Source organism: Schistocerca americana, unplaced genomic scaffold, assembly GCF_021461395.2.
Source record: "Schistocerca americana isolate TAMUIC-IGC-003095 unplaced genomic scaffold, iqSchAmer2.1 HiC_scaffold_440, whole genome shotgun sequence".
NCBI lineage: Eukaryota > Metazoa > Arthropoda > Insecta > Orthoptera > Acrididae > Schistocerca > Schistocerca americana.
Window position 1 is genome coordinate 54,946 of NW_025726171.1, and position 68,505 is coordinate 123,450.

The window sequence follows — 68,505 nt, forward strand, 5'->3', positions numbered from 1 at the left end:
CCTGAGCCTTTTTAGCCTCTGAAGATGTCTCCAGCATTTGGAGACGGAACGTTAGAGACCTTTCCATTTTTTTTTTTTTTTTTGAGCCATCTGTCTTCTCATTCGTTTGATGTGGTCCACTACAAATTCCTCTCCTATGCCAACCTCTTCACCTCAGAGCAGCACTTGCGACCTACGTCCTCAATTATTTGCTGTATGTATTCTCCAATTTCGTACCATGGAAGTCATTCCTTGATGTCTTAGCAGATGTCCTATCATCGCGTCCCTTCCACATATTCCTTTCCTCTTCCATTCTGCGCAGAACCTCCTCATTCCTTACTTTGTAAGTTGACCTTATTTCGAGCATTCGTCTGTAGTACATCATCTCAAATGCTTTGATTCTCTCCTTTTCCGGTTTTCCCACAATCCAAGTTTCACTACCATTCTAGGTTCTGCTCCAAACGTACATTCTCAGAACATTCTTCCTAAAATTAAGGCCTATCTTTGATACTAATAGACTTCGCTTGGTCAGGAATGCCTTTTTTGCCGGTGCAAATCTGCTTTCGATGTCCTCCTTGCTCCATCTGTCATTGGTTATTTTGCTGCCTAGGTAGTAGAATTCCTTAATTTAATATACTTCGTGACAATTAATCCTGATGTTATGTTTATCTCTGTTCTCATTCCTCCTACTTCCAATTCCTTTCGTCTTTTTTCGATTTATTCTCAACCCATATTTTGTACTCATTAGACTGTCCATTCCATTCAGCCCATCATGTAATTCTTCTTCACTTTCACTTTCAGGATAGCAATGTCATCAGCGAATCGTATCATTCATACCCTTTCACCTTCAATTGTAATCCCACTCCTGAACCTTTCTTGTATTTCCATCATTGCTTCATCGATGTACATACTGAAAATACAGGGGAAACACTACATCCCTGCCTACATCCTTTTTAATCCGAGCACTTCATTCTTGGTCATCCACTCTTATTGTTTCCCTCTTGGCTTTTGTACATATTGTGTATTACCTGTCTCTTTCTACAGCTTACCCCTATTTGTCTCAGAATTTCTAACACTTTGCGCCATTTTACATTGCTCAACATCTTTTCCAGGTCGACAAATCCTATAAACGTAACTTTATTGTTCTTCAGTCTTGCTTCTATCAAGGACAGCAACGTCGGAATTGCCTCTCTGTTGCATTTACCTTTCCCAAGGCCAAATTGATAGTCATCTAACTCATCCTCAGTTTTCTTTTCCATTCCCCAATATATTATTCTTGTCAGCAATTTGGATGCATGAGGTGTTAAGCAGACTGTTCGATAATTGTCGCACTTGTCAGCTCTTGCAGTCTTAGGAATTGTGTGGATGGTATTTTTCCGAAAGCTAGATGGTATGTCGGCGGACTCATACATTTTACACACCAACATGAATAGTCGCTTTGTCGCCAGTTCCCCCCAATGATTTTAGACATCCTGATGGAAAGTTATCTACCCCTTCTACCTTATTTGATCTTAAGTCCTCCAAAGCTCTTTTAAATTCTGATTCTATTACTGGATCTCCTATCTCTTCTAAATCGACTCTTCTTTCTTCTTCTATCACATCAGACAAATCTTCCCTCCTCATGGAGGCCTTCAATGTACTCTTTCCATATATCCACTTCCTCCTCCTTTTTTGACGGTGAAATTCCCACTGCACTCTTAATGTTACCACCCTTTGCTAACAATTTCACTCAAGGTTGCTTTGACTTTCTTATGCGCTGACTCAGTCCTTCCAACAATCATTTCTTTTTCGATTTTTTCACATTTTTCAGGCAGCCATTTCGTCTTAGCTTTCCTACACATCCTGTCTATTTCATCCCTCAGGACTTGCATTTCTGTATTCCTGAATTTCCCTGAACATTTTTGAACTTCCTTCTTTCATCATGGGTAATAAAAGAGATACTTCAGTTATTTTTTTATTTCCCATGGTTTCTTCGCAGTTACTTTCTTTGTACCTATGTTTTTCTTTCCAACTTTTATTATTGTCCTTTTCAGAGATATCCATTCCTCTTCAAGTGGACTGCCTACTGGGATATTCCTTGTTGCTGTATCCATAGCCTTGCAGATCTTCAAGAGTATCTCGTCATTCCTTAGTACTTCTGCAACTGACACATTTGCGTATCGATTCTTTCTGACTTATCTTTTAAACTTCAATGTACTGTTTATCATTACTACATTGTGATATGAGTCTATTTCTGCTCCTGCGTATGCCTTACAATCCACTATATCTTTTCGGAATCTCTGTCGGACCATGATGTAATCTAACTGTAGTTCCCCATATCACCCAGCCTTTTCCAATTATAGATACCCCTCTTGCGAGTAAGAGTATTCGCTATGACTAGCCGAAATTTATTACAGGAGTGAGTCTTTCTTCTCTCTCATTCCCTATCCCAACCCCATATTCTCCAGTAACCATTTCTTCCACGTTTTCCCATAGAACTGCATTCCAGTGTCCCATGAGTAATGGAGTTTCATCTCCCTTTACGTCCTGTATTACCCTTTCAATACCGTCATATACTTTTTTCTGTCTCTTCATCTTAAGCTTCCGACGTCGGCATGTAGTATCTGAACTATCGTTGTGGGTGTTGGTTTGCTGTCGATTGTGATAAGCGTAACTGTATCACTGAACTGTTCACTGTAACGCACTCTCTGCTCTACCTTCCTAAAGAATCCTACTCCCATTATACTGTTTCGTGCTACTGTTGATATTACCATAATAGAAGCCAAAATACGACAGTCACGCCCCACAGCAGAACCCATGGATAGAGACCTGCACCGGTACCTGGTCACCTACACAGCCTTGTACGACGATCCCCAGTCGATGTTCGAAACCTGTGGTCGCCGGTGAACGCAAGCCCACTCCACTGATCCAGATTCCGTTTCACGTGTCCCCTTAGCCAATTTCTTCGCACTCCAAGGTCCCAGGTAGTTTTTTATTGTTGTTCGTAGTGGTCGCCTACTGACCACATTCATCGAGTGAAACTGGCTACTTACTGACTGTGTGGACGAGCCCCCGAGTCGACACCAAACTGAGGGAGTACTTTTACAGACAGAGACTCCAGCAAAACACAAGCGGAACTGAGCCCACAGAGTTCTACCTCCATGATACAGAGGCACACAGGCAGTCATATGTGCCCCTGGATAGGACCAAAATTTCCTGCAGCTACTTCCTTAATTACCTTGGTGCCTCCCTCTTCCTGTCACTGTCATTTATGCAGCACTGCGCGGACCTGTGAAAGTCGTTTGGTTCTATTCTAAATGAACTGCACTACATTCCTGCAAAAAACTGGGGAGCAAATGTAGACAAACAAAACAACACTGCAATTTCTGTTGGTTATTGGGCTGTTGTATATTGTGCTAAAGCGTTAAGGAGCCATGTTGACTATTAATGACATTGCTACAACAGCTCCCACTTAGGGGTTGCATGTTCTGTCCAATTTTGTCCCTGGTAATCTCACAATCAAGGATGCCAGTGTGCTAATTCCTAAGACAGAGTGCTATAAGGATTCAGTCCAACTGAGTAAGGTAGTGCAGTATGGTCTTTCTTGTCACGAAAGATCAAGATTCAACCTCATCCAAACGGCACAGGAGAGACATGGCAACGTCTTGAAAACGTGGTATTACAGTGGAAGTGCTGCTCGTGACTATGGCGCCCAGGAGCAGACGGTGAGCCATGTTGTGGGGGAGCGCCCACTCCGTGCCTTTGAAGGCGGTCTGCCGTGCTTGTCCAATCATAGTTCTGGCTGCATGTTTGTATGCGAATTCTTGTATTTCATCAGAAATGATCAGTTCGCCAGAATATGTTAGCAGACTCGCATACCAGCCGTAATTTATGCCAGAATTCCTGTCTGACACCTCGTTTCGTCTCTAATGGGCTGGCGACGTCTATCAATGGGAAACGTAAAAGCTGGAGAAGGGCAAGTTGAGTTTAGTTTTCACTATTCTAGTCTACAAAATACAGTCAAGTTTCAGAGTATCATCTGTCACATAAGCTGACTCCATTTTATTTTGAAAGGTTGAACAACATGGAATGGAACATGACAACGCTGCAAGCGGATGATCTGAGGCATCATATCCTATCCCAGTCAGTGCGTGCTTTTCGGCACATCACAATAGCCACGGCCAGCAGAGAGAGTTGTGCGTGGTTGCGTCCAGTTCAGTTTGACCGGAGGGGCAAACCTGGTGAGTATATTATTTGGAAGTTCGTTATTGTTAAATAAAGCGTAATGTGCTCATTTAGGTTTTCTATAAAAACTCTCGTCGAAGTTAATCAACACATGGTGATGGAGTTGCACCACATTTGAAAATTCTGTCCTAATTAAAGTGCACAGAAATAAAAACATAAGAACTAAATAATAATCACACTGAAGAAAAGAAGCAGTTATCTAATCACAACCGATCGCATCTAACAGGAGAAGATGACCAACCTGGTCTCACATACAAAACGCACACTTGCCAGGTGTGAGCCCCAGCTGTCTATGTCGCACGGAGATTTGGGCCACGATTATGACTGTACGCAGTTAACACCTTCTGACCACATAGCTTTTCAACGCTCGTGTACCACTTGTTTCTGGCACGCTCCGCTGCGTTCGCCCATTGTCGGAGCTCGAACTTCTGTACGGTACGGTGAGTAAGAGGTTCGCGTTTATAGTGCCGGTGAACCGACAAGCGACAGTGTTTCACCTCCAGGAGCAGTATACAGTGACGGTCAAATTGCCACGTTTAAACGTCAAAGCTCGCGACAGTTGTGACCGGTAAGCGCCGTTATATGTGGCTATTCGACTAACTCTTACACGAGGCAAAAGAAACTCTATGAGCGTTTCTTTGTGCTACTATTTGTACCTTGCGATTTAGTTGCGGCAGTCATAGAGAAGACCCGTTAAATGGAGAGAAGAATAGTTGATTGACGTTAGACTATTCTTTATGAGAGGATGGCGGTGACAATGATGACGAAACCCTTTCACCACGATCATTGTCGTCAAACAACTTCATTGGCACAACGCGACGGAGACGTAAAATCACCAACTGACTGTTTAGGAAGCTTGCTTTGAAGAAGTAATATTGTCAGATTTCACCTTGCCTCTGTCCGTAACAGAGATCTGTGTGTGTGTGTGTGTTTTATAAAAAACTGCTGCAGAATATGTCCTAAAATATTGCTAAACAGTGTTGACCATATATGCGCATGGCATTGAAATATTATCTGCTCATATTGCTTACCCGTTTTTCATGTTAAATAACATGTGTTCTACTCGAAGAACAAAGTTTCGAAACACATGGGGCAGACGTGACCGGCTCCACGCACGTCTTCCCACACTTGCGACGTGAAGCGGGTCTGAGGGCTCTGGACGTCACCCCGCTGCACAGTGCTCTGCACTCGTGCATCAGGCAGCTGCAGTGGGGCGCAGCCAGTGGCAGGCAACCTGCACCTACAGAACTCTAAAAACTCTGCATTCAAGACGTCTAAAATGAGTATTATCATAAGTACGGCCATTTATTTTAAGAGAGGGCGGGTGTTTGGCATCTAGGGTTGAGATCTCGCAAGTGTACGTTTTTCTCCTTACAAAACAAGGTCCAGTTAGTTATGTTTACGTGGAAGGTTACAAGTAATAAACATGAAGGTTGAGGACAGATTTCATTCGATGTCAGATAAGGAGAGATCATGCTGACACAGGAGTAGAGCACACCGCCTCTAGCCTCGACAAGGGCCTGAGTTGGCCGACAAAGAGAGTCCACGAGTCTCTCCAGTTGTGTCGTGTCCTGCTGACGTCACTCAACAGGTCCCGTAGAGCCGCCAGACCGCAGCGACGTTGAGACCGCCGCTGTCCACACGCTGGAGCCAGACATTTGCTGTGAGGCTGAGACCGGATGGCTTAGCGGGCATGTCGGGATGCGGCAGAACGGCTGAGTGTTCGGCCGTCCAGCCAGGAGCGTGTCCACGTGGCCCTGTGAACACGGCTGCTGTCTTGGGAGCGTCCCCAGGGCACTCAGCATGAAGGTAGCGCACAGGTCCCGATTAAAAAGTCACTATGCGATGTGATGCGATATAGACTGCTCGCTCACTAAACTTCAGCACAGATCTCTGACACGTGACGTGTTAAGACTCCCGTTCATTGTCGTTGCGATAAAAGTGACAGTGCAGGAAGGTACTGTAACTTTTCCGAAATTTTTGGACCTTTAATGCCATACGCTACAGAGCGTACGGGGATCCACTACACGATGCCAACCCCAGCAGAACAGACACTAAGAGTCGCAAGAAACGACAGAGCCCGTGTCCTTAGAAATAGTGTAAAGTGCGTTATAAAAAGTGGCGGAATTTGGCACATTGTGTACATTTATTTACTTCTTCATGCGTTTATTCCACCTGATAAAATTAAGGCATTCGTGCACTCTCTTATATATAACCTGACATCTCAATGAGTCAACATTACGGCATGCGAAGTACACAAGCAGCAGACGGTAGTGATAACTATACTACTTCTGCTAATAACAACAACAACAACAATGGAGACACATAAGAACACACGTTTCTCTTGATGCGACATCCACATCTGTTGATACACATCCCAGTGATAAAATCAGCTGCTGATGTACAATTTTGCAACTGTAGCAGGTATTATCACTGATGACAGAAATTAATGTATGGGGTTTCATAAATTCCACATGTTGTGCTTTATATCAGAATACACATACTACGAAATTGTAGCTCTGCATCTTTAAGTTGACTTAGATGTAAAGCAGTGTAACTGTTTCAAACTGTGGATGCATTACTTTTACATGTTTGATCGCCTTTCTTTTAACAAATTACATAATGATAAATATATCAAAACTTTACGTACTGCAATTACATGACATTATTGCTTCAGTACAAACAGTCATGATTGCACACGACGTTTGGCCTTGGAGCGGAGTGGAAGAGGGGGGAGTCCCTTTCTCTCTCCCTCTGTCGCTCTTTGCTTTAACTCGCAACCGTCGGTAGCTATAGAAAACTCTCGCTTCCCCACGGGAGGTATGCTTCGAAAAGGATGGAGGCACAGGAAAGTTCCATCTGAGGTTACGTCCTGGCGAGACTCTTGTTAATACTCGTACATCTGTATTTATGGGAAGAATTGTCCGATTATCTATGTCTAGAAGTCGAAATCTATCGTTTTCTAAATCCTGCTCTTCGATTGTGTGGCACACCTAGGGCCAGACATAAGCTCAGATGTCAGTTGAATTGCGATGAAGAGTGGATTGAAGTTTAAGAGAATGGTCTGGAAGAACAAAATGCGGAAAGGAGTGGGACACTAAAGTGCAAAGCAATCACGAACTTCATTTGAATTTCTCTTGGGCTGTAGATATTACGTTGATGAATACCACACAGGCAGTTCATTTGAACAGAAATGGACACCTATGAAAAGGGCATCGTAGAAATTGGACAAACAAAGATAGATATAAGGAGCTAACGGAAAAGAAACCTTGGGAAACAGAAAAAAACACAGCAATTGATCAGCAAATCATTGGCGAAAGTGTCAACCAAGAATTATTGAAGTTGGCGTCTAGAATATACGAGAATGGCGCTATAGCATTAGATACAACCCTGAAGATATAAGCAGATACTTGCGAGGCCTACCGCACAATGAGCATAACACCTCATGTATGGAATTTGTTGACAGGAATAATATATACAGAGGAATGGAAAAGATAATAGAGGATATGATAGATGACGATCATTTTGACTGTCAGAAGGCTAATAGCACAAGAGGGCGGCACGTCTGACATTGTAACTGATGCGGGAAGCAAAACTTGGAAAATAAAATGGACACATTCATAGGCCCTGAAAGGAAAAGCATCCGGAAATGTAAAATTTTGCAAAATGTTCGGAATATTGAGAAAAATAAGAGTAAGTTGCAAAGAAAGACGGGTAATACGTACAAGAACCAAGAGGAAACAATAAGGTTGCATGACCAAGAACAAAATACTGTCCCATCTTCCTACCAAAGCGTTTGGTATGTTCCATTCTTCACTGATTCTGCTGAGAACCTCATCATTTTTTCTTTTGTGAGTCCATCTAATTTTCTACATTCTTCTCTAGCACCACATCTCAAACGCTTCGATTCTCTTCCGTCCCGGTTTTCCCACTGTCCATGTTTCACTTTCATAGAATACTGTGCTCAAAACTTAAGGGGTAGATTTTGGGAAAGTCGCCCAGAACTGTGGGTCAGGGGAAACTTACTGTACGAGATGAGAAGGGAAGACTAATTGTTGAGGACTGCATCGGACGAGATTTGAAAACCTAAGGGCTTAAGACAAGGTGATATGCACGACAGAGATTACTGCTAAAACATTGATCACAAGTTATTAAGAGTGAGAAGGTAAGCACATTGTACATAACAGAGGTGGGATGGGGCGGTGAAAAATAGATGGGAATGACATTGAAAGATGCAGGAAACTGAAACGGAGTGAATCAAAGAGTAGTTACAGTGATAAAAAGCTGGATGGCGAGAACCAAGAACACGTTGTAGAGTTAGTTCTCATCTACGGAGTCTTGAGATACTGGTGTCTGGGGGAGGAATCCAGGTGGTGAAACAGGCGCTGGTGTCACGAATGTCACGTCGTAGACCATGCTCTGCAACAGGATATTGTGAGTTACCAGTATATACCCTCAGCCTATGCCCATTCATCCTAATTGATAATGTGATGGTAGTCATGCCTATGTTGAAGGCTAAACAGTGTTTACACAGTAGCTGGAATATGACTTGTATCTTTTCGCAGCTGGCTCTCCCTTTGATAGAATATGTTTTGCCAGTTACAGGGCTATTATAGGAGGACACACTCTTGTTAACTCGAGATCAATGTTTTAGCAGTAACCTCTGTCTTGTATATTAACCTATCTTACACCTTTAAGCTCCCTGGATGCGGTCCCCAACATTCCTTCTCATCTTGTGCGGTAAGTCTCCTCTGACCCGCGGTTCTGGGTGACTTTCCCAAAATCTACCACTTTTCCCCCTTTTCCTAGACCTGTCCAGTCCTTTTCCTTAACCCTTCTTCCTTCCGTTTCAACCCTTTTACCTGCAGAAGGAGCCACTGGCTCCGAAAGCTTGCCAATCACAACAGTTTCTATGTGTGTTCTGCCGCTGCTTCGTGAGTCGATTCTTTTATCTATCCTATTAAATAATTTTATCAATGATTCTTTGATTTCGTTGTTACAAAACTGACAGTTGATGTTAGTTGACTTCGTTTGGCCGTGAACATCCTCTTTGAATGTTCTTCTCTACTCTTCATGTTCTCTTTCATTTTTCCATTATGAGTTAGTTTGTCCTCGGTTAAAATGGCTCTGAGCACTATGGGACTCAACTTCTGAGGTCATTAGTCCCCTAGAACTTAGAACTAGTTAAACCTAACTAACCTAAGGACATCACACACATCCATGCCCGAGGCAGGATTCAAACCTGCGACCGTAGCAGTCTCGCGGTTCCAGACTGCACCGCCTAGAACCGCACGGCCACTTCAGCTGGCTCCTTTGTCCTCAAGGTAGCAGAATTCTTTCAGTTCGTCTTGATCCTCGTCTACAATTCTGACAAGTTGAACACTGATCTGATTTCTGCTAGACATCATTAATTTAATCTTTCTTTGGTTTAGTCTTAATTCATAGAGTCTACCCATTAGATTGTTCATTCTACTCAACATCTCCTACTGTTACCTCTGACTTCCATTGAGAACAGGAATGACATCAGCTATTCCTGTCACTGATAACCTTTCAACATGAATTTTAATTCCATTTCTGAACCCCATTTTTAATTCCGTCATTGCTTCTTCGATGTACAGATTGAATCGTAGGGGCGATTAGATGTATGTCTTTTACCTTTCCTAACCTAATCTGTTTGTTATTGGTCTTCCCACTTTATCCTCTTGTTTGATGTACAAATTGCACGTAACCCTTCTTTCCCTAGAGGTTACACCCATTTTCCTTAGAGTTTCGGAAATCCTGCAACATTTTAAATTATCGTACGATTTTTATCTAACTACAAATCCTACGGACATGCCTAGATTTTCCTTAAGTCTCGCTTTAATCATCAATCGCCAACTGAGAAGTCCTTCGCTGATGCCTTTATCTTTCCTAAAACCAAATTGATCGTCATCTAGCACTTCCTCAATCTACTTTTTCCTCTTATACACATATTCTTGTCAGCAACTTGAGTGTGAGAGCGCTTTAGGTAATTGTGCGGATGTCCTCGCACTTATGTGTCCTTGAACATACAGAACTATGTGAATGATATTTTCAAGAGATACTGATTGTTTATCTGGAGAACCAGTTTGAATAATAATTTGGCTTCCAAATTTCTGAACAATTTTCGAAATTCCTAAGAACTCTTCCACATGCCTTCCACATGATTTGATCGCGAGTCTTCCTGACCCCTGTTTGTTTCTGTGGGCTGCAGAGGTAGGCATCTCGACGACCACTGCTTCCCGTGACGTCTCACGAGGCCACCTGAGGACAGAGCAGCGTCGACCTGACCGCCACAGGCAAAAGCGACTCCCGCCGCTGAACACCACAGAGCGCCCTACACTATGCTGCTTGTGGTGTGGTGTCAGTGGTAGCCACAGATCTCAACCCAGGCTACATCGGTCTGCCTGTGATGGCTGGTGAACTTCTCACCACTCTGTTGTCTCCACCCCAACCCGTTGCTATACATTCTGCAGTCGTTGCCCTACAGCCAGATGCCAGTGTAATGTGTCGGTACGATGCTCTCAAGTCCCTCATGCCGATGATTCGTTTTTTTTACAAAGTCATTAAGATGCACGTTCTTTGGACTTTCTCTTTTGCGATTTGCGCTGAGCAATTCCAATAGCATTAGGAACAGAACAAACATCGTGTACACACATCATTCTCCATCTGTAGCAATGTCTTTTTTGTACTGAAAATAGGCTCGCATAAGAACGAAATGCCAAAAATCTGGCACGGGCATAAAAATAATGCAGTATTTTTCTTAAAGACGTTGTGTCTGCCATTAACTGTAACATTATTTGTTTTCACGACTACATTTTCGATCCTGTGCCCTTTATACAGGTATACAGCAATAACCGAAAGGTGAAGTGCAGATGGCATGTATAGAACGCCACTATCCTCCCACACATGAGGCAGTTATATTACAAAAAATGCTAAAAACAGCACATCACTTGCATCGGGCCACTGGAGGTGTCAAAATTTACAAATCTTCTGACGTGTGTATATCTCACTGTTGTCTCTGTATGTTGAGTCTCCTAACTCAGAGTGTACATCAACTTTAGATGAGCGTAAGGATCATAGCAATGGCAAAGGTAAATTTATTGTTACTGATGTTAACATCACTAACATGAATCCCCTCTAACCACTGTTCATGTTGTTCATATGACAACTGAGGCGGTTGGTGGGGAACATATTCACAAGTCGTTTCTTCTTTGCCCTTAGCAGTGATTGTACATGCCACAGTAAACGTTTTATACCAGAGTATCTTAATATCGTGTTTACATTTGTTGACAAAATTTGGCATTCTGTTTACGATACAAGCATTTGGTGTAAAGAAAAAACATAAGACATTTCTTTATTGCGATAGTGCGTAATAGTACATATGGTATCCATCGTCAAAGGCTTACAGTAGCTTGGCTGCTCATAAAAACATGGCAGTAATAATCATATATATATATATATATATATATATATATATATATATATATATATATAATTTTACATGTGTATTCTTTGTACCACATTAACATCACAAAGGTATAAATCGCATTCACAACAACTTTCGTAGATGAATTGATCCGGTGGACAAATAAAAAGAAAAAGGAGTACAAAAAAAGAGATAAAAACATGTGATGGGATACATGTCACACATTACAGAACATTATGTGTATTATCATGTAATTGTAAAATGTACTGTTAATATGTAAGGTACTGTATCAGTACAAATGTAGTCATACATTTCCATGCTCCTTAGAAAGTTTAGGCCGAGAATGGCTTTTTCAGCTACACTTGCAAAACACCTTATTCAATTTTTTACTGAATTAATAAAATATATTACTTATGTTAAAATAAATACATCCTAAATATAAAAACGTGTATGAGTGGACATAATTCTTCCTCATTTCCATACATATCATACAACTCACGGGAAACACAGTAAAGACTACTCATATTGTAAAACCAGCATAGACACGATTCTGTGCAAATCGTTACGTCCAATGCTTGTCAGTAAGTCAAAGTCAAATAGCCAAACTATACATTCTCATTTATGTTACTTTCTATTATTAGCACGTAAAACTGACTGGAATTTATCTCGAGGTCTCTTATTTCTTAAATCTGTCTTATTGTTGGGCAAGCTGTGTGGGTGATTTTTGAAACAGTTCTACATTTCCACTTCTTCAGGTATTTTGATACTTCTACCAACAGGTTAATTTTTATTACCGGATCTACGTTAGGTGATGGTACTCCTCTCTCTTTGCTTGATGTGCTCTTTAAATTTGTCGCTGGAATATGAGCTTTGTAACGTCCGGTCAAGGTGTCCGTGCTGTAGTAACTCATACGATTACTGACATTGTATATTGATCTAGTTTCAAAAGGTAAATGCTACCTGCATAGACTTTGTGGGGAAGAAAGTGAAAGCTGTGCTTCCTACAGAAGTCTGATCCACCGGCTTGTTCACCAGTCCGTCGTCTCCCGTCTTGTGCAGGACTGCAGGCCCAGGCGGCTGTTTTCCGGGAACGCTTCTCCAGCTACTGGCGGGGCTTGGCGCAGCTGCTCTCACTCGGTGCGACGCACGCCTCACAGCTGTTGGTTCCCCTCGCATTCGAACGAATGGTAAGTGGAGTTTTTCCTCCTCTTATAAACTGTATTATACGTACAGGGGGTGAGAAAATGACACACACCACCTGGTCAGTTCTTGGAGACTGTTTCCCAGTTTACCTTCTTCACACTGTAGCTATCTTTGGCTCTCCAGTTCTAATACTAACCATCTGGAAGAATTCTGAACCAACCTCTACTTCTGTGAGCCTTTTGGGGCCATGATACAAGGAGGCTAAGCTCGGAATGGTTAGAGATCGACGATAATCGTCTGTATTTTTCTTTTCTCGTATTTGCGAGCTACTTCTCTAACAGATTCAGATAACTTTGCATCCAATCCTGCTTTACAAGCTGAAGCATGTTAGCTTCATATTTAGTGGAGAGTGGTCTAGAGTCTCAGTGTGGCACTTCAAGTCGCCATCAGCATCTTCTCTTCCTAAGAATCTCTACTCCATATGGAAGGCCTATAAAATTACTTCTCTCAACATGGAGGTTCGTCAACTTCAAATCTCCTTATTAACCTGTATACATACCACATAATTCATACATGTCGACACAACTGTTCAACGTCTTCCCACCTTAACATTCACGTGACCATTTCCCACGACTCCATGGCCAGACGATAGCGCAGCTGACACTCGTGGCTCGACGCCATTGGTGGCCCCCTGTGCTCACCACTACCAGCCAGCACTGTCCGTGTGAGACGGCAATGCCCCAGCCGCCGCAGCCACAGAGGACGCGCGTCAATAACGAAAACCTGCAGCTGGGGTCCACCAGTTAGCGCGTCTTGCGTCTGCGAGTGGCTTTGTTAAAGGCACTGTGCTACTACAGTCACAACCAGAACATTTTATGAATATGTCAAGGCCAATGAAAATCTCTGTCAAACTAACCTGAAACCGGATACTGCTTTCTGAGAGCATCCATCTCAGTCGTTAGCCTTTCTGCACGTGTCTCGTGGCCTAACTCGAACCATTATCGAGTCTGAATTCTCTGTCTATGATTTATGAACACCACCACCAGTGATGTTCCCACTGCCGAGAGTAAGAGCTATGTGCTCTTAACACATACACTGGACTCGCATTCGGGAGGACGACGGTTCAATCCCGTGTCCGGCCATTCTGATTTAGGGCACGGCCGACTTCCTTCCCCATCCTTCCCTAATTCGATGAGACCGATGACCTCGCTGTCTGGTCTCCTTCCCCAAACAACCCAACCTTAACACATAGAATGGCCACTGTGCATTATGACTCTTTGGATTCTGACAGTAGTATACATGGCAAGTAAAAGGACGCAGTATGATCTGTGTCTTTGTGTAACTTTTTGTGGCGTATGTAGCAACGTGCCAGTCCCTAAAGTATCGTGTGAGCCTCATTTTGGATCCTTTGAGAAGAGAATTAGGCGATACCTGTTTTAGTGAACTGAGAAGGTTCTGGGTAGGTTAAATCTTTTTCCTATAAATATTACGGATGTTTGCTGGATGGTAATTTCAACGATTGATAGTTGCGGGTTCCGTATTTAAGAATCGTTTCTGCCGACATCGTATCATGTCCTGTCATTGCATCTTGTTTTCGTTACCATCATCCAAGCATTTCACTGCAGCAAAGGCCATTTACCTGATACGTATCCAATATTTTGTAGAGTTAGTACCTCACAGCTTGCGAGAATGTTTAAAGGACGACTTCTTTATTACATTTGCGGTGCAGATACGCTTCGTTGATCATACACTGCACCTGCTTAGGAAAAGTGTAATTGCGAAAAGTTATTCCGTGAAACCAATGTTGTACAGATAGTTTCGATTTAAAGACACACTTTGCTTTCTGAATGAAACTTGAGTCTTCAGACAGCTGCAGCAGTCTCGAGGTATTGGTATTCGAGATAATTCCTCTCGTGGTTTTTCACTACAGCCCTGCAGAGTAGTACAGCAGGGCGTGCTGTGGCCCAGGTAAGGACGCAGCTCACGATTTTGACCCTGTGCCCCTGCTAACTGGGCTCTCACATAATACTGTGCACAAATATGTATGTATGTATGGTCAGAATAGTTCAAATGTCTCTGAGCACTATGGGACTTAACTTCTGAGGTCATCAGTCCCCTAGAACTTAGAACTACTTAAACCTAACTAACCTAAGGACATCACACACATCCATGCCAGAGGCAGGATTCGAACCTGCGACCGTAGCAGTCGGTTCCAGACTGAAGCGTTTAGAACCGCAAAGCTCTACTTACGCAAATACGAATTGGAGGCGATAAATCGCGATCCCGCCTTGAACCGGTCGGCCATGTATGTATGTCTGTAAATTTAAAAAATATTGTATTCGAAAAGGATTTATTTTTCTCTGGCTCCTGCCATCAATATAAAACTGATAAAGGAGATATTTCATTCAAAAAATATGAAAAAGAAGAACCACTGTATTGTGAAAACAACTGAAAGCTTTTTAATTTCCATTTTTTCTCGTATTTGTTATATACGTAACAGTTTTGTTATTTCGTAATTGATTCATTACAATATACACATTCTTTTGTGAATAAGGTAATTTTTTAATTTCCAATGTCTATTAAACACTTATTAGTAACTCATAGAGAGAGAGAGAGAGAGAGAGAGAGAGAGAGAGAGAAGTTTTCAGTGTGTACATACAGGGTGTTTCAAAAATGACTGGTATATTTGAAATGGCAATAAAAACTAAACGAGCAGCGATAGAAATACACCGTTTGTTGCAATATGCTTGGGACAACAGTACATTTTCAGGCGGACAAACTTTCGAAATTACAGTGGTTACAATTTTCAACAACAGATGGCGCTGCAAGTAATGTGAAAGATATAGAAGACAACGCAGTCTGTGGGTGCGCCATTCTGTACGTCGTCTTTCTGCTGTAAGCGTGTGCTGTTCACAACGTGCAAGTGTGCTGTAGACAACATGGTTTCTTCCTTAGAACAAAGGATTTTTCTGGTGTTGGAATTCCACCGCCTAGAACACAGTGTTGTTGCAACAAAACGATGTTTTCAACGGAGGTTTAATGTAACCAAAGGACCGAAAAGCGATACAATAAAGGATGTGTTTGAAAAATTTCAACGGACTGGGAACGTAATGGATGAACGTGCTGGAAAGGTAGGGCGACCGCGTACGGCAACCACAGAGGGCAACGCGCAGCTAGTGCAGCAGGTGATCCGACAGCGGCCTCGGGTTTCCGTTTGCCGTGTTGCAGCTGCGGTCCAAATGACGCCAACGTCCACGTATCGTCTCATGCGCCAGAGTTTACACCTCTATCCGTACAAAATTCAAACGCGGCAACCCCTCAGCGCCGCTACCATTGCTGCACGAGAGACATTCGCTAACGATATAGTGCACAGGATTGATGACGGCGATATGCATGTGGGCAGCATTTGGTTTACTGACGAAGCTTGTTTTTACCTGGACGGCTTCGTCAATAAACAGAACTGGCGCATATGGGAACCGAAAAGCCCCATGTTGCAGTCCCATCGTCCCTGCATCCTCAAAAAGTACTGGTCTGGGCCGCCATTTCTTCCAAAGGAATCATTGGCCCATTTTTCAGATCTGAAACGAGTACTGCATCACGCTGTCTGGACATTGTTCGTGAAATTGTGGCGGTACAAACTGCCTTAGACGACACTGCGAACACCTTCTGGTTTATGCAAGATGGTGCCCGGCCACATCGCACGGCCGACGTCTTTAATTTCCTGAATGAATATTTCGATGATCGTGTGATTGCTTTGGGCTATCCGAAACATACAGGAGGCGGCGTGGATTGGCCTCCCTATTCGCCAGACATGAACCCCTGTGACTTCTTTCTGTGGGGACACTTGAAAGACCAGGTGTACAGCCAGAATCCAGAAACAATTGAACAGCTGAAGCAGTACATCTCATCTGCATGTGAAGCCACTCCACCAGACACGTTGTCAAAGGTTTCGGGTAATTTCATTCAGAGACTACGCCATATTATTGCTACGCATGGTGGATATGTGGAAAATATCGTACTATAGAGTTTTCCAGACCGCAGCGCCATCTGTTGTTGAAAATTGTAACTACTGTAATTTCGAAAGTTTGTCTGCCTGAAAATGTACTGTTGTCCCAAGCATATTGCAACAAATGGTGTATTTCTATCGCTGCTCGTTTAGTTTTTATTGCCGTTTCAAATATACCGGTCATTTTTGAAACACCCTGTACTTAGAACAGCAACAGCAATGGCAGCTCAAAAACAATACACACACACACACACGCACCATAAACATATTGTACATGTTCCACACGAAATATATACTCTGTCTCTGTCTCTGTCTCTCTCTCTCTCTCTCTCTCTCTCTCTCTCTCTCTCTCTCTCTCTCTCTCTCTCACACACACACACATGGACGCACGCAGTGTGCAATGAAACATTCATAATCTCAAACATACACTCAGAACTGTGACAAACAGCTCATCAAAGTAGTCCACACACACCCAGTCAAATGGAACACCTTTTTACCTTTTTACTAACAAATCAACCCACCCAGACACATCAGTAAATAGTCTGGGTGCAGCAGATTTCCACACCTATGCCCCCCGATGAACCACTTGTGATCGTGATAGGACACCCCTGCTTCCAGCTGGAATTGCAGTATATACCTCAGTATATAACCTCAATCGAAATGTCTCCTGATAAGCATTTGTGGTGCAGCGCCAATGCCCTAGAGGAGGCACCTGTTGAAGTCCCTGAACGTGAAAGTCTTTCAGGCTGTGCAAATCACCGTGTCTGTCATGCAGACTTGTGGGATAGTCCAGCTCTACCTCTAGGACATATCCCTCAACAGCATCAGCGGCCACATATTTGATCTCTTTCCTCAGTCTGGTGATTTCCGCTTTGGACATCCATGAGAGCCCTTGAAAAGGGAGACTTTGTTGCATGGTTTGCTTTGAGAGACAGTTTACATCCAGGTAAAGGATGAAACTGAAATCGTCAGACAACCTGTACTCCCCCTCGATTATTTGCAAGTTATTTGCCTTGGCATACCTGCGCACACATTGGCAAAGTCACTTGTGGACCGCATGTTCCAGGAAGACATGCATCTCAACGTTGGTCAAGAATTCGCTGCTGGCGTGTGTCTTTCTTAACATGGCATCCCACGAAATCTCAGCCATATGCTACAGAACTTCTCGAAGATGTTGCCGGTCAGATGTACATTCGCGTTCATCATTTTACATGTTCTGATAAATCAAAGATGCCGAAGTCCTGCTGTTCATTCACCAATTGCCCGTTCTTTCTATTCATTATGGGAATGCCTCTTAGTTTACTAGAGAATCCAGATATTCGTTTGGAAAGACCCCTTCTCCGTCACAATTTGAAACTCTTGAAACTCTACATCATCGAGATAAGTGGCTCCCTTTGCTAAGAATATCTCCAGGACGCGTTGGTTCAGCAAATTTCTAAAGAGACGTGAGCATGAACCGTTGTGAATCCAGGAAGCGGCATGTATTTGTGAACGATGTCAGCAATGACACTGGTCCTATCATCCTACTACCCAGACTCGTCAAAGTGCTGAACTACAAAGTGGGCATCATGCTCACTGAAATTGTGGAAAAGATGGCTGTGTGCTGTGGCAGTTGGTACTTACAGTTACATGGGTTGTCAGCTGCACTCTGGGACTTCCCCGTTACATGGCAACAGACTCTACAGGGAGCTTCCTCACCTCTGTCCAGACAAAGTCCCCAGGTATAACGATCAGCTGCCTGCTTGTACAGTGCATCATTCTCCTTCACGTTGGTCATGAGGACGTTTTCACTATAAATGTTACAAACATCCCGTACAAGACTTTCAAGCTCAGTGAGCAGCCATCTCGCACTATCCCCTTGACATAAGATTTTAATTTTAGTGCACAGAACTTGATGGCTAGCCACATATCGTATGCATCATTTTGTGGCAGTGATATGGGAGGCAGAGGCACCACGTTCACACTGTACCACAGGAGCTAGGACAGAAGTGTTGGTGAGAGGCATTCTTAAACTTCTAGAACCATTTATCCTTGATAAGCATTTCCACACCTATTGTTTCCTGGCTCTAGCAGTCAATCAAGTGTCTTTCAAGATACATGCTCTTGGTAAACGAGACATCCTCAGCAAAAATGTCTTGCACCTTTTCTGTTTTCATTTCAGAGGAACGTAGGTGGGACATGCATTTGATCCAAACGTTGTGTTGCTTATCGTCTTTAGAGATTAGCAGCACGTCTACACTTTTTGGATGTTTCTCGGTTAATATAGACAAGAAGAGGGGACCACCTAATTTACGCTCGACTTCTTTGTCGATGTACCACACAGCGTGTTAATGTTTGTCTTCTTCTTATGGCTTTCCTACATTCGGGTCATAAACGAGAAATTAGAACGTCAGTGGACATCTGGTGTTTGTTGTGTATCTGTATGCCCTGTATTTTTAGGGTAATTTCTATCGCTAGCGAGCAGAAACCATGGAAATCAATTTAAATTCCTCTCATCATGATTCTGGGCATTAGGACATGCTTTTTGTTAGCAGTATATACTTTTGAACAGAGATGTAACTGAACCCCACAATAAGTTGATCAAAATCTTATGAACATAAATCAAGGTAGGGTATACAGCTGAGTGTCTTACAGGACTCCCTTTCCTGCACCTCAGAAAAGTGACTCAGTATGACCGCTCTGGTAACGACTCACCCCATGATGTCACGACAGCTTTCCCCCTAACTTGGAGAATGCTCTTCCCCTCAACGACACGTCGAACTCCTAATAACTCTGCACACAAGAAGGAGAAAGAGACGCAGTTGATAAGTATCTAAGGAAGGAGAAATAAAAATCCGTATTCGTATAATAATAATAATAAATTCTGAGTACTCACAAGTAAAACTGTTGTTGTGTTCATTACTGGAATACACTTCCAGCAACTCATCATCAGTGGGCATGTTTGTCATTAAGGGCATATCCAGCATGGGTACTAGAGGAGGTGTATGACGTCGGCAGGGGAGTGTGTCTGAAAGAATATGGACAAACCCAAACGAAAACACAGGTGCAAAAGAACTAGTAGCTGGTGGTCGTGTCTAAACACCTATATTCGCATTGAGAACATCTACAAACAAGAGCATCTCAAAAATAACAACAAAAAATTTAATACTTTAGAATACTCACATATCTGCCTCTGATTAGATTAGATTAGATTAGATTAGATTAATACTAGTTCCATGGATCATGAATACGATATTTCGTAATGATGTGGAACGAGTCGAATTTTCCAATACATGACATAATTAGGTTAATTTAACAACATACTTAAGTTAATATAACTACTTTATTTTTTTGTGTTTTTTTTATTTTTTATTTTATTTTATTTTTTCTATTATTTTTTTTCTTAATTTATATCTAAAAATTCCTCTATGGAGTAGAAGGAGTTGTCATTCAGAAATTCTTTTAATTTCTTCTTAAATACTTGTTGGTTATCTGTCAGACTTTTGATACTATTTGGTAAGTGACCAAAGACTTTAGTGCCAGTATAATTCACCCCTTTCTGTGCCAAAGTTAGATTTAATCTTGAATAGTGAAGATCGTCCTTTCTCCTAGTATTGTAGTTATGCACACTGCTATTACTTTTGAATTGGGTTTGGTTGTTAATAACAAATTTCATAAGAGAGTATATATACTGAGAAGCTACTGTGAATATCCCTAGATCCTTAAATAAATGTCTGCAGGATGATCTTGGGTGGACTCCAGCTATTATTCTGATTACACACTTCTGTGCAATAAATACTTTGTTCCTCAGTGATGAATTACCCCAAAATATGATGCCATATGAAAGCAATGAGTGAAAATAGGCGTAGTAAGCTAATTTACTAAGATGTTTATCACCAAAATTTGCAATGACCCTTATTGCATAAGTAGCTGAACTCAAACGTTTCAGCAGATCATCAATGTGTTTCTTCCAATTTAATCTCTCATCAATGGACATACCTAAAAATTTGGAATATTCTACCTTAGCTATATGCTTCTGATTAAGGTCTATATTTATTAATGGCGTCATACCATTCACTGTACGGAACTGTATGTACTGTGTCTTATCAAAATTCAGTGAGAGTCCGTTTACAAGGAACCACTTAGTAATTTTCTGAAAGACAGTATTGACAATTTCATCAGTTAATTCTTGTTTCTCAGGTGTGATTACTATACTTGTATCATCAGCAAAGAGAACTAACTTTGCCTCTTCATGAATATAGAATGGCAAGTCATTAATATATAATAAGAACAACAAAGGACCCAAGACTGACCCTTGTGGAACCCCATTCTTGATAGTTCCCCAGTTTGAGGAATGTGCTGATCTTTGCATGTTACGAGAACTACTTATTTCAACTTTCTGCACTCTTCCAGTTAGGTACGAATTAAACCATTTGTGCACTGTCCCACTCATGCCACAATACTTGAGCTTGTCTAGCAGAATTTCATGATTTACACAATCAAAAGCCTTTGAGAGATCACAAAAAATCCCAATGGGAGGTGTTCGGTTATTCAGATCATTCAAAATTTGACTGGTGAAAGCATATATGGCATTTTCTGTTGAAAAACCTTTCTGGAAACCAAACTGACATTTTGTTAGTACTTCATTTTTACAGATATGTGAAGCTACTCTTGAATACATTACTTTCTCAAAAATTTTGGATAAAGCTGTTAGAAGGGAGATTGGACGGTAATTGTTGACATCAGATCTATCCCCCTTTTTATGCAAAGGTATAACAATAGCATATTTCAGTCTATCAGGGAAAATGCCCTGTTCCAGAGAGCTATTACACAGGTGGCTGAGAATCTTACTTATCTGTTGAGAACAAGCTTTTAGTATTTTGCTGGAAATGCCATCAATTCCATGAGAGTTTTTGCTTTTAAGCAAGTTTATTATTTTCCTAATTTCAGAGGGAGAAGTGGGTGAGATTTCAGTTGTATCAAATTGCATAGGTATGGCCTCTTCCATTAACAGCCTAGCATCTTCTAATGAACACCTGGAGCCTACTATATCCACAACATTTAGAAAATGATTATTAAAAATATTTTCAACTTCTGACTTTTTGTTCGTAAAGTTTTCATTCAATTTGATGGTAATACTGTCTTCCTCTGCTCTTGGTTGACCTGTTTCTCTTTTAATAATATTCCAAATTGTTTTAATTTTATTATCAGAGTTGCTGATTTCAGACATGATACACATACTCCTGGATTTTTTAATAACTTTTCTTAATATAACACAGTAGTTTTTATAATTTTTGATAGTTTCTGGGTCACTACTCTTTCTTGCTGTCAGATACATTTCCCTTTTCCGGTTACAAGATATTTTTATACCCTTAGTAAGCCATGGTTTGTTACAAGGTTTCTTACGAGTATATTTAACTATTTTCTTGGGGAAGCAGTTTTCAAATGTATTTACAAAAATGTCATGAAATAAATTATATTTTAAATCGGCATCAGGTTCACGGTACACCTCATCCCAGTCTAACTGCTGTAGGCTTTACCTGAAATTTGCAATTGTTAAATCGTTGACTGAACGTACTACTTTGGAGGACTGTTTAGTATTGCTGAATGGAGCTATGTCATATATTGTAACTAGCTGTGCACCATGATCAGAAAGACCATTCTCAACAGGCTGAGCATTTATCTGGTTAAACTTATCTTGGTCTATAAAGAAGTTATCTATCAGTGAGCTGCTATCCTTTACCACCCGAGTAGGAAAATCTGAACAATCGAAGTCGTTCCCCAGAGATCATCATCATCGTCATCATCATTATCAGATGCTGGGTTCAGATCCCACAGCGAGTAACGCCTGCTCACACCTAGAAAAGAAGAAGTAGAACCCATAAGAATAACTTACACTACTAGCCATTAAAATTGCTACACCAAGAAGAAATGCAGATGATAGACGGGTATTCATTGGACAAATATATTATTCTAGAACTGACAGTGATTACATTTTCATGGAATTTCGGTGCATAGATCCTGAGAAATGAGTACCCAGAACAACCACCTCTGGCCGTAATAACGGCCTTGATACGTCTGGGCATTGTGTCAAACAGAGCTTTGATGGCGTGTACAGGTACAGCTGCCCATGCAGCTTCAACACGATACCACAATTCATCAACAGTAGTGACTGGCGTATTGTGACGAGCCAGTTGCTCGGCCACCATTGACCAGACGTTTTTAATTGGTGAGAGATCTGGAGAATGTGCTGGCCAGGGCGGCAGTCGAACATTTTCTGTATCCAGAAAGGCCCGTACAGGACCTGCAACATGCGGTCAGGAATTGTCCTGCTGAAATGTAGGATTTCGCAGGGATCGAATGAAGGTAGAGCCACGGGTCGTAAGACATCTGCAATGTAACGTCCACTCTTCAAAGTGCCGTCATTGCGAACAAGAGGTGACCGAGACGTGTAACCAATAGCACCCCATACCATCACGCCGGGTGATACGCCAGTATGGCGATGACGAATACACGCTTCCAATGTGCGTTCACCGCGATGTCGCCAAACATGGATGCGACCATCATGATGCTCTAAACAGAACCTGGATTCATCCGAAAAAATGACGTTTTGCCATTCGTGCACCCAGGTTCGTCGTTGACTACACCATAGCAGGTGCTCCTGTCTGTGATGCAGCGTCAAGGGTAACCGCAGCCACAGTCTCCAAGCTGATAGTCCGTGCTGCTGCAAACGTCGTCGAACTGTTCGTGCAGATGATTGTTGTCTTGCAAACGTCACCATCTGGACATGGCTGCACGATCCATTACAGCCATGCGGATAAGATGCCTGTCATCTCGACTGCTAGTGATACGAGGCCGTTGGATCCAGCACGGCGTTCCGTATTACCCTCCTGAACCCACCGTTTCAATAGTCTGCTAACAGTCATTGGATCTCGACCAAAGCGAGCAGCAATGTCGCGATACGATAAACCGCAATCGCGATACGCTACAATCTGACCTTTATCAAAGTCGGAGATGTGATGGTACGCATTTCTCCTCCTTACACGAGGCATCATATCAACGTTTCACCAGGCAACGCCGGTCAACTGCTGTTTGTGTATGAGAAATCGGTTGGAAACTTTCCTAATGTCAGCACGTTGTAGGTGTCGCCACCGGCGCCAACATTGTGTGAATGTTCTGAAAAGCTAATCATTTGCATATCACAGCATCTTCTTCCTGTGGGTTACGTTTCGCGTCTGTAGCACGCCATCTTCGTGGTGTAGCTATTTTAATGGCCAGTAGTGTATAAACAAAAACACTATAGAAAATACGTATACTTGCTTTCATCCTCAGCCAAGGTGACCATGATGAGTGACATCACAGCGTCGTCGGTAAACAGTGACAGCAGTGCGGCGTCGTCATTGTTGTCCAACGTGCGTGGCGATGACTGCAGTCACCATGGTCGTCACGCATACCGCACGAGCGTTTGACTCCAATGTCAGGGCTGGCTGGCAGTCGGAGAGAGAGTAAGACTCGGGTCGCCCTCCGCAGGGCTGTTTACAAACCCCTTCAGCCACGCAGCGTGCGCTGATCAGCAATTCAAGTCGCAATTCATCACGCTTCTTCTCTCCCCACTAACATAACTTACACATAGCGCATTGCGACAGTGCCCAGCGTGTTGGTACACATTTGAACATGCCTCTCTCAACTTGCTACTACTCTCACTACTTACCAAGTGTGGACGCAAGGCAGCACAAACGGGTTTATTTCTCGTAAGAAGAAGAACTTCCACATATTAAACGAGTGGGATTGTGCTGTGACAGAAATGCGCGAAATGGAATATGCTGGCTGCAAGTAGCTGCTGATCGGCTACTTTTGAGCGACACATTGCAGAAACTTGGGAAATCATCTCGACAGTTCTCCAAAAAGAGTGTAGATGTCACCTGGTAAATAAACACAGCTGACAAAAGAACTGCAAAAAATGAGCTCGGGAGTATCTAAACAAGTACAAAATTTTTATTAAGAAAGTAATATTTGCACATATCTGCAACACAAGAAAATCCGTTTTCCTCTCCAGCACCGTACACTTGCTTAAGGTGTCGGACTGACATACAGTTGAATGATTCCAAATTCAGGATGGCAGTGTTCTTGAAAATATCCCACATTCACACCACCACCTCACGACCTTTGACGTGCATGACGCTCTCTCTGTGATCACAGTTTCGGAGTGACGTCAGCATATCCTCACAGGTCATTCCTGTATCGTGGCGGCTACTGCGATAGTGGAAGCGAGTCAATCACGCTACTGTCTTCCAAGACATGTCACACTTTATTGTTCTGAGCAGCTGGGCGGAAGTGACAACTTTGTAGAAACTTGTCGAAACACAGACTGAGTCGACGCGTGTGAGAACAGCTACATCTTCAATCATCTGTAAACATGAAGCGGCCGCACTCGTCGTGGAGGCGTCGCCCGTGAGCAACAATGTTGTACCAGGAGGCAGGCAGCTTGGACCCTGGCAAGAAGGTCTTCAGCTGTATCTACAGGTGTTTGGTACACCTACATCTTGGCATAACCTCAGAGAATGCAGTCGAGGGTCGTAAGATCCAGCGATCGCAATGGCCATCAGAGAGGACCCCCCCCCCCCCCCCCCTCACCCTCTCCAGTCCTACAATGAGTGTGAGTATTCTTCAGGTGCTTGGTGCTTGCAGACATTAACATCAAAGTGGAATGATCTTGGATAATGCCTTAAAATACCTTGACTGAGAATCTTTGCTGTTGGCCTCCGATATGGGTGGCGTGGGTGTTGTCCTCATTCTAGATCTGCCTGTCTGGCTTTTGAAAACAACATCGCGGATGAATGAGGCCTCATCCACAAACAATACAAACTGTATGAAGTTGGACAGTGCAGCGCAGTGAACGATACTGGATTGACACAAGCAGACATAGGGCTCAAAATCCGTTCGTTGCAGTGCTTGCACATTTCATCTTTGATTACTCATTGTGCAGTGTACACAGCAACACACCTCACCATGAACACGACACAAGCTATCTGATGCAATGGACAGCTGACAGCAGGGTCAGTGGTGTGCTTGCGGCACAGGTTAATGCGCCACTGCGATGCTTGAGTGCTACGAGCCTAGTTGTGCACAGTAGGTCCGTTTGGTGGTCAGGTGTCTACACTGTTTATCAGCTGCTACTGTTCGAGTGCACAACGGACACCCGAGATCTTTGCCAGAGTGTGAAGAACTGCAGCCATCATTGCAATACATGCATTCATTCAGACTGACAGTCGTTGCTTAGAAGAATTGCTATGAGCTACATTGTTGTTAGGTGGTGTATGCTGTGTATGTCCTTGACACAATAAATATGCTCTTTCGAGTATTAGTTCCCTATCTCAATATAATCTATTGTGGAACCACTGTCACCTGTTTCAGTGTGACCCAAAAGGATTAGGGAATCCACGTACAGAGAACAAGAGCAGTTCTGTCCCACTTCTCTCAGACTCTCCCGACGCCACCCATGTCTGTGGTGAGCACTCACCTTCCAGAACAACGTACTGGGTGATGCTAGGGTAGATAGAAGAAAGGAAAACGGAATGGGCAAGTGCGAGAGGGACTCACGCACTAAGGGTTCTGTACAAACTCCCCATCCTGGGAATAGAGATTCCCAATGATTTTTGCCTGTTATCGAGACTCTAGCTTTACTGGCAAGATACTGCTCCCAGCAATACCAAGATCGGTCCAGAAATTCTACGTTATTTCGTCAGCCCAGCCCAAACAAACAAGAACAAGCAAGCAGAGGACTTTAGTTTATGTATGTAGGAAGAGAAGATTTAATAACATATTTCCGTTTACGTACTAAATCATGAATACAACATACATTTTATGTTTGGATGCAGTAATGTTCGTATGTTATACTTTCAACAGGTCATGAATACAATGTATGTCCAAATCGAAAACGACATTTTTATGTGATATAATTACAAGTTAACAAGTTTCAGATTTTTTGCTTTACTTGTACCGGAAAACTTAGTTGTTGCCAAATCTCACGATTCCAAGTCAATGGAGAGCACCCTATAGGTTTCGATGACTGAGTTTTCGATTATCAAAACACGAGACATAAACGGCCGTATCTGTTGACTGGAGTCAGTTATAAGCTTACAGATTTTACGCCGCCAAGGGTCCGTATACCTTTGTATGTGACATAATTTGAACATGATACCCACAACGTATCCAGAGAAAAAGATTCCTAACAGATGGACAGACAAATAGACAGACTGATAAAAAATAATACGAAAAGTATTTTCTAGAGTTATATAGTTACCAATTATGGATTTTAAGATTTTTTTCATTTATTTGCACTGTGAAATCTGGCTTCTTTCAAAATGTCATGATTCTAAATCAACAGGAAGCACCATATTGATTTTATGAGTGATGTTTCGAGTATCAAAATATATAATTTAAATGGCCGTATCTTTATTGCATTGACTTAGAAGCTTACGATTTTTACAACGCCAAAGTAACATAGACCTTAATATGTGACACAAATGTGAACTTCGTACCCGAAAATGATCCAGAAAAAATGATCTTAGCACTCGGACAGTCAATACATTCCTTCAAATCTGCAATATTCGAGATACAGACGACATCGTGTTAGACGACGAGCTACAAACGCAAATTTTCGGCAAAAGCGATCAGCCAGACGACAGACAAACGCTACAAAATTTTGAGTCAAACTGACATTTCGTGTGTGCACAATTAACTCAGACAATGTTTCAGATATGGAGCGGCGGATGTCTATCGTTGCGTTTGTAGAAGGTCATAACATGTGTTCAGGTTTGTCACAGCGTTGGTATCGAGTAGGATTTTGACGGATTTGTCAACAGGCTGGCCATTCTATTTTCGAAAATCGTTCAAAAGTTTGAATAGAATCTCGTCAGAGTTCCAGCTACGCCATGTGGCTTTACACGTAGGAACTCGACGCTGCTGGCAGCTCCAGAACATTTCAGTTGGATACATCGTCACGGGAGTATACATTCATACATTCAGACGTCTGTAATGTCAACTACCAAGAAATATCTGCACCTCTCTTATCGGATGTCACAGTTTGAGAAATGTATTTATTTAATAAAACCCCACTAGGCATCTGCTGTGCATTAATGTTTTTATGCCTGTACAAAACTGAATGTACTACACTCATGCGCTGGCAGTAATTTCAGTGTCATGTAATAGCGCTACATGTAACTGTATACTAAGACAGGCTGCTGCTTGTGGATATTATGAAAGTAATTTGAACTATTTTCTGTGTGTCTCAGGGTAACCACGCAAGTGATCAGCAACTCCACGGTTGGATTAAGGACATGAAACGTGTGAAAGACATGCTGCGCACGAAATTAACCGGATGTGTACAGGACTTGCAATTAGCCAGCAAACAGGCGGAGCACTACGAGGTGGAAGAAGATAAGGAGAGGCCTGGGCACTTGATAATCAGGTATAGACCAGTGTACACTCAAATGTCTGCCGTACTCACTATGGTTTATTGGAGTTTATCTCACTTTTATCCATTAAAGTATTCATTAAAGTTATAGAAAACACAGGGATCATTTAATTCAAAATGGAGTAAAGAACTAGCACTAAGAGACAGTAGTGAAGGACATGGTTACAGAAACTCGTGATTTACAAAGTTTTTTGACTCCGCTTAGCCTTCGATTTTTTGATTCGCATTGTGTCTTAAAATGTGCCACGTATTACGTAACAGACCAGCGGAGAAAACTGACACAAAAAACGATGCTACTGCATTTACTAGAGAAAGTATTGATGGTTACAGATACTTCCGAAGTTTTCATAATTTGTGGAAACAATGATGTGGAACCTGACACGAAAAGTGAGCGTGTTCTCGTCTTATTCGGGACAAAAAAAAAATCACTTCGGGAGAAATTACGGTAATACCGTGTAGTTGCGACTCTAGTCCAGATACTGGCATCCAGTCGGTGAGGGAAAGAGGCCACAAGTCATGTTCATCTCAATACATGGAGGAAAAATCTAAGCAGCGATGAGGGAAGATGGGAAGACGTCAGCAGAGGGCAGGAAGCGGATAGCCATCGTTCTTATATTTTGTCCTGTGGTTGGTGTGTTTAAATCAGTCCGTAGTATAGAGCGTAAATAGTGGAGATTGTGAGCGGGAGGAAAGCGGAATAGTCTGTCGAGTGGTTGACATATGGGGCCGTGGAATGGAGTGTTGTAGGAGATATGTTGGCACTATGGAGGGTGGCCAGGTGGCTTCCTGTGTGGGAATGGGCAAGCTCCCAGCAGGCAGCCCAGGTCTTGTGGCGGTGTTGTTAGACTCTTTCAGGTGGCTTATTGTGGGATAGCTATGGAAGTGGAGAACATGGATTAGGATGGACAATTAGACTCAGTCGTGATTGCTATCAATAGGATGAAAGACTTCTGCAGTTATATCTGAAGATGTCGGTAGGGGAGCTACTTTGGGATGAGTGTGTCTGGGAAATGGACTAGGTCTTTTGAAACGAAGGTGATCATCCGACATCTACAGTTAAGTTCATCGTGGGAACTGATGTGGGTAAACAGCTGTGGAGAGGCAGTGGTCAGTGTGAGGAACGAAATTATGTGCTATAGGATTTCTCGGACAGAGACAGGCAGTAGGACAGATCACGGCCAGGGTGGTAAAATACACACTCAGGATAAAGTATTATGCAGGATGATTGAACATGACTTGTAGCCACCTGGAGCTGTTTTTGAGGAACGGTATTGTTACTCCACGATGTTTATTGTGTGGGGATTTTTGGTTTGCTACTCCACATCTATCATCAGAACTGTGAGTGGGTTACTGATTCACTGTGTGCGGACACATGCAGATAGTGTGACGGGATAAAACTATCGATATTGTGTCAGGCAGTGGGAATGAAGGTAACAGTGGTTGGGAAGGTGAACTGAAAATCGGAGATGGGTAGATTTCAAGACAGGGGTGCACTACACAAAGGAAGCAGGTAATCGGATAGCAGAGTACTTGTGGAGTGCACATGGGGGGTTTCAGGGTAGCCAGTAGTTTGAGGTACTCTCATGAACACTCGCCAGTTGGTACACCTTTAGGGAAATCAGATAGCTCTCAGAGTAAAGTCAGTTCGACTCTGAAACTTTTATCAGTCAACTGTCGAAGTATTTGTAACATAGTTCCCAAATTTGCTCTCCTCCATGAACGCTCTCAGCCTCAAATTATTCTTGAATTGAGAGCTGGCTAAGACCCAAAGTAAAAAAAACTCTGAGATATTTAGCGAGTCTTGGAATGTTTACCGCAAAGACATATTCGACGCCGTAGGAGGGGAAGTGTTCATTGCAGTTGACAAAAAATATTCCTTATCTTTGTGGTTTTTGATAAGAATATAGGTTTTGTTTAGTGAAGCTGTGTTTTTTGTTCTTCTTGCACCAAACAGTACATTATTACAGTATTTGCGAAGGACAAAATGGAATGTAACAACTCCGTAGCAGTCCAATCCGATTGCCAGCCCCGTTAGGCACACGGTCACATTAATTATTATCTATTTGGGCTGTTATCAGATCCCGATCGAGCGGGATAAGTAAGTAGATCAAACCGGAGTGTTACACAACGCACTTGCTCCTAAACTGAATATGGCAGTCAGTTTTGTATCATTATAGCTGCGTAGTACATTCGCAACTGTCCAGAAGTTTCGAGATTTTCTTTAGAGCTTGTTTCACTGGATATTGTTTGTTCACCTCCTTGCTGCATTTAAATCCGTTCTTTCGTTGCCTTATGGAATGAACGGCTCCATTATGTCAAAAACAGCCCTTTCCCGAAATTCTTCCCCAACCAAATTTCCGTATAATGTTTATTCAGATCATAGTCAGTGTGCACGTACATCCTGCATCTGGGGCGTAGAAATGATGATTTTCATCACGGCACGGGTTCTGAGTCCCAGCTTGTCAGTGTAGCAGGTGTGGTACTGTAACTCCAAGCAGAACAGCGTGCTGCTGTACGTGGCGTGGAAATGATTTGCGAGCCTTAGCACCATGGCACCACATGTCTTATGGGAGGGACAGCTTTCCGGTCAAACTGGGGACCCAGACATCACACGGAACTCATTATGATGCAGCTTCATGCTTTAATTGACAACGTCGTTTTCAAGTAACAGTGATAACCAAGGACCATACTACAAGGAGTAGAGGGAGTATGGATTGTTCTGCATTGTATCTGTCAGTATGGAAACTTTCTATCGTTGATGGGCTATAGGGAATGCAGTCGTAGATTAATCAGGACAAAATTGTCTCATACCAGATTCTGAGGGCTCCATTCTCATGATAAGATGTACCTGACACAGATGCATCGAATCGATGTACGGAACACTGACCTTAAGACAAAGTTTTACGGCCAACAATTTGTGTATGACAATTTCCACTGCCAAACGAGAGACCCGCACCAACCACTCACGAAACGAGACCGAGCGAATGCTTCAGAGCCAAGTAAACAAACATTTGTATGCAATACTGAAGCGTCATTTTGTCAAGTTTTACGTCAGCAGACATGTACTTCTGCACGTCAAGCATACAAGTGTGAGATGGTGGGCTGCGCACTGCCGGATGTAAGCGGAAACATTATAAAAATGCCACAACTGATAAGGGTATAATGAGTAAAACAAAACACGTATTGAGAAATAAAAACACCTGTTTGGTATTTGCAAAGACGGATTTGAATTAGTTTAAGTCATCGTATGGCGCTGTCCTTAGCTGTTGGATTGGCTGAAAGGGACTGAGTAAGTGGACCTGCTTGACGGTACACTCACGATTGTCCATAGAGCTCTTCTTCCTGTGGGAGTTCCGCTTTCAGCTGTCATACAGTCTTTACGGAAAATTATCGCAGATGCCACATCACCTAAAGCAGGTAGGAAACTCCCTGGCCGGTTAGAGTCGTGTGTCGGATCCTCGACGTTTCAAGTGACTGCACTCTCCACTGCAGAGTGAGGATTCGTCCAGGAAGCAACTCCCGAGGCCTCTGGTCACTGCAGTGCCCATCCTTCCGGGAGCGCTGGTCCCGCCAGCCGTGCAGGGGAGCTTCTGTGACGGCTGGAAGGCAGCGGCTGAGGCACTGGCGGAAGTAAGGCTGCGACGGCGGCTCTCGGTTCCTGCCTGCCCAGCTCCATGTCTATTTTCGCCATTGACTATAAAAATTGTTTTACAATTGCAGTTTCGACCTTATGAGCCATTTTCAAGTGGTAATGTGGAAGATTTTGCTTCAGCTAATGACAGACATGTCTACATGTCAGCAACTAAAATCATCTATAACAAATTCGAACAAGTCATTCATATCCTTAACATAAATATGTTCACTCTCTTGCAATGCATACGAAATTCTTCTTTAAAGAAAAGAGGTATTCTGCAGGAAGCGCTGCAGTTCTGCTGTTTGATGTGCCTGAAACCTGTTAAAACGATATAGCAGCGCAGAACGGAGTGGATGACCTGCAAGAAATAGTTACAATTGGTATCTCACTCAAGTGCTCTGAAATCTAAAGATGAAATCTCGATGCGCTAAAATGCTAAGAAGACCAATGGATTTGCGATTGTTTGCTGTGTTACTATGCATCCTTTAAAGAATGAAAAAGTTCCAGGTTTGTGTCCCAGTCTCGAACACAGTACTGATCTGTCAGGAAGTTTCTAATCCACTGCTGAGTGGAAATCCGTTCTGAATACTTGTACGTTCTTGCATAAACTATACATGCTAGGTTTTTAACTTTTAACCTCGCACCTTCTGTGCTACAGGCGGCCGCTGTTGAGTGAACGCCTGCTGCCCTATCAGCCGTGGAACCCCTCCTTTGGCGACGACTTCAGTGCGCTGTGCAAGGAGCGGCAGCCAGAGGCGTCGCAAATGTTCAGCCTCGCTGACGAACTGTACGCCTTCCATCGTTTCTACTGGCACCATGCAGCTGACTACATCGATTCATCCTACGGAAAGATTGTAGGTAAGTTTAATACTGGGGCCCGGCCACTTCACGGTTATGCGCTGACAACTGTTCAGTTGTTCGAGGAATGAGATTCAAATACCCTTCTGAATATGTAGTTTTAGCTCTTGCGTGATTTTGCACGCCACGCAACGTAATCTCTGGTGCTCTTTCCAAAGTCAGTGTTTAGATTCCTCGGCAACTCTCCGTCTGGATCTATGACAAGTTTATGTGACACAAAGGTCAAAGGTGTACCCCCAGCTGCTCGTGGCCCGTGAAGGTTTCGATGCCGGCGATGTACAGAGGCTGTGTGATGTTCTGGAGACGTTACTCAAGTGCCAGCTGGCTGCTAATGATTGTGCAACACACTCGAAACAAGTGGGTGTCTCACAAATAATGTTTGCAGCCTCAGGCTAACAGGCGACCACGTCACCTGGGGTGTCCGCCAGTGTCTGGTACACTGAACAACTCGTCTCCCTCCCGTAGGAGGCACGCAACACCTCTAAAACAGGGCCCATCCCACAGCACTTTGAACTCCGTCTCTGAACGCCAGTGCAGATAAGACCTTCATACATGTGCGACACGTGCCTCACATAAAAAAAGTGTTCCTTCTTATCTTCTATAAACGCTCTAAAATTCCGTACACGTAGTTTTTTTTTTTTTCAGACCTAGTCTAAGGCTTGTTTTGAAAATGGCGAATGGTTTCTGCAACTTAACGGCTTCAGACAAACTAATGTTTAGTCAATACTGTAACTTGTGTAGTGTTCTACATTTCTCATCTATGATCCTGGCATGATACTGTTCGTATTTACTAATTTTCTTTGACGAATAATATTTCGATTTGTAACTGAACAGTTAATTGTACAAAATACACAGATAATATTATACTTAGAAATGTTGATACTATGAACTGTAGTAGGACTGAGGAAACACAGCTATCGCACCTGTCTGCTAAACAACTCTATTTGTTTGAATCACTATATTTTTTTAATTTATTATTTTATTCTCGTTGCTGGACTTTATCTCTTACTCGATCCTCTATCTATCATGCACCAGACATGAAACGAGTTGCAGGGTTTTCATTGGTAGTAAGCTGACTAATTAAGAAACTAAGGTGGTCGAAAAGGGTTACAACAGATAAGGAAGTAAGTTATCACAAAAATATCCGTATAGTAGGACCAGGAACTGTAATACTGAGAAGAAAGGCCTTTCCAAAATTTCGGCTGTCGCCGATAATTTACTGCAGACACTCACGAGAATAATACTGGCACATAAAAGGAAATACGCATTGTTAGCAAGTTACTAAACAAGCAGACTCTTACCCCATCTGTTGCTAGACTGAGCTGCACTCTGCAGCATGTCTATAATCATGACTGAAACTGTTATGGACACCGAGAACAAACGTGTAAGCTGTAGTTGATGTTTCAATTCCTCACGAGTGGCGACAAGATATTAAAGAATGAGCAGCGACAAGACCATACAGAGTTGTGGACAACTAACCGTTTGTCTGGAAGCTAACTTTAAGCCCGACATTGAAGATATCTTCAGGGGAAAGTTCTCGTGAAAATCCAGAGAGATCGGAGAGGACGTGGCAGTTAGGTCGAGATGGTGGTGGGGGGGGGGGGGGGGGGAGGGGGAGGGAAAGAAGAAACGGGTGCGAATCTCTTCTGAGCACGTGGCGATGTTCGAAATGGTTTGCACCATCCAGCAGGCTGCTACAACGCCCCTGTCTGAAAGAGTTGCCCTCGCCACTATTAAAACCGTGGCGCTTCTCTGCCGGCTTCCTTACGCATCACTGTCCAGCAGAACTAGATGCTTGCCCACAACAGACCAATGTATCAAGAACTGAGCCCTGATCTGTTGTCGCTGCCATTGTGTAACATCACCTAAATCGCAAATCCAAGCCTACACATCTCACAAATACTTCCTGTGTGACGACTATCTGACCCAGTATCGCAGAACCACCTGACCTATCCCACTTACAAACGAAACCACCCATCAGTAGGACGAAAAACCAGTCCAAGTTGCAAATTTTTATTTTTTATTCATTCGATGATTTGTTTCGGACCGAGACCCATTTTCAAATCACCATAACATAGTCGAAAATGAACATTTACAGTGCATAGAGATAACTCACCGAATGAACAAAAACTTGGAACTGTTTTTCGTTCACTGGTTACCAGAAGCTGCTGACCCAAACTACTGCAGCATACTGGAAGTTCGTAAAACCTCCCATGTTAACTATGCCCAAATGTACAATCCGTGCACAACTGCATCATCTCCACAGCCTCAACTCGAATGATCTAATAAATATAATGTAAACGCATTATTCACGATACTATACTTACATTCCGCATCCCAACAACTACATGCATTGCATCCTCACCATCAAATATATTGAGTTCAGATCCACAGTGTTCTACACCATCAGTCGAGCTCACCGTCATCATCTCAACAGTTTTTTGTGTCGCATCCCTAACATGAAAGACATCCAGTTTTTCCACAACATTCACTCGCCTTCAACTCTCGTCCAACAGATGACGACAACACCAACAGTCACCTTCCACTTTTAACATCCAAGTCACCTGTTCCAAAAAGCAATCCAACTTTATCTTCAGCCACACCAAAACATCAGCTTAAAACCTATACCTAACCTTGTTTCGCCACATAAAACATCAAGACAAAGCAGCAGCATAGCATTCCATCCACATGTCTGCTCCCTCAGCTCCAACAAGATCTTCATCACTCACATGTAATCTCAATGCTACAACTATACTTTAATGAAAATTGTTACAGTTTCGTAACACAGTCCCAGTCACTATACACTCTACAAAGCACAGATAATTGCTACAACATACAATCAGATGGTACTGCCAATGGGTGCTTGTGAGATATCCTGATACCAGCACATCATTCTGCAGATCAGAAACCCTGGGATTGGTGATACACATGAACAAAAACACTGCCACATTTTCCATGAACTGAACAATTTATTGAAAAAGGATTCATTGTCCTCTCATCTATAACAACCACACGTTACCAAACAACCTCAACAAGCCAGACTCAGTGTTCATATCTTAAAGATATACTCACTGTATCTAATGACTGCTCGACAATTCGGGACATACAATGTCACACAAATACGACCACCATATCTCTTGGTCCCAGTTTAAAATACCTGTCTATAACGCCACAAAACGAATTAAATATAGCATTTACAACACAAGACTATAAAGCCACACATTTTGTGAGCGTGTGGGTTGGTGCTATTCTGTCATTCTGCGCAACAGATTAATCTGAGATGTACCCTTTACCCTTTGGTCCCTGCAAGATGCAATTTCCACCCCCACACTACTACAGAAGTCAGACGGACACTCCTAACGTTCTAAAGAGAAATGCCTGAAAAACTTTCAGCAATAAATACCTTCTGGAGTCGTCTGCTGTAAGGAAATGACACAAAAATTCACAAAATGTCTTACGTAACTAGTGGGATACTTGGGTACTGGAGTAGTGCTAGTTAATGTAAGAAAAACATGAAAGTAACGAAAATTATTATTTATTTTGCAAAAATTCTGAGAAATCACAAAAGCACTTTTAGTTATGAATTCAACACGTTATTTGCGGGTTCTTTTCAGAATGTGAAGTTACCTCTTAAGGATAGGATTCACTAATGAAATTTCTATACAAAGTTTAAGATTGTTATTGACTTGGTAGAATGGCTGAGAGCCGCACCTACTCAACTTGAATAATTATCGATTAGAATGCTGCTAGGTACAGTCGAGGCTGTCACGTGTGATATGCAGTGAAGGGTACTGTTGTGGAGGAAAGGTGGGGGTCGCAAGAGCTGTGGCTGTGATGCCTGCTGTCTGCGCCGCTCGCTGCCGACAAATAAGATAACTCTCGTTCTATCTGGATTGACCTTCGCCAATCAAACTCTCCCTACGCCTTGATGAAGTCATGGACTCCTATTCGCCCCTAGTCTATTGGCGTGGTACACCGGTCAGATAACCAGTCCACCGCGATGCCACTCAAAAATTCGCTCGCAGGCGTTTAACTATTACTCAGTCCGTTCACACCACACAATAAGTGTGGCGGCCATCACAGTGAACAAATCTTAATCGCAAGGACTCAATATACAGTTGTACTTCGATTCGCTCTCGACAGAGGTGCTCTCCCAGTGAAGTACTGAGGAGAGACTTGCTCCTCGCTCTTTGAGTACACGTACGAGCGCGCACGCTCTCGTTATGTGTTCTCGCTCCAAGAGCGACAACGGAACGGCCCCTCTGCACGCCAGACATGAAGGGGTATGTCTTTCGATCTCTTCCATTACTCCTTCAGCTCAAGGCGTCAGAAATATCGTCTGCCAATCAGCATTGCTCTTCTAAAACGGGAGAATGACGTTTTGTTTAAGGTGACCAATCCGGAAATCTGTGGTATCGGTGTTTGGCGTTTGCTGTCTCCCTGTGAAAATCTCTGAAACTGCGTGCTATGTGTAAAGAATGTGTAGGCTAACCGCTCCCACACAATGTAGCGGAATTTGCTTTTAAGCTGAACACGGGGTCGTCCTTTCACTCGGGCAAACGCTGTCTGCTCTACAGGCGGTCACTGGCTGACGTAGATAGCTTGGGACCGGCCTCCTGGAGTGCAGTTGCCTCTCTCGAGCTGAAAGCTCCTGTGACCGTCGAGTCTTGAATGTGTGTGTGTGTACGCCAGCCTCGGGTATTTCAACCACGGTGCGCACTTGCGATTTATTAGTTATTTGCATATTGTTTACATGAATTCATATAATACTGACTTTATCTTATCGAGTTTGGGCTCGAATGAAGCGTCTTGATGTGCAGAATATGATTGTGAGGGCGGAATATGTAAGCAATGAAGGAGACCACGACGTCTTACAATTTCAGGAAATTCTTATGAGAGGCTGCTCATGACTCCATTACTTTCGACCTTCTTAAAAAAAAAGAAAAACAAACCTCTTATTTACTACTAGCTCTAGTCAAGTTGTGTGATATCATACTGTACGCAAGTTTATATCCCACGGCTCACCTATGATTTAAGGGTAGTGTCTTTGTATACTAATCAAAACGTCATGGAACCCAGGTTCGAACCTCGCTAGTGCTTAAATTTAGAATAAAAATCATCAGTAATGATGGATGGGCGGATAGAGCTTCAAGGCACTTTTTTCCCCTGCTCCTAAAACCCTGAAGAGTCAGCAGTGCTCAAAGGCATGAGAATGCAGAAGGTAATGGGAACCACTGGTGTCTGTCCACAGGACATGTGGCCTACAATTGAAAAGTGGTATGATGACTCCTCCACTGGCGAAATATTCCGCAATAGTCGCACATTCGGATGTGTGGGAGGGAACTGGCAAGTGCCAGGTGTCCCAATGAATTATGTTTACTGTATAGCTCCTTGTCTGGCACACCATGCTTCTTTTGTCACTGTAAATATTACTCAACAGCATATCTTCATCTGCCTCGATAACTTCACCTCTTGGTGTAGCCTCTACTACATCAAAATCACTTATGTTAAAAACTCAAGGAATTATTACAAGAAATACCACCAATCATTTCTCTCTCCCTAACTTCCACCATGGCACACATAAACAAGACTGTGTGGTGGTACTCTCTTCAAAGGTAAGCTGGTTCGAATCCAGGTGATGGAAGAAATTTGCATTGCTGGTATTTCCCCAGTAATGGGAGGGGGAATTGAAGCATAAAGTTTCTCATCACCAGACCTCATGTCAGTGTTCTACATTAAATTACCTCTCCTCAGTGTATCATGATACACTGATGCCTGTGACACTGTTGAAGGTGACACATGTGGCGTCGACGATGATCGCCTGCAGCAAATCGTCAATCGACCACCGCAGAGATGCTGTACACCTAAGCAGCATCGCCACCGCCTATGAGAAAGAAGTAGTAAGCCACTCCTCCTGTAGCTTCGAGGCGCCACACACGACAAGTATTTCCAGCTCTGCCACTGCCTGGTACGAGTTCTGCCAGAGTCCAGCCTGACTTCTGTTCTGTCTACAACGGTATCAACAGTTCCATGACGACTTCAGAGAAGCGACGAATTTCTGCCTTCAGAGTGCAGTGTCGGCGTAACGTCACTCACTCAAGCCTAGGCCAAGCATGCACGTACAGAGAGTCGAGGGCCAACAACGGACACATATTTGGCACAGTTGTAGTAAACGTTCAGTGCTCATCATGTGCAGACTTGCACTGTAATGCCGCTCAGTGTTTTCAGTAGCTCCTGTGTATTTGGACCCCAATTAATACCACACGTGCTCACGCAGCCAAAGCCACGAGGAGCTAAAGATAAGTGTATTGCTTTCCAAACAATAAGGCGTTCTGATCATTGACTGTTTCATTTATCTACTTGTAAATTTATTAAAAGCATGACACAACAACATGTGTGTCAGATGTAGATGTTAAGCTCTTAACGCATCCATTACAGTCACGTACACTCAACAGATAACTCCGAGTCACAGTTCTCTCACAATGCAAGGACGGTGCCCAATTACGTGAAGGAAGATAAGCGCTTGCAGTAAGGCGGTGGACCTGCTGCTCCATTCCTCTCTGCTGACATGGGCAGAGGACTCTCACTTTCTCATATCTTGGAATAATCACGCATCCCCAGCTTACAACAAACTCAAATTAAGAAGACAGGAAACTCGACAATGTGGGGATTCCATCATTCAGCCATCCTCTGTACTTGGGTAAAACCCACTGAACGAGGTGATGCTGTGGTAAGCTGTTGGCTCCAAACTTGATTTTCGACCATATTTAGTTTCTCAGCGATGTCCCTACACAGCTTAAGGTGAATGACACGACGGTTCCTATGGATGGACGCAGCTGTCCTGCTTCCCCGTTCTTCCCAATTCTGGGTTATGCTCTAATAGCTGTTTCACCAACAGGACGTTAACCCCTGATCTTGTTTCTTCCTTCGTCTTTCCAAAAACCTTAATTTCCCCAATGTTACTTTCGCCAATATAGCTTGGATCTCAGCACTCTCAAAAATATACCATTCCTTACAGTCTTAGAACACCTTGGACTCTGTATCATATTTTTGCTGTCTCAGACGCAACCTGTAACAACTGATTAGATTGCCCTCTCTTCTGAGGTTCCTCAAACTTTGTCACAAATTGTAAACGTTCCATAAACGTGGGGAACAAAAGCAATTTTTCTCGCCTATTCTCTGGATTCCTAGGCTTCTGGTGCGCCTATACCAACATGTCATAACCATCCTCCACTTGCCCGCCCCTTCTGTATCCTATTCGAGCGGAACTTCAGCTGGCTGGTTCTTCCTGTTCCAGAATAGTATGTAGACAGCTACTCCTCCAACCAGCTATAATCCTAGCGTCTACACCTCTTCAATATGTAGATGATCCCGCTTCCAGCCTCCTGACCACTGTCATCCCTCCCTCACACCTCTCTCTACCCACATCAACTTGTCAATCATACTTCCCAGCCCACTCCAACACCTTGAATACATACACCCTTTCTGGCCGGCACCTGCATCATACTGTATTACCCTCGTAGTAGTTATTGGGAACTGACTGCCAGTGACGTGCCAGAAGCACGAGCCTTATCTTCACCATAGCACCATCATCAACGTCAATGTACATGTGTTTATGTAGAGACGCTATGGCTTTTATTTTTTTGAAACCTATCATTTAATTCATTCTCCCATAAAAGCTATACTGGCCTAACTTCGATAGGCTGAAGAGCAGCAAAGTGTCCGAAGCTTGCGCACCACACGATAATGTGGTGGGAGTGGAATGAATAACAAAGAAAATGGAGTGTTTACGACAAAGTCGTGCATTCGGCTTTTCACAGACTGTGCCTGTGTGTAAGAATCTTTCAGAACTTATTCGTCTTACTGGGTATACATTTGCGCTCAACACGCCAATGAGGTATACATTGGATGACGTGTAGCGTATCAGTATCACTCTCCTTTGATTTGTACTCTGAACAGGAATAGTGCTCGAGGAAAACGACCATCAGGACTTCTCAGAATGCAGTAGGTAAAGTCGTCATCAAGCTGAGGCCTGGTTTGGTCAACACAGTGCTTCGCGAGCCATTGTCCTACTGCAGGTTGTGGTCATTCGCTGTCTTCCTACTTCTGAACTAACTTACCCAGTTAATAATTGTGGGACACAGTTAATTATTGGGTCTCCGAACAATTCTACAGTTCCAACATTTTCGATTTCCATAAATCAATGTCAGAGGTGAAAGAAGAGATAAGTGACAGAAGGAATCTCGGGAGCAATGCCTGAATCCCAAATCTCTGGAGTTGTAATCCCACATTCATCCACTCAGCAGCTGAGGCATATATGTCCCAATTGCATTTATTGCTGCATCATTATCATTACACAAGGTACGAATGAGACAAAGTAATTACATTTTTTGCGTGTTTTTGAATGTATGCAAACAGAGTATTAACAGTAAATCGTTCATTGTGGTAAAGGAACTCCCAAAATCGTCAGTTAATGTATTTTGTTGTGCTTTTTCTCGACAATCTCGTGCTAACGAAACAAACTGGTGACAAATATGCTCCATCACTTTTTTTTACGCTGCGTGATGGGGTCACTAAGTTCACGGAGGAAAGTGAAATATCACAAAGACGAGAATTCAGCCTGCATCCTATTTCTTTGTACAGGACGCCTATGGAGTTATGTCAAAAGAGTATATTCTATATGGAGGTAGTTAGATATAAAAAAAATACGTATCCAACGGATCAGTGTATGGACCATCACACCTTCCTCAGATATCTATGTGTCTCGCTGTCCCCCTTGCTTTATTGCGGATCGTTCTAGTAATTCTGCTTAGAAAGACTTCTTCAACACTTGTGTCAATTTTCCATTAATCTTTCAACGTTGAGCCACATGAGGCTTTATTATTCTTCATATTCAGTTATTTGCGTGGTAAGATCAAAAGTTTGTCATGACGATTTCAAAAGGTTGTTGAGGTGGTAATGTTGGGATTTCGTGGTAACCACTTTAATGTGGCTTTAAATGCTGCAGAACCAAATAATCTGAGAATAAGTTGTTCATTAAGAAACCCACACATCTGAACAACAAAACGAGACTCAACCTCCTTGCTTCTACAACCACACAAGATCCGTGATTGCCTTGTCATGGAGCTGAGATACTGAAAACTTCTGTTGTACAGAGAAATGGAAGTTCCCATTCATGTAAGCTTCAAAAGAATGTGGTCCTAACAGGTATTCTGATCACACAATGGCCCACATAAGGTGAGGTAGGTTCCTTTCCAACTCTTGGTAATATGGGTACTTTCCTTAGACAAGAAAACAATTTTTTCCTGATCAAACAGTGGTATATGGCACATTTATAGGTAAACAACACTCTTGAGCGAGACATGGCAGAAGTCACCACAACAAAGTACGGTAGGTTACAAATCGTTGCTCCACACCATTGTCAGATAATTCAGTAACAAACATGGGCCTAAATCCTTTCGTATTCATATTTTTTCAGTGTGGTCGTGCATTGTTGAAGAAGATGCTTGAAGTTCAACTACTCTTTTGCAAATGATTTTCATTCGAGACTGCTCATCTGATTAAGAGTGGGTGACACACGTTTCCTGTCACTTTTTATTGCTTCCAATACGTGGCCCGTCTTTGAGACAGCCTGAAAATACAGGACATTTATCTCAATCAGGCATGGCTACGTTACGAGGGGGACTGAGGCAAATGGTCTCATCATGCGTTACATAGTTTTTCCTATCTGCGGACGTTCATGAACCCACGAATCCTCCACTAATCCCTCCTTTACAAGATGGATTCGGAACTCAAAGACTGCAGTGCTGAAACAAAAATATAATTCTGATAACGTTGTTTTTTTCCATGCAGGACTATCAATAAAACCTATTTACTTCCTTATTTTTACTATGTCAAGAGCGATACAGGGACTTCTTGGACACCCTGTAGATGAAATAGACGTGCATAGTAACATGATATCTGTCTTTGTTAATACTCTTACTTTGTGTTGACATGCCGCCTTACATAGTTCTGGGTAACTGAACCAGGGTAATGCGGGTAAACGACGCCCAGGCTCGTCATCCAGAGAAGACTTTGGATTCAGCTGCCTGCAGTATACGGGTACCACCTACTTGCTGTCGTTTTCTTGCAGACGAGGAGTGGCAGCTGGAGGACAGAAGCCACGCTACGCTCTCCGTGGACACTGACTGCGTGCAGCTGTTGGTGAACGCCCTGGACCACCCCACGTGTCCGCTGGAAGACCTGCCACTGGAAGCCGTGAAGCAGCGCGAGCGATGCCGCGAGCAGCTGTGGGACGACGTGGTGCAGAGGTCGCCCCACATACCCGTCACCAGCTACCTGGCCTACACGCAGAGGATAAACGTCAACCTCTGTCTGCTGGCCTGGATGGCTGTCAACTCGTACGGCATTTGTCAGGACGTCCCGTTTAGTCTGATACAGTCCGTGCACGATGCTCGCTGCTACTTCGATAGTCCTGATGATCAATCATGTCTGCAGTCGAACGCTACAGAAGCAATCTGCTCTGTTTCCAGAGCTATTCTGTTGCTAAAGTGTCGCGACTTTTCCTCCATTAAGACTTCCCATAATTGTACGTTCACTACGTTGGGATCTCTATGGGTCTATAGTAGGAGTAGTATACTGGATCAAAAGCTAACAGAACAAACACTGAACTACAAAAACAGTTTAACCAACGCCACCTTGAAATACAAGGATTTCAAAATTGACAGCTTGAAGCCTTTAGAAATCTCATTTATACTGATAAATATCATTTTCCGTTTTTCGACTGCCGGAGTATACATGTACCTTCCCCAGTTGCGCAACTTGCCTGGAAAGATACTCTTGTCCTTTCAGATCACGTGCATAACCCAGATCCTGTGTTCTGAGGTCGTGTATCGTATGGCAGGCGTCCCTGACTTACCTACAGCAGTGCTGATAGACAGCGCCCTCACACTTCTCAGCTGTTTCTGGCTGAACTCATTCTGCTACCACATGTATGCTTGTGTTCGCCATCTCAGGCTTCCTGACCAGCTACTACCTGCTGAAGTAAGCCAGTTATTCCGTCGTGAGGTGCTGTGTGTGCTTATACCGTGGAGTATAGTATGTGTGGCAGCTGTTGCTTTGGAAAAGACGAGTAAATATCACCTGATCCACAGTCGTATAGTAGTCCTTGCAGGGATTTCAGTGTCTGTGGGATTCAATTTCGTTTGTCTCGGACTGCTTGGATACATGTACCTACGTAATCGGTGCTCCATGCGGCAACTCGAAATTGTTGATAACAAGAAATTTGCCTCAAAGAAGGAATGTCTTTTTATGTCAGTTAAGGCCATTATAATAAGTGGAACAGGAATTATTATTAGAATTGGGTTCCACCAGGCTCAGGGAATAGCGCAGTTAGTGTACTATATGCATCTAGTTACGATGGTGCAAGGACCAGTGCTCTTCGTCTGTTTCGTTTGCAATGGAACGACGCTCCCCATACTGAAGAACAGGATACTTCTTTGGTGGAACCCAACCAACATCCCTGCAGGTCTAGAGCTGTGTTCGGCAGCCGAGAGGAATCTGGCCAGGAGAAACAATGAACAGTCTCCCTTTTCAGAATCCTCGCTGTAGCCTCCTTCAGTATTTTTCGCAAATAACTATCTCCACACTACACTGCATTAAACCCAGCAATAAAAATGGACTCTACCTGGTATGACAATATTAAATGTCATTAAACCTGATATCGTACAGCCAGTACTTCTCCTTCCTAACGTCTCCTTCATTTATAACTGTGTGCTTCTTTGTGAGTGGTAGCCTCTGTCTACCTATTCTAATGCACTGAGACTACTTACTAAAATTGTTGGGAAATGCTTTGTGCATACAACAGGCTGCGTCAATCACACGGCCTGTTATATACAAGTAAAACGTAGCACGTTGTCGGAGGAATTCCCGTTCGTCAGTGTCATCTACCGTGGCGATGGTGCATTTCTGGACACATGTTCGTATGGCGTCTTTTCTCCGTTTTCCGTCGAGGATCTGTCTTTGCAGTTTGTCGATTTTATTAATGTATAATGTATGATATTAGTATATATCATATTATGTCTGAAACAAAGAAATTTTCCATATGTGTGTGAAAGATGTACTTTTACATGATTTGTAATTCAAGTACCATGACAAGAGACATTCAGATACTTATAAAATCAAAAGAGAGGGGCCAATGAATGAAGTGGTGTGTGCATGAAAGTGTAAATGGGTTTGTTGAGCTTATTAGTGGTTCGATTACGTAGAGTGGCTCAAACAGGTATGGTAATAAAGTAACAGATGACTTGTGTGAAATGTGGCTTGAAGTGAACGCAAACTGTCGAATGACAGAGTTATATGAGATTAGCATTATTGGGTTTGTGAGACAAGACGGTGATTTGTTAAGCTAGAGGTTTGTAAGGGTACTATGGCAGATGTTAAAAGTTAATGTTCCATGTGCCACTCTTGGGCAAGGAAGAACATTACTTAAAGACGTATTTACAGAAACAGTACTGTGGAAGGATAAACTTGTGCCAGTACTGTGAGTCCTGGAAAACATGTGCCATAGTAGCTTCACTAGAAGCACACAGTACGCCGAAATTGTTGTGATTCGTAATCAATAGACGATCTCCCATTTGTTCAAATAAAACCTGAGTGAGCAAAGTAAAGGAGTGTCTGTGTGAATTTAGTATCCAGCCCAACGGAAAATCCTGTGATAAATAGTACTACGTGGAGTGATTTTCGTGAATTTTGCATTTACCAGCCACCCGCAGTGTTAACCGCGATTTCCGTGCTGGACGCAGTGGAACCAGAGGCCGCAGCGCCACGAGGGAGGCAGGTGCCGGGTGCAGCCCGGCTGGCCGCAGGGGGGCGCCGGCAGCTCAACACATTCTGTAAAACCATTTGACGGAGATTTGCAGGCCGTGCGCCTCGATTCTGTCAGCGCAGCGCCAAGCCAACCCTGGCCCGCTCTGCGTGACGTCACGAGAGCGCGCCGCGGCCTTCTCTTTAGGTGGTGGCGGCCAGAGCCGACACGGGGCCCACCCAGACAAGCGTCCTGCACCACCGGGACACGCGTAAAGTCAGCCCGACACAGTGGTCGCCAGCCGAGCCTCGACCCGCTGGAAAGTATCGAACCTCATCGCTCGAAAGCCAGTAGTTAACGGCCCTCGTGCTACCTACTTACCCCCAGGCAACATCCCGAGTTACGACCGCAGTACTGGGAACATTCACAGCCGAGTCCAGGAAATTACTTTCGACTGGCTGTACGAAATACACAGTTCAAACTCAACAGGAGGACGGTCACTCAAAAAACATTACTCCCAGATTTGGATAACAAACTGAGATTATCGCTATCCGAACGCGTTTGGAAACTCGAGAACACTGTGCGTCGCGACACAGAACTCCGCTCCAGAGCGCCCGCGACCCGCCACGTCGGCCACACGGGCGCCGACGGCCAGCTCTCGATTCCCCGAGCTCCGAGCCTCTCCACGAAATCCTTCTACACGTGGACCTTTCAGCCAATCAGGAGCAGCAGAGGACTGCAAGCCCCACAACTGGCCACTCCCTGCTGCTGCTTACAGCCGCTGCTGTCACGTTCTGGTCTTCAAAAAGCCGAACCAGAGAGCAGATATGGGTGGTCAGGGAATCACCTGTTACAACCCTTTCACTCGTGGGGTATCAAGCATTAACATCTGCAACCGATATACCTATTAAGGGCTTTCCTCTGATATATCTGGAGACAAGCATTCTCGCAGCCGAAACTGCTTGAACTGTTGTTACATGTACGTAGATGTTCGACAGCACACGTGTTACTCAGACGATGTCCCCTGCAAAGTGCATCATGCGTAACTCGCGCCACTGCCGTCAAATGCAGCATTGTCAGAGCGACTCAGACTTGGGATCGGCAGTCTGCACAACCGCCACACTTTGAGACAGGGACGACCAACCCGCATCTGCCGAGGCTAAAGGCACAGAACTCAACGCTGACTGCGAGCGTTCTCAAGCAGGGCGTCCTGTTTCGGATATGCAACAACAGATTACAGCGCACCAGACTGAAGTAGAGAACTCTGTCTCCAGCAGATCTCCAGAAACGTAACGCTACGCCGAAAACCCAGACAAGAAAACCGAAGTAAACAGGCAAAGCCGCCACAAACACGATACTCCAATTACAAATAGTTTACACTCATCCAAATACATCTCACGAAGAACAAGGTTTACAACTGGTTGGATGCAGATGCAATTAAAGCACATCTAATACAACTTATGGCACTTTAGCGAACCCTACAATAAACTATAAACTAAGAAGGTGGCAAAGAAACCGCCAAATCGTTGTAACCTGCACTAAAACAGTTGCCTGGGCCACCAAGTCGTTCACATAAAAAAATCCGAAAAAATTTACCAACATCACAACACACCCATAAGATTTCGAAACCCGAGAGAACAGTTTGAGTTACTTACCGATCTGAAGCAACAGTAACAGAAATCACACCGCACGCCAAACACTAAGCAAAAGAGGAACCACACAGACTCACGCTCGCCTTTGTGATAACCAATTTTGACCGTGATACAACAAACGAAAAAACTGAAGGGGACCTAAAGGTACCGGGAAACTAAATCAAAATTCCCCGCTATTGCTTCCAGTCATGTATAGTTACAAAGAACCAACTAACAAGCTACTTGTTCACCATTTCAGAATGCACTGTGTACATCACAAGGTTGGACTATTTAAACACTACCTCCTCAATAACAGCTACGTCCATATTGCAACACTTTCCAATAAGCTGCGATATAAAGAGAAATGTGAAGAACCGAGTCGAGCGCATCGAATTTTTAATTGCAAAATAGACCCGAAACAAGAAGCACCAAAATACAGGAGCTGCAACACTGATAACGTTAATAGTGATGAGAGTTGCAAAGAAAGACCAAAACAGCCTGTCTCAGCCAACAAAACTGAAAACATTAAGCGCATTGATGAAACTATCACGGTCTTCGTCCAAGAATGACACGAAAACAATCAAACGGAAAACATACTCTGAGTCTTCACTACAGCCCTTCACAACCTGATATTTGTAACAAGGGAAATAATAACAGCAGCTTCTAAAAAGCTCCTACTACGTTCTTTGGCGAACACGGATCCACGTCTATATCGCCATATTGATAGACAAGGAGGCCTATGCCCAACCTAGCCTGAGACACCAGGAAACAAGAATTAACCTTCACATTCAAGCCTAAGAAAGATGTTGCCACTATCTGCATTGTCAACACACTGGGTTTCTGCTGTAAAAACAAAAAAAAAAAAAACTCCCTAAAGGCATAGTAAGAGAAAAAGAAGTTGGTATTATAGTCGCAGCACATGCCTCATGAGCAGGTAGAGAAATCAATCTAGATAACTGTATCTGTCACGCAAACCAGACCGTAGTAGAAGCTGAGAGAGATGCTTCATAGTCTTTCATATAAAACACCACAACGATGTATCCTGCCGAGGAACCGCCAACTGATCTCGTTAATTATATACCCTCATTGTGCCCAGGTAAAGGAACAGGAGACTCAGTGTTAGATCTGCGATATTTGCTGAAAAATTGAACAAGAAAGATATTAAACTTGTTGTAGCCATTTTGAATCACGCTAGACTCAGAAATGACTCGCCGCCTTTTATCAATCACTATGGCACTTCTATCTTAGGACATATACTACGTACAACATAGCTACCCAGATTCTGAAGCTACACTGAATTTGGCGACTGCATAGCTAACGAATACCTCACATTTATTGTGCTGCGAACCACAAAAACTAGGAAAAAACTTAAAACGATCATAAACTCACGAAATCGGATAGTCGAAAAAATCAGATTGATACGTTTTAACACAAAACCTAACCAATCAACTATTCAAACCACTCCTTAAGACTCCTGACGTACATAAGAAACAAAATTAGACAGTAGGGAAATTCTGTAGACCATACGGCACTAACCAAATGGATATGCTACGATTGGCTTCAACGTTTTCAATGACCTAATAAGAAGAGAAACCCACCAAATGATGCGCGAGGTAATCACAAGAATTAGGTCCCACAATAGCAGTAGTTTTTGGAAAAAAGTTCGAACAGGTCATAGCACACCATTTGCGAACAACCATCCTTAATAGCAGATGAGAATGTCATTGATTACTGACGACCTCAAAAAAGTTCCTCAAAGTGCTACAAAAACATTCACGGTCATCCGTGGTATCCAAAATTCGATGAAACCGACGAGGAAATAATATTCGAAAATCCGAATGCAACCGCTTAACATCCACTACTTTATAAGATTGACGAATATGAAATGGAAAGAAAGCAGCTCAGAGACTGGAGGCACTGGAAGATAACAAAATAAATCACTCCTTTCACAAGACACCTGCCTCAAACACATCAGACGTTTCTTCATCGCGGGCATGAAACTGAAAATAGTCTCTCTAAAATAGAAGCAAGCTAAAATCAAGATTATTTCCCAACCCGAAAGACCAAAAAACAACACCAAATCATAGGTTACCGTGCTCTCAGTGACAGGGAAAGCTTTCGAGACAGACCAAAGTTATTCAAGGAGTAGAGCAACATAATGGCACAAGAACAAGCCGGGTTCAGCGGCAACCACAGCACAGGTGACCCGGTCCCAGGACTGAGCAGCAGAGCGACGCAGGCTGAACGCAACACGGCAGGCGCGACGCCGGCAAGCTTTCTCGTGGACGGCGAACGCGCCTTCCATTGGTTGTGGCATGCTGGACTGCTCTTTGAAACGTTACTTTTGAACTTCGCATGCCAAAGTGTGCAGTTTACTAAAAACGTTGCTGGAAACAGGTAAGTACAAGCGCTGCTTGGTGATCACCGTTGGACAAGTATTATGCCAGCCGCAGAGACGCCACGTGGGACAGTCACGTCTCCACTGCTACACACCAACAACACGGCTGACATCGCTAAAGGTCGGGGATCGAAAGAAGAGCCCTGTACACAGACGACACTGCGTACTGTTGTCAGGGCCCGACATGCGGCAGAACTAGCGAGCAGGTCAGCCCCTTCAAAAACAAGCAGGAATCATCACTAAGCAAGTCGAGTAGATTAAAATACAGTGGATCCACGAAATCTATCCTTCAGCACCAACCTGTGATCTTCAACCACCCCTACTTTAAATAAATATGTATTCCTCACGTCATCTTCAGAGGTACTCTGACAGTCAGTTATAAACAATGAAGAAATACGCCAACTGGAAAATAAGATGTTATAACACAGAGAGATGTTGTCCGCCCCTCAGTGAAGACTGATTTTAAAAATAGCTCTCCATTCTACTGTATAACTTGCAGGCCTCTTCATCTCCAAGTACATACTGCAGCCCACATCCATCCCAATCTCCTTACTGTATTCACCACCCGGTCTTCCTCTACGATTTTTACCCTCCACACTTCATTTCAAAACTAAATTGGTTACCTGCCGACGTCTCGGAACGTGTCCTACCAACCGCCCCTCCATTTGGTCAAGTAGCGCCTCGCATGTTCCCACGTTTCTCGGGAATCCAAACTTATCTTCCCTGAGGTCGGCGTCTACCAGTTTTTTCACTCTTCTGTAAAGAACTTGTGTTAGTATTTTACAACGACGAGTTATTAAACCGATAGTTCAGTAATTTTCACACCTGCCAGCAACTGCTTTCTCTGGAACTGATAACATTACATTCTTCTTAAGGTCTGTGGGTACTTCGCCTGTCTCATACGCCTGGCACAACAGGTGGGAGAGCTCCGCCGTGGCCGGCTCTCCCGAGGCTGCCTGTAATCCTGCCAGAAGACTGTTTACTCCCTGGGCCTCGTTTCGACTTAGATATCTCAGAACACTGTCAAATTTGATCTCGCACAGTTACATCTCCCACCTCATTTACATCCATGACCACTTCCCTATCTGTAATATTACCTTCAGTATGATGTATATCTGACACAACTACATTAGCTGAAAACAAAACCTATGTAATGTCATGACAGCAGATATTCTAAATATGTTGTGGCTATGCTATTGACTATACAAAGACATAGATCACTACACCATTCAGACAGCAGTTTCTCCTACATAACATGGCACTTACCTCCGACTTACACGGTTATGTTACAAATCCTTCGTATCATACTAGAGATTAGTTCCTAAGCATTTGTCTTAAGATGAACATCGTCACTACATCATTAAGCGCATTTCCGATCAAAGAGTAACACGTTTGCTAGGGCACATTGCTGCTTGTACTAAACTTAATTATTTTCATTTTCACCTCTCCCCTGTCAACAGTGACTGTAATTGGGATCAGCAACTCAGAAACAGACATTCTTCAACAAAGTCAGTCTGAAGTACTCGACGAATGATCTTGACATTAATCCCGTGTTATTAAGACCTGACTTATCAGGTGCTGCAGATAAGTGATCTTATGTATTTCTAAAACATTAAAACTTAATTACGAAGCCTTTTAATTTTCTTGATCGCAAAAACACATTGCTTTACCATTCATTACACGTTTTGGTTGCCAGTCAACTATTGTTAGCTTGTAAAAGAAACAATAAACAGGGAATTGCGCCCGCATCTCGTGGTCGTGCGGTAGCGTTCTCGCTTCCCACGCCCAGGTTCCCGGGTTCGATTCCCGGCGGGGTCAGGGATTTTCTCTGACTCGTGATGGCTGGGTGTTGTGTGATGTCCTTAGGTTAGTTAGGTTTAAGTAGTTCTAAGTGCTAGGGGACTGATGACCATAGATGTTAAGTCCCATACTGCTCAGAGCCATTTGAACCATTTTGAAACAGGGAATTGCCTTAGATTTAACCAAATTTGACAAAGTTACGTAGTATTGCGTGGTGATATGCCAATCATGGTAAATACAATGTGGTTATGAATTCTGTAGGCTTGAACGCCATCATCTAATAGCATATCTTGGAACTGTGTAAGTAATTGGAAAGTACCTATCGGGTGAATGTGACTATTAAACTGTTTTCAGATATTAAAGAAATAAGCAAATAGAAATAATGAAAACGTACCATGCTGACTAATGAACCACATTTTCCATAGACAATTGGTTACACCAACGAAGTTACAGAGTTCAGCTCTCAACATATAGTAACAATCGAAACACACTCTTTCGTTAAGAATAAATGCGCTAGCCCAGCTTAAGAAGCAAAAGTAATTTAAGAAAGAGACACTCTCTCTGGTTACTTATATCGAAAATGAGTATGAGCAGAAATTAGTAAGTGTAGCTGCCTTTTTGGCCCTATCAGCTGTTCTCGACACTGCTTGGTGAGAAGCACTTCTTTAGAAATTCACGATTGTGTCGTAAATTTAAGGACTTACTTAACAACATGCTAAACAATAGAGCATTTCATATCCATTCTCACAATGACAGATGAAGTGTACTTAAGCCAAATGATAGTTTACTTCAAATGTCTGTTCTGAGTCCACTACCTCTTTGGTCTGTACATGCACAGCTTACCAAAAGTCTTCAAAAAAATTGATTTATACTGATGACATTTGCTTGGTGGCCCAGAGCCTCAACGTTTATGATGCTGAAACCTCTTTATTCACTGATATGGAAGTCTTAGATGTATACATCAAGAAATAGTGGCTCCACCTAAATCCACAGAAAATAATTGTATCTACATCACATCTATGCAGAAGACAGTCAGAGTGCACACCAGAAGACAGATTCAGAGACCAGGTCTCGTTGTACTGCATTACACCATAATACATAGGAACAGCGCTAGATAGAACTCTTGACTTACAAGTAGCACCTGAACTCAAAACGAGAAACAACAGTCTTAAAAATTTGGTGGTATCTTATGGGGAGCTAATGCACGTGTTTTGAGATCCATAGCTCTAACCCTATCATAGGTGCTCTGTTGCTGAAGATTACTGTTCGACCAGGATCAATAGTGCTCATACTAAGAAGATAGATGTCCAACTGAATCAGGTATTATGGAATGTATTCAGAGTACAATCGCTCTAACACTTCCTGTTCTCAGCATCATCCCACCCCCAGCTCTAAGAAACCAGCTCTCCTAAAGGTCTGGAAGAACATTCTGAAGAAATCCTCAGCTGGCCAGTCATCGAGATGCTCTACAGGCAGAACATCAACACTTGAAATCAAGGAAACCCTCATCATGCACAGCAGAAAACCTCGTTGTGTTCTCTTTGATTGTCAACCATTTATGGAAAATTCAGTGGAATCCGTCACCAATAGTCAACAAGCATCTAGTCAAGGACCCATTCATGCAGACAGGATTCGATATCCCTAGACATCAGTAGAGGATCTTGAAATGGATTAGCAGTGGAGAAGGCTGATGTGCTTATCTTAAGCATGGGGTGAGTGCTCTTTTTACAGACAATTCAATGTCGCTTTCTAAATATTCCAGTTTTAATGGCCTCAGTATTATCATAACAGAAACAGGGTCACATGTTGCAACATACTTGAGGCAGCTGCACGTCCTGCCCGCTGCTGTGACGTCACATGATCAAATCGTCCTAATTCCAGAGATATCTTTACCCTCACATGTGCTGATTCGATTATTTACATGCTTAATCATCAGGATATGTAATTACCCAGGGGCTGTCTTCTGGATCCTGAGGTGTATGTCATAATTTCATCAAATAATTACATATGATTTATCAGTTATGCTTCTCCCATGGTCTTGGTCTCTGTATCCTGAAGCGAACTGGACTGTGGATACTGAAATAGTACTTACCGACGAGAGTCGCGGCACAGTGTCATTTTCACTATGTCTTCACTGCTTAGAAAGTGTGTTAACTGCCCTGTCGTCGTGCTATATAATTTTTGCATGTTATTGCATTAAGTCTTGGAATTTCGAGGTCATCTATACTGCAGAGAGGTATATAAACCATACAGCTCTATGATATTATCAGTTCGTTTCAGAATGCTACTATTTATCAGTACATACATGTTAGCTTATGGTTCAAAACATGTAAATGTAGGATTAGCATGAGATCGTGAGTGTGAAGTTATGGTAGAAACTGAGGATGTCCGTCGTAATGTAAAACACAATTTACAGATACGAGTTGGGGCGAGCATTGTTTGCCGATGAATCAAACTGAGAGGTTGATGACAACAGACTACGACCCTTTTCAACTTCCTCTTCACATGAACATCTGTAGCAATAAGGCAACCATCATCGACCTGTATAAAAGTGTCGTGAAGTTGTATTGGTTATGCAGTGCACTACGGATTGCAACAGACAAATACGGTGGCAAATATATGTGAAAGCGTTACTAAACGATGTTGTATGTTATGTAAGTGAATGTTGCATACAAGATGATTTAGAACAATATGTAAACATATGTATGCTTGCAGCACCAAGGGCTGCTACTATAATCCTATAAATATTGAAACTGTAGAGCCTGGTTTACAGACAGAGAACGGAGATACGACGTCGCTCCTGTTGGATTGAACACAATGGAAGCAGAATTTATAGCATAAAAAACCAGTTATTTAAAGAATAATACAGAGATATAAGACAGAGCGAATATTAAGAAATGAGTCAACAATTGTTTTTCTTATTTTGTGAATGTAAAAAAGTTAATAAACGAAGTTATTTAAAATGTGTATTTGTCTTTCATTGAAAGAGCACCAGTGCAAAACAAATATTATGCAAGATATTTACAGATATGATAAACACGTCATACTATTCTGCAAACCCTCAATCATACATACAGCAAATATATTCACTCATTGAGTGAATAGGGGCAGTATGGTACAGTGTGAAAAAATTTCGACGATATAAACACACATTTAAAACAGCTTAAGAAGGGTTCAAGTTACTTGCAAATACCCACATACTTAAAACAGAGATATGAGCAACTGAAGACGGTATTGACTTTGTAAGAGGAGGTCCAATAGTACTACCTTCAGGCTTTCTGTTAGGACAATGCCTAGCATTTGATGCTAAAAAGGTTTGCAAATCTGCCTGTAGATACACACATCAAAATGTATTACATCACATCGGTTCCGAGAGATCCAGAACCTGTACAGAAACCTGGAATAGAATCAAGATAAACATCATTTCCGCCCTTTTTATTGGTCATGAAAACGACACATTGCATATTGTTCCACCATACAGCGAGACCTTCAGAGGTGGTGGTCTAGATTGCTGTGCACAACGGTATCTCTAATACGCAGTAGCACGTCCTCTTGCAATGATGCATGCCTGTATTCATCGTGGCATGCTATCCACAAATTCATCAAGGCGCTGTTGGTCCAGATTGTCCCACTCCTCAACAGCGAATCGGCGTAGATCCCTCAGAGTGGTTGGTGTGTCACGTCGCACATTAACAGCCCTTTTCAATCTGTCCCAGCCATGTTCGATAGGGCTTATGTCTGGAGAACATGCTGGCCGTGAGATACAGGAGGATTCCAGTTACATTACGTTATAGTCAGGCAGAGGTTCCGAAATCAGGTTTTGGATTGTAACGCATACCCAGGAGCAGTTATAGACTCAGCTCACAATTTAATAGTGGTGAAGAGTAGACTGAGTTTGAAACATTAGTCAGGAAGAAACGATACGGAAAAAAGTGGAATACGTAAGTACTAAGTAATGGAGAGGCAAGCTTAAATGTCTCCGAAGCTACTGATACTGCAATATAGCGCATTATCCAGTTCAGTAGAATAAGAAGGACACTTCTATAAAGGGCGATCAGAGAGAAACGGTCCAGTGAACTAAGTTCTAAAATGCATACCTTATGAGCTATGAGCACTTTTTCACGTTCGATACTGTGGAACGAGCACTAAATAGTTTACCTCTCACTCTTTTTGACGTGTCAGTCCTTTTGTATTTCGTTCTTTGTACCTTACGAATATGTCTATAGTAGTGGAAAAGGCCAGTCACTCGTGTGCTGATAGCAAAGTTTAATCATCCTCCACTCGACCGTCATTTCAGCATCGTTAGAGTTCTGAGGTGCAGCGATCATGGTTCATTAAGTTACTTCCTCAGTTTGCACACATATCTGCAAATCCATCGCTATCCTCCGGTGGAAATGATGAAAGTAACTGTGACTGTTCACATGTATGAGCTACGCGTGGGCATTATCGAGGCATTTCGAGCCGTGGAACAGAGAATAATTTTAGAAACTGGAAAATATATTTTAGAAAATGCTGCTTGTTCCAGATATAGGCACAGAAGCTCAGGACGACTCGCGAGAAATATGCACAGACAGTCCAGTTACGCTGGATTCCCTGAAAAATTACAGCAATCTTAGATAAATAAGGGCATAAATGAGAACTGCGCAAGGGGAAGTGGCACCTCATCTTGTGCAGTCCTGCGAATGAATGAGGATACAAGCCGGCCAAAGAGCGAGCCCGAGAAACTGCAACAGGAAACTAAAGCGGAAATTTTGCCTCAGTGAGAAAATGACAGATGCAGCGCGAAAGAGAAGTGAGAAACGGTGGTCTGAAACCATGAAAGAGACTACGGCAAAAAAAATTTTTTCAGCTGTTCAACATCGCCATTCTCCCATTTACGACTGTCGCCTAGTCTTACAGCTGTGTCGGCTGTGCAGGGGAGATTAAAGGCTCTCTCCAGCTTGCTGAGACAGTTGAGTCTGGTGGGCGTGGCGGAGGGGCGCGAGCCCGGAAACCGAGGGGTCACTCGACGAACTCTCCTCGGGTTATCAGCCGAGTGGCGGCGTCGTCTCGTCGCAACACTCTCTTATACTATGGCCAGCAACTCGCGATCGCGTAAAAGCAGTGGAATTTGGGGTTTCTTCGCCGATTTAGGTGATGGGAAAGCAAAGTGCAGCTGTCGTTCTAAGTGTGTTTCATATAAAGGAGGAAATACATTTAATCTAGCGCGTCATGTTCGAGTGCTGCATCCGACAGTGTCATTGTCAGTCAGGCGCTTAGCGCCCCCTGCTCCTGAATCTTCCGATATTTCTTGCACAAATAACGCGGACAATCCGGAACCAACACCAGCAATTGTCAGAAGCGAACAGCAGTCGGTGCCAGAAAATAACAGTATCACTTCATTATCAGACAGCAGGCATCAATAACACAGGACATTACCTACGTATTTTTCGAAACCTCTTTCGAACAGAAGAAATCAAGAGATAGATTTCACACTTCTGGAGATTGTTGTAAAGGATTATTTACCCTTCAACATAGTGGAAAGCAAACATTTCCAAAGTTTTGTAGGCAAACTAAATGGAGCTTACAGAATGCCAGCTCGGAAGACCATTTCCAGTACACTACTACAACAACAGCACACCATTGTAAGAGTCAAAATAAATTCTGCGGTAGCGGTTGTGCTGACAATGGATGGGTGGACCTCAACCACAAATGAGAGTTATTTGTTGGTGACAGCACACTACGTTAAAGACCTGGAGCTGGCATCTACCCTCCTACAGTCCTTTAAATACGACGAAAGGCACACGTCAGGAAAACTCTCCGAAGAACTGCGACATGTCACAAGGGAATGGGGCATTCCAGAAAAAGTCGTGTGTGTTCTTAGCGACAATGCTGCTAATATTGTGGCAGCTATAAGACTCACAGCCTGGAAACACATCCCCTGCTTTGCCCACACACTCAATTTAATTGCTCAGAATGGGCTTCCACACATTCAACCCATTCTGAATAAAGTAAAAAAAAATTGTTCAATTTTTTAAAAGAATTTCATAGGCCTGCACGAAACTGAAAATGATGCAGGAATTTTAAACATAAAACGTGTTATGCTATAGTTGCCCTCTTTTATGCTACCTTTTTGTATTTTATATCTGAAGAAGTCTCGTCAATGATCTGAAACTAGTAATCAGTACAGGAGTTTTAGCGATCTTGAAATGCGACTTTTATCCACACATTATAACATAACAGATCGCCCATCATCCCTTTTGAAAATGGGAAATAATAACGAAAAAAAACTTTAACTTTTGTGCCCAAGGGCATATTTTGCACTGGGTTGACGCCACCTGCGACCGCAATTCTAATTCGGTCTAAATTTCTTTTGGCAACCCACAACGCAAGTTTGATGGCGCATTGTTGAATGTCTAGTTGCTTAGTTTCATTTTCATGGTTGATTTATAGACTAACCATTATTATTAGCAGTTTGTCACAGTTGAGCAAACGTGTTTCTTTTGAGGAAGATTTTCTACAATGAGTCATAGAGACCTGAACGAGGCGGAAATTTTCGCTTAACATCTAATAGACGAACAAGTATCAGAGTTAAGGGATTTCGAGTCGAATTATATAGACATTGAAGAGAATAAAAATAAAGAAGATACGGGGAGGGGTGGGGGCAATGAAGAAACAATGCACACGACAACACTCCCAATATGCTACGAGTTCTGGTAGAGTGTATCCAGAAGCAGCTCCAAGAATACGTAAAAGTGGTTCTGCGAACTTGGCCCATAAACCTCAGAGAAGAAGTCCAGCTGGGAAAGAAGTATCTGAATCAATCAAAAAAATTTTCGCTCCTGAAATGGTTAGGAAAGTAACTGACGATACAATTGTGTCATGTGAATGCAAAAAATGGATCTCTTGTTAGCGATTCTGAACTACACGCTGTACAGTAACACATACTACAATATACTGCCCTATTTAACGTACTCTGTTATATTAGTTTGCTTTTAGCATCTAAGGTGTACGTACTCACTTTGCATTTGACGATGTATTCGTTGTGACGCCTGATTTGAAACCAACAATCTGCAGAAATCGAATGTTTGAAAATAAGAGTTACCTCCCCAAATAAGCGACAAAAAAAACTAACATTGGATCTTACATCCGATACAATTGCCCGAAAATGGAATAAAAATACGTAGTTTTTATGGGTAAGTCGCAAGAAGAGACGTCGTAAGGGACTTAATAAATACAGCGTTCATATAGGGTTTAGATGGGACCATTAGATTCCTGTGTTATAGCCTAAATGCAGCATTGATGTAAGGTTTAGATAGAACCATTAGATTTCGATGTTGTAGCCAATAAGTCGTTAAAAGTGATGTCGCTACGAACGGTCTCGACTGAATGTATCCACAGGACGTGTGGCGTGTGATTGAAAAAGTGGCGTGCCAACGCGTCTCCTCGAGGCTTTCAGGCTTGCAGCGAAATGGCCACGACGAGAAAAACTGAGGAATTGCAGCCAATATAAGAGGCCCTGCCGACGATCGCCCCAACCACGCGACATTCGCGAGCGGAACAGGAGTAGGCGGGTGACAGTGTGAGGAGAATAGGTTCTGGGTTCGAACCCCAGTCCAACACAAAGCTTCACGTCACGGCATTTCAAATAAGTTACATGTGAAGAAGCAATATTTAACATCTTTCGTAGTTCCTTAACAAGGACAACAGATGCTGGGTAGGAATCCGCGTCCGTTAAAAATGTTTACGTTATGTAATTTATAGTTGATATTTGCTAACTGATACTGTCTAAAATCGAGGTATATCACTCTCTGTACACCTAGTCAGGAATGACTGTTAGTTTCCGTCTGTCACGAAATCTTTGCTTAGTCTACATGACCTGGGTTTGAATCAATATGCAGAACGAGACGGTTCGTCGTGTCATTTGAAGTCCATAGATATTCTCAACTAGCTGCTCGTGAATAACTTAAATTTTTAATGCCATTTTGCGTTAAATAATAAGTACGGTATGTTACTTTCATGAAAAAATCATGAATATGACGAACTTACTACGTGCATTACCTATCTGACGTAACAATGAGAGTGGTAACATTTGAGGTATGTCATTTATTGTAATAAATGTGAGCTTACAAGCGTTAAGGACAGTTTATATGTGATAGGGGGTTCCCTGATATTTGTAGTGTCGTGGTATTACTTTACATCTTGAGTTACTGTGATACGGAGCAGTGTTTCCTAGTGGTGACTTGTTGGAACCATTTTCAACGGTCAAACGACTGTACTGAGAGGCTATTAGAGGACCTGCTAAACAGCTGCGTTATGCGGGTTGCATGCGATTCAGGCAAAATGCAATTCGATTCGTTCGGATACTTTTGAGCATGACTGTACGTACATAAGTTGTGTACCAGAAAGGAGTATTGAGGGTCCGATACAAGTAGGCTATTCTCACCATTTACGTACGTAATCGTTCATTGTTTACGGAAAGATTCTGGACAGTAGCGTACACAGTGTAAGTACTGGCATCAGAGGCGGTACCTTCAGTGTCGGCGCTGTGTGGTCAGGAAGGGGCAAAGTGCGAGCACGTTCTGTGAAAGAAATATTAGGCGCTGCTGTGACTAATAGTAATGGCGCAGAAGTATTTTGTTTGTAAACATTGTAGGGGGTGTTCTTGGAGGCAGATTATCTGTGAAAATATTCCTACGTTATTCAAAGAATTCGTAAATACAATATTGTCAACCGATCTGACTTAAAATTGAACTAACTTTTGGCATAACATAAAACCAGCAAGCGGATCGAAACCATGAGTTGAGTCGCTCAGTGACCATACTGTTACAGAAACGGAAGACGACAGACAGAAGGCGAAATACAGAGCTGCCATGAATCATTCACTCGTTTCCAGAATTATAAATTTTCCTAAATATTACATGTAGAAATATGATTGGTGTATGAATATAACAGCAAACTCGGCGAGTTTAAACTGTGCTGACCACCTCACATTAACAATGCAGCGCCTTGCCAAAATGCCGACAAAGCGAGATAACACTTTTCTCGTGTTGTAATATGCGGGATATTTGACCAAATATGGCAGCTGCAACCGTGTAGGGGGGTGAACGAGATTTCTGTACGCGGTCCAAAGAAGTCAACAGCAGGCGCAAGCCGCGAACTCTAAATACCGCAGCAAAGTGTGTGGAACACCGTGCGTCGGCGGTCACACATCGAACCGCGACGTCTGCATTTCTCACAACTATTAAAAGCAGAAGGTTGCAGCCGGCGCCTTCAGATTTGCGCCACAATGCACGGACCGGTTGAGGATGGACATTTCGTCCCCATTCTCATATTCAGTAACGAAGCAACCTTGCATTTATCCGAAAATGTTTATGTCCGCAATGTGAGAGTGTGGCGTACCGAGGATCGTCGTAGTTCCTTCACAGAATAAAAACGGCCCATTCAGCTTTTGTCTGTGACACTGGACAGAAAACATTAACCATATGCGAATCTGGTTCGTGCGCCGCAATTTCATGAGGATTTTCAGTAGCCCACACTCACATTGCGGAGATTAAGCTTTTCAGGTAAATTCTAGGTTGTTCCGTCGCTGAAGATCAGCATGGAGGTTCATCCTCCAGTGATCCCTCCGTTGTGGCGGGAATCTGAAGGCGCCGGCCGCAACCTTCCGGGCTGCAGACGGTACGGTTCGAAGTGTAACAGCCGACGCACGGTCTTCCACACACCTTGCTGCGGTATTCAGAGTTCGCGGCTTGTCGCTGCTGTTGACTTCTTTGTACAAAAATCTCGCTCACCCTCCTCCACGGCCGCAGCTGCAACATTTGGTCAAATATCCCGCACATTCCAACACACGAAAACTCTTCTCTCGCTTTGTCGGCATTTTCGCAAGGCGCTGCATTGTTAATATGAGGAGGTCGGCACAGTCTAAACTCGCTGAGGCGGATAATATTTCGGAATATGTAGAGTTCTGGAAACCAGTGAATAATTTATTGGTAGCCCTGTATTTCGCCTCCTGTGTCGTCTTCCATTGCTGTGACGGTATGGTCACTGAGCGACTCAACTCATGATTTCGATCCCATTGTTGTTTTCATGTGACGCTAAAAGTTCTCTTAATTAATAGTCGGAAAGGTTGACAATGTTGTATTTACAAATTCTTTTAATAATATAGATAATATTTGCACACAAAACCTGCCTCCAAGGATTCTCCTGATAATGTTAGGAATCAAAGTACTTCTGTGCATTTCCAATTAATCACCGCAGCGCCTAATATTTCATTCACAGAATGTACTAGCACTTCTGTACGAACTAAACACACAGTGCCAAAACTATGTAGTGACTTCAATGCTACTACCTACACTGCGTACATCACCATCTGCCATCTTGCCGTAAGCCATCAACGGTGACGTACGTAAATGGTGAGTATATGCCTGCTTGTATCCGACTTTCATTACTCCTTTCCAGTACACTATTCATTAAGTACGAACATGCAACCCAACGCAGTTTCGCACCTGACTGACGTACTCATAGACCAAGACACAGGTATCGTTAATAGCTAACGTGTGTTTAATTCTGTAATTAAATCTAGAACTTCTTTCCGTGCAGCCTCAAGAATGAAAAATTAAGGGACTTATGGGCTAAGGTCATCAGTCCCTAAGCTTACACACTACTTAACCTAAATTATCCTAAGGACAAACACACACACCCATGCCTGAGGGAGCACTCGAACCTCCGCCGGGACCAGCCGCACAGTCCATGACTGCAGCGCCCAAGACCGCTCGGCTAATCCCGCGCGGCTCTGCATGTGAAAACTTAGTCGATAACTTCACATCTCCAGAGAAAAACCGATCGTGAAGGTTTGATATTTTGCACAGAAACGAATATTCTTTTAAATGGCGGTTGACGCAAGTTGCATGGGGGCTTAATTAAATATGATTGAAAATACTTTTAGTTTTTTGTTTTTAGTAGCTGTATGTCCGATTACGCTGTGTCTCGTAAACGGTTGGCCCTGACTAGAATTATTACGCAATCTGACTGCAACAAACAATGAAAGAAAATTTTCGTAAACACAGTTAATTAATTAAGTCCCCAGCAACTATAAAACCTACAAAACCAATAAGCACAAGAGTAACTGTTCTGTATGTGGGAGTGTGACTCAACGCACATCTGGCACGGTTCTTCTTCAACAAGACAAGAATTTTAAATACCAATTATACTGACGTGATAAAGAAAATTAGAAAAACTATAATTACGCAAGAAAACCAGAATTACACTCTAATACAAGAACACACGCCAGATGCTTTGTTGACTGAACCTGTAATGACGCATTATTTTAAACATGGACTTAATGAAAAAACACGCAATATTTTACCTTCATATATATTGACGAAAAGCACTCTGATCGTTACAGTATTTCCATTAGAATAACATCTGCTATCTCTCCCATCAAATAACTGCATAAAACATGGAACAACACTCTCCACTATCACATCTCACTCCGACTTCACGACAAGCAGTGCCCACTAGCACATCTCCCCACGCACTGTCTTCTACGAGCTCTCCCCACGCACTGACTACTACGAGCTCTTAACAAGCACTGACTTCTACGAGTTCTCAACAAGCACTGACTACTACGAGTTCTCAACAAGCACTGACTGCCACGAGTTCTTAACAGGCACTGACTGCCAAGAGTTCTCTCCTAGCACTGACTGCCACGAGTTCTTAACAGGCACTGTGGAGGCGGCTTAATAGTACTCTTTGGCGCAATCTCTGGCGCCGTGGCTCAGTGTAGCCACCTTTCATATGCCCCTCCTCCACAGGCCAGAATTTGATGGTATTTTTGCCAGCATTGGTGGTGAAGATACCAACAAATTCGTCCAGAAAAGTACAGACAAAAATAAAAGATAATATTAATACCTAAATATCACATAACTAGTTAAAATTTTGGCTTTGCACTGACCTTTCAATAATCTAATATATAAAATACAGTAGGCAATACAAATTCTTTTCATACATGTGGCTTTCATAATAGTTTACACAATACACAAAAAAATCAGTTTATACAAATGTTCACATAAAATGCTTTCAATGATTAGTTTATACAAAAAAAAGACACCAACAGGTGACATCATTTCAGTAGAAGCAGTTCCATCTGTGGCACCCAGTAAAGTTGACGAGGTACACACAGCAACAAGTCACATTAGTTCAGTAGAAGCAGTCCATCAGTTGCACCCTGCAATGTTGAGCAGGTGCGAGACACCAACAAGTGACATCATTTCAGCAGAAGCAGTCCATCAGTTGCACCCAGCAATGTTGAGAGCAGGTGCAGACACCGACAAGTGACATCATTTCAGTAGAGGCAGTCCATCAGTTGCACCCAGCAATGTTGAGCAGGTGCAAACACCAACAAGTGACATCATTTCAGCAGAAACAGTCCATCAGTTGCACCCAGCAATGTTGAGAGCAGGTGGCAGACACCAACAAGTGACTTCATTTCAGCAGAAACAGTCCATCAGTTGCACCCAGCAGTGTTGAGAGCAGGTGCAGACACCAACAAGTGACTTCATTTCAGCAGAAACAGTCCATCAGTTGCACCCAGCTATGTTGAGAGCAGGTGCAGACACCAACAAGTGACATCATTTCAGCAGAAACAGTCCATCAGTTGCACCCAGCAATGTTGAGGCAGGTGCAGACACCAACAAGTGACATCATTTCAGCAGAAGCAGTCCATCAGTTGCACCCAGCAATGTTGAGAGCAGGTGCAGACACCGACAAGTGACATCATTTCAGTAGAGGCAGTCCATCAGTTGCACCCAGCAATGTTGAGCAGGTGCAAACACCAACAAGTGACATCATTTCAGCAGAAACAGTCCATCAGTTGCACCCAGCAATGTTGAGAGCAGGTGCAGACACCAACAAGTGACTTCATTTCAGCAGAAACAGGTCCATCAGTTGCACCCAGCAGTGTTGAGAGCAGGTGCAGACACCAACAAGTGACTTCATTTCAGCAGAAACAGTCCTATCAGTTGCACCCAGCTATGTTGAGAGCAGGTGCAGACACCAACAAGTGACATCATTTCAGCAGAAACAGTCCATCAGTTGCACCCAGCAATGTTGAGCAGGTGCAGACACCAACAAGTGACATCATTTCAGTAGAAGCAGTCCATCAGTTGCACCCAGCAATGTTGAGCAGGTGCAGACACCAACAAGTGACATCATTTCAGTAGAAGCAGTCCATCAGTTGCACCCAGCAATGTTGAGCAGGTGCAGACACCAACAAGTAACATCATTTCAGTAGAAGCAGTCCATCAGTTGCACCCAGCAATGTTGAGCAGGTGCAGACAGCAACAAGTGACTTCATTTCAGTAGAGGCAGTCCATCAGTTGCACCCAGCAATGTTGAGCAGGTGCAAACACCAACAAGTGACATCATTTCAGCAGAAACAGTCCATCAGTTGCACCCAGCAATGTTGAGAGCAGGTGCAGACACCAACAAGTGACTTCATTTCAGCAGAAACAGTCCATCAGTTGCACCCAGCAATGTTGAGAGCAGGTGCAGACACCAACAAGTGACATCATTTCAGCAGAAACAGTCCATCAGTTGCACCCAGCAATGTTGAGAGCAGGTGCAGACACCAACAAGTGACATCATTTCAGCAGAAACAGTCCATCAGTTGCACCCAGCAATGTTGAGAGCAGGTGCAGACACCAACAAGTGGACATCATTTCAGCAGAAACAGTCCATCAGTTGCACCCAGGCAATGTTGAGAGCAGGTGCAGACACCAACAAGTGACTTCATTTCAGCAGAAACAGTCCATCAGTTGCACCCAGGCAATGTTGAGAGCAGGTGCAGACACAACAAGTGACATCATTTCAGCAGAAACAGTCCATCAGTTGCACCCAGCAATGTTGAGAGCAGGTGCAGACACCAACAAGTGACATCATTTCAGCAGAAACAGTCATCAGTTGGCACCCAGCAATGTTGAGAGCAGGTGCAGACACCAACAAGTGGACATCATTTCAGCAGAAACAGTCCATCAGTTTGCACCCAGCAATGTTGAGAGCAGGTGCAGACACCAACAAGTGACTTCATTTCAGCAGAAACAGTCCATCAGTTTGCACCCAGCAATGTTGAGAGCAGGTGCAGACACCAACAAGTGACATCATTTCAGCAGAAACAGTCCATCAGTTGCACCCAGCAATGTTGAGAGCAGGTGCAGACCACCAACAAGTGACATCATTTCAGCAGAAAACAGTCCATCAGTTGCACCCAGCAATGTTGAGAGCAGGTGCAGACACCAACAAGTGACATCATTTCAGCAGAAACAGTCCATCAGTTGCACCCAGCAATGTTGAGAGCAGGTGCAGACACCAACAAGTGACTTCATTTCAGCAGAAACAGTCCATCAGTTGCACCCAGCAATGTTGAGAGCAGGTGCAGACACCAACAAGTGACATCATTTCAGCAGAACAGTCCATCAGTTGCACCCATCAATGTTGAGCAGGTGCAGACAGCAGTCCCATGATATTCATTATCACCGATCACTCAGTTCAAGCATGAACAATAGTTTGAATGCACATACTAATCACACTGTTCATCAGCAAAAATTAAACATGTCCTAGTGACACCAAAGAAAAGTACAAGTAACAGTCCATAATATTCACTATCACTGATAACACAGTTCAACAGCTGAAATTAATCATTCCTAAGTGTCACACATTACGTTGAAAAAAGTGCAGGTAACAGTCCATAATATTCACCTTCACTAATCTGACAGTTCAGGCATGAACAATAGTTTGAATGCACATACAAATGCTTTTACAATGCTCTTACACTAAACATACAAATTCTAATAAACACAAATATGACATCAGATAATTGTCATATTAACTGTCACAAATTACTCAAATATCAGTAAACCTATAATATTTATGGGTGTCAGTACAAGCCACTACAAACAAATAAAATAATATTTACGAGATAGGTCGGTAGGATTAGGAAAGGAAAACACACTCACTCATCTTTCATTCACATTAAGTACTACTGTGTAATTGAATAGTGTTAACTGTGTAAATGCAATTCTGTCAAAATTTGATGTTCATCATGTGTATCAAGTAGTAGTGGCAGCAATGTATAACAGTCAATAATAGTTAAGTCAATGTCATAGTCATCATGTCAAGACCAATGTTTGCCAAGCCAGATCAAATGTACTGGTTGTTTGAACAACTGTCAGTGAGCCAAGATATGCAAATACTTCCTCTCTTCAAAAAAAAGTATATACTGCTTAGTGATTTAACAAAGTGTGTGTATAGACTATCTTCCTTCTACTTTAGTGTTCCTAGTCTGCTATCTTCATCCTCCTTGTTCCATAAGACCAACAAAAAAAAATATGCTCCTCACTTTACTTTACCTCTTATACACCAAAACTTCCAATAATCATCAGCATCACATAATCTCAATACTTCACTAATACTTCTTACGTCGATACATATAACTCTTATCATCAATATCATTTACCTTACCTCTTGTCCACAAAAAACTCCAATAATCATCAACTTCATATAATCTCTATACCTCAATAATACCTCTTTAATACGTCGATAAATATGAACCTTATTGCCAATATCACCTCACTTCAAACACAACTCTTACCTCTAGTCAGTCTCCTCGAACAAGTACAGATAAAATCCTAATGCAAACCTCATCATCCCATATGCAATCCGAAGACACTTTGTCAACACACAACCTCTGTGTAATCCATCTGAGCCCAATCTTCTACTCATTATGAATTATAAACAAAGAAATGCATACATGACCTCTAACAGACTTAGTTCGAATAACTCTCAGTAATTAAGTACGATTACGGAGTGTGAATAATCATAATATTTCACAGTGTGTACACCACTTCAAGAATTATGGCAGAAGCAAACATGTGGAGTATTTTTGTGTCAAGTGTCCACTTGCTATTTCAATTGCTCACGAAAAATGCAGTGTAATAACTGTTAATGGTCTAAACCTAGTATTGGTATGTCATGTCGTTAGCTTCCTTCCTATTAGCATAAATTTATGCAGCTTCCATAAAACCTCCAGCTCATGTGACCTCAACGAAGTTCTTTGTACCAATGTCGTTCGTCGAATTATAGCAGTTCATTTTCTTATCTTAAAAATATAAGGCACTGAGCGTAAGCGAAACAAGCAATAGCGAGTAAATATACCAGTAGAGAACAGAATGTCACAAGTGTATGCAGCACAATTCTTACAACGAGGCTCTGCCAAGCGAACAATCTATAATTAATACAATAGTGTGACCTAACACTCTATGTTTATACACAGTGTATCAGCATTTCTATACACCAAATTAAAGAGTAGTTATGACAACAAACAGAAATGTATAAATATGCAATCCATACGCACAGCAGCAAACAGGTCATTAGCATCATATCAGCATAAGCAAATAAATGTTCATATGTATCTTAATAAGTAAACATGAAGGCGCAAGCAGATAAATTACAAAGTATAACTTACATACATATCAGAAACAACTAATCAGGTGACAATTATAATTTAAATAAATAAGCACAGCAGGCACATAATTAAAAAAAAATATGACATCGGTGAAAAAAAGCAGTGCAGCCAAGCGATGCATAATATACACAAGTTACAACCCAGTTCATTAATAATCATTGTCAAAATCAGTTAACGTACGCAATCACGTCGCTTCACAAGTAAATTCATAGAACATGAAATTAGCACAAAGTATGAATCACGTAATCGCGAGCAGCAAATTACGTCTAAAGTACGTACCTAAGTGGAAATAATGTTACCTGAAAAATGAACTCAATTAATAGTTACCCTTTTTAGTTTATTAGTTTCTTCATCGAAATTACATTCTTCCTGAAAATTTCTCGATAGCAAGTCCTCTTAACGTCGGAGACACACAGGAGTTTACCTGAAGTTCTTAAATATTTTATAGAACCGTATCCTGAAAAATACTGAATGTTAATAACATAATTCATCAAGTCACTATAGCTTTATACTGAATTTAGTCGGAAAAATTAAACTGTGTATTTGTTTACGGCTGTCAGTGCATTCGCACTGAGCGCTCGATCAGCTGTAGGCGCGTGACGTAGGAAGCAATTGTTCGCGGTC

At 42.7% G+C, this 68,505-nt stretch overlaps 1 protein-coding gene across 1 annotated transcript; it reads left to right on the forward strand.

Moving 5' to 3' along the window:
• Positions 1-28,132: 28,132 nt before the first annotated feature.
• On the forward strand, positions 28,133-43,157 carry LOC124583041 (the record flags this gene model as incomplete). Its single annotated transcript, XM_047131329.1, has 3 exons — positions 28,133-28,248; positions 32,547-32,746; positions 42,879-43,157. Coding segments are annotated over exons 1-3 (592 nt in total), but the record flags the coding sequence as incomplete, so codon positions are not given.
• Positions 43,158-68,505: the final 25,348 nt, after the last annotated feature.